The following is a 72,089-nucleotide window of genomic DNA, read 5'->3' as shown; positions in this document are numbered from 1 at the left end:
AAACATGATGTGTACGATACTAAGAACAAGAAACCATATTTAAAAGAGTGCAGAGTAGACCTAATCTTAAGTGGCAACCTACTCCAGTATTCTTGCTTGGAGAATCCCATGGATGGAGGAGCCTGGTAGGCCACAGCCCATGGGATCACAAAGAGTTGGACATGACTGAGCAACTTCACTTTCACTTTCTTTCACTTTTACATATATAAAAAGCAAATAATCACACCAAAACTCTTATAACTACAAAGCACATCCAACAACTTTTTAGGGTATAAAATCAACATATTGAAATGTCATATCTATATATATTTACAATGAACTACCCAAAACAGAAATTAATGAATTATTAAATTAAATAATCCCATTTACAATAGCAACAACAAGAATAAAATACATAGGAATAAATGTATCCAAGGAATGGAGATTCATACACTGAAAACTAGATGACATTGATGAAAGAAATTAAAGGCACAAGGATGTCCCATGTCTATGAATTGAAAGAATAAATATTGTCAAAGTGAACATACCATCAAAATCAGTATAGAAAAGATTAGCAATCCAAGAAAACATATAAAACTAATTCATAAGCCATTCATGGAAAAGAAATACAAATCAGTTAAAACCTAGGAATAGATGCTCAAATGGATTGGCATGCTGGCAATAACTATGAACATCAAAATTTTAGATACATCAAAAGTTGACTCAGTGCTAATTCTAGGAACTTATATGTACAAAATTTCAAAAACTTCAATGCAAAATAATTTGACATTGAAAAACAGTGGGGAAAACATGAAGATAAACATATTCATCCATTGTCATGCAGACTCATAACAAAGTTAAGCAGTATAAGAGAAATAGAATGAGTTAGATCTATGTAAATTGGTATGTAAAGATCACCAGGAGGCTGGGGCAATAAAAATCAAAATTTATATACTGAAACATAAACCAAACACAGGTGAAAATATGCTTAAATTTATGATTATTACTTGAAGAATCTTAAGAAAAGAATACAGTGACTGCATCTGGAAGGACTGAGAGAATCCGAATTGGGATGGGAGATGGTTTATTCTATGTTATTTCACTTTGCATGGATTTTTGTTTAGTATTTATTTCTAACCATCATACCTGCAATGCTTATTTAACAAATTAAAATATTACACTAAAATTTCATATGTAAGACAAATTAGATAGAATAAAATGAATACAGCACTAAATAGTTTAACTAGTATATAGAATGAAGGTAAAGATAAGAATCTGATTAAAAATTAAAAAAAAAAAGAATGAGAAGGTAATAAAATAAGCTAAGCTAAGTCACTTCAGTCGTGTCCAACTCTGTGCGACCCCATAGACGGCAGCCTACCAGGCTCCCCTGTCCCTGGGATTCTCCAGGCAAGAACACTGGAGTGAGAAGTGGATAGTAATTTGAAACTAGCAACTCTATAAAAATTTCATTTGTCATTGCTGTTGTTCAATTGCTAAGTCATGTCTGACTCTCTGTGGCTTCATGAATGGCAGCATGCCAGGCTCCTCTGTCCACCACTATTTCCTGGAGTTAGTTCAGATTCATGTCCACTGACTCTGCGATGTTATCTAAACTTCTCATCCTCTGCCACCCCCTTCTCCTTTTGCCATCAATCTTTACCAGCATCAGGGTCTTTTCCAATGAATCGGCTCTTCACATCAGGTGGCCAAAGTATTGGAGCTTCACCTTCAGCATCAGTTTTTCCAATGAATATTCAGACTTAATTTCCTTTAGGATTGACTGGTTTGATATCCTTTCTGTCCAAGGGGCTCTCAAGAATGTTCTCCAGCACCACAGTTCAAAAGCATTAGTTCTTCTGTGCTTAGCTTTCTTTATGGTCTACCTCTAACATCAATACATGATGCCTGGAAAAACCATAGCTTTGACTATACAGACCATTGGTGGCAAAGTGATGTCTCTGCTTTTTAATACACTAAGTTTTCATACTTTTCCTTCCAAGAAGCAAGCTTCTTTTAATTTCATAACTGCAGTCACAATCTGCAATGAATTTGGAGTACAAGAAAATAAAGTCTGTCACTGCTTCTATTTTTTTCCCCTTCTATTTGCCATGAAATGATGGGACTGGATGCTGTGATTCTAGATTTTTGAATGTTGAGTTTCAAGCCAACTTTTTCACTCTCTTTTTTTCATCCTTATCAAGAAGATTTTTAAATTCCTCTTCACTTTCTGCCATTAGAGTCTTATCATCTGCATATCTGCGGTTGTTGATATTTTTGTCAGCAATATTGATTCCAGTTTGTGAGCCATCCAGCCTGACATTCTGCATTATATATTCTGCATATAAAAGTTAAATAAGCAGGGAAACAATATACAGCCTTGTTGTGCCCCTTTCCCAATTTTGAACCAATAAGTTGTTTCATGTCCAGGCTAACTGTTGCTTCTTGACCCACAGGTAGGTGTCTCAGGAGACAGGTAAGGTCATCTGGTATTTCTGTCTCTTTAAGAATCTTCCACAATTTGTTGTGATCCACACAGTGAAAGGCTTTAGCGTAGTCAGTGAAGTAGATGTTTTCCTGAACTCCCTTGCTTTCTCCATAATCCAACAAATGTTGGCAGTTTAATCTCTGGTTCCTTTGCCTCTTCAAAACTCATCATGTGGATCTGGAAGTTCTTGGTTCATGTACTGCTGTAGCCTAGCTTGAAGGATTTTGAACATCCTGTTCTCAAAATTTGGGGTGCAATGGTAGCGTAACTTGAACATTCTTTGGCTTCCCCTTCTTTGGGATTGGAATGAAAACTGACCTTTTTCCAGACCTGTGGCTACTATTGAGTTTTCCAAATTTGCTGGCATATTGAGTTCAGCACTTTAACAGCATCATCTTTTAAGATTTTAGATAGCTCAGCTAGAATTCAATCACTCCACTAGCTTTGTTCATAGTAATGCTTCCTAAAGAAGAAAAGGAATACATTAGATCTAAAAATTATTAGCCAACAAAAATGTACTTTGCTGAGTTCAGGGTCCTGTTGATGGTTATAATCATGACAATGAGTAGGTTGCCCACCAGGGTCAAAATATAGAAGAGCAAGACATCACTAGAAGGATTTTCTGCTCCTTCAGATTCTGCATGAGGCCCAAGAGGATAAAATGACTTATTTTGTTCCTTGCATCTGGCAAGTCTGTACAGGAGCTGAGTTCACATGTTAGAATCAGTTTTCCTACAGAACAAAAGGGGAAACTTTTAGGTGAATGATAAGTTAAACTTTTTTATTCAGCTTTTAAATTAAAACAGTTTATAGAGTATTGATTTGTGTCCAATGTGGTACAGACATTGTGATGACCAAGTTAAAAAGGCATAGTTTCCTATCTCCAGTGATATGATACACAATGACACATAAAACTATCCCAAACTAATGTAAAAAATCACATTATTAGAACATTGACAAAAGGGTCACAAGATAGGAATATAACTGGAATCAGTGAAGTCTTCCAAGCAAAAGCAATGTTTAGTTGAGTTTTAAAGGAAAAGTGACAGAACAAGAAAAGATGCCAAAGGAATTCGTGAAAAGTTACACCATTTATAAATTCGCCAAGCTCTAATACTTGAGACAAACAGATACACAGGGTGAAGTGACCACGATGAAGTAGAAGGACAATGAATCCATGTAACTCTCAAAGAAAACAATAAATGTACAGGTATTTACAGAATCATTATTGAGTAGAATGACCTGATACTAAATAATATACAACAGGATTCACAACAAGGTGATAGGAGTGATAGATACAGTGTATAGTCATGCCCCATACCTCAGTAGGCAACAGACAAAACAAGAGATGACCCAGTTGAAGAGAGTCTCCCAAAGCAGTCAATGGATCTGAGAACCAAAGAGAGCTACTCAGTTCAGGGGCCCTGAACTGGGAAGGTAATCCCCTGTACATACATGACTTTAAAATCAGTGAGAATTCCTTTCCAGGGAGCTAGGGGGCTGAATAAAACAGAGACTCCAGCCTTAAAGATTACACATGAAATCACTGTCCGAGAAGAAATAGAAACCTGAAAGGAGCCTGAGTCAGACCAAGTTGCTGATATTGGACAGAGCCACTCAGGGTAGAAGGAGAAAACTCAAACTCACATTGGGATGTAGACACTTTTAGCAAACACTTTGGGTAGCTACTACTGCTCCCATTTCAAATACACATTTTTAAATAACCTATTCTTTAAAAAGGTGAGGTGGGCTAATATGGCTATTTATTTATTTATTTTTTATTTTATTTTTAAACTTTACAAAATTGTATTAGTTTTGCCAAACATCAAAATGAATCCGCCACAGGTATACATGTGTTCCCCATCCTGAACCCTCCTCCCTCCTCCCTCCCCATACCATCCCTCTGGGTCGTCCCAGTGCACTAGCCCCAAGCATCCGGTATCATGCATCGAACCTGGACTGGTAACTCATTTCATACATGATATTATACATGTTTCAATGTCATTCTCCCAAATCTTCCCACCCTCTCCCTCTCCCACAGAGTCCATAAGACTGTTCTATACATCAGTGTCTCTTTTGCTGTCTCGTACACAGGGTTATTGTTACCATCTTTCTAAATTCCATATAAATTCAGACCAAACTGAAACTCTTTCCATGCTTCCAACAACTACACAAATCCCTATCCAGTGCTCACCTCTATCCTGTTCTTATAAAATGTTTCTCATCTTCCCTATTACCAACAAAATGATATATATATATTTTTGCTTCTTTCTTTGTTCACTCACTATCCATCTATTTCCCACTGGAATCTTAATTCCACTTATAAACCATCCTGTTGTTGTTGTTTTTTTTTTAATTATTAAAATTTTTATATCCAGCTCTCATAACTCTCTAACCCACTGTAAACACAGAAGAGTATCATTTGGATAAATTAAATAACTGAAAAATTTCTAAAATGAATCTATTATGGAACCACTTTTCCCAGAAATGAGTGAACACTACAGGATGACAATGTGAAAAGCCATATGGAAAATAGCACCTATTTAGCTCTTCAAGGTGCTACTTTCATGTTCTAATGAATTATCAATTTCCTCCATATCAGAGTTGCTCTGTTTTCTTGTAGATGTCTCTTTCACCCAAGTGTCATTTTCTTTGAAATTCAACATTTGAATTTCATTTCTTGAGCCCCCTATACCCCATTTTCCATGATCCTCATGAAGGGTAATATATCTGCCCAGAAGAGATCATCAGATGACTTTTTTTTTTTTTTTTGGACACAACAGAAATCCACATAGTGTAAGTAACCTGGGAAAAGGAGATCAACAGGGAGATGAAGGGAAGAAAGTGCTTCCCCTCCACAAATGAAATAAGAGAAGGATGCCTCAGTGGCAGTCCTCACAATGTGGCCAATGAGCAGACCTGCGTTTTGATATTTTCACATCATGACAACAAGAAGTATTGTGAAGTGAAGAAGTAGAGGCAGTCAAACCTAAAAACCTTCCTATTGTTGCTGAACTTTATTGAGTCACATTTTCCTCTAGTATAAAATGGGAAAAAAATGTTTCTACTGATACTTATTCCTCCAGTAAGAGAGTTAAAGTCTGTAAAGAACCTGTGGAAATGTACCTCATAGTTTGTCTGCAACAGTAATGAGCTCACTCCCTTCACTTAATGCCTAATATTTTCATCAAATGAAGATTCCAGATTAAACCAAAGCTTCCTTACACAACAGATCCAAATATTCTGCCCCACTGATTTTTAGGAGAAATACACATTGCTACACCAGTTCAATGTGTGTTACTTTACACAACTGTCACTTTCTCAAATTCAATGATCACTGGAGCTATTTCATTCATAATTTGAACATTCAGTAATATCTGAGCATGGAGGTATTGTTCACCTGCACAGAGAAGCATTGCAGTTATCCCCCACTTTCTGAAGGTTCATCTTAGCCATTTGGCTTTTATGATGACCTATATTAGGACTTATTTCCACAAATGAAAATAAATAGAAAGGGATTTTTCATTTTAAAAGACAACGACAGTCTATATTCACATTAATGTTAGGGAGTTTTTTAAGATATTTTTCCATTTTTCTTTCATTGACGTACAGTTAATTCACAATGTTGTATTAATTTTGAGTGCACAGCAAAGGGATATACACATATACAGAATATGTGCTCATACATTATACACGTGTGTGGTCTTTCTCATATTCTCTTCATTTATAGGTGGCATTACTGTACTGATGCTGGTCTTTGTAAAGTGAAGTGGCATAATTTGAACTTGAAAAAAAGAAATATACTTGTGCTGCTGAAATATATTGCCACATGTGAAGGAAGGACACAACATGTTTGACAACACTGGCTCCAAGGAAAAATTGAATCATTAAGACTGCAGATAGATTTCTATCTATAGGGTTCAGTATATTATGGACAACTGTATTTCACCTGAAAGGAAGTAAAACTGAGTTTTAAGGACCTGGATTGCAAGTTTTTAGGTTAAACTTTTGAAAGGAAGCTGATTTCCAGTGTAATAGTTCCTGACACATTTTGTAGGGGAAACATATATAAATTGAGTCAAGCAAATTAGTAAAACTCTCTTGGTTTCTATTTGTTTCTCTGAAAAAAACTGGGATAATAATAATGGAACTATCAGTTTAATATTTAGAAAACTGAACTGATGTGAAAATGCCTGATAGATAATAAAGTGCTAATTTGATGTACATGTATGTGGCAGACATACAGATCAAAAGCTTTGGAACCTATGCTTTGAAATTTGGAATCTAAGCTTTTTGAAATGTGCAAAAGATACCTAACCTTGTTTCAAATGGTTCATTAAATTTTCAAATGGAAAATGTTTATATCTATACATATTTATATTATTTATACTAAAAATGTGATCCATGGAAATAGTTAAGAAAATCAAGCAAATTAAGACTAATTTCAAAATGTGTCCTTTATTTTTTAAGGAGAGAATTAGAAATAGATTGTGAATTATTCTGTTCTCCTTTTGTGGGTGTCTCTGGTTTTGCTTTTGGTACATTCACAGTAAAAAAAAAAAAAAAGAAAATGGCTGTTACTCCTTCACTCAACTGTCCTTCCACCGTGTATCTGTCTAAGAATTTCTATCTCTGTGCTTGCTTTGACACTGGCTAACCAAATATAGAAGAAGTTCTGAAGTCAAGATCCTATGGAAAATCCAGTTTCATCCAAGTAACATATATGAAGAATTTGGTAACAAAGCAATGATTCTAGAGAAAAACTTACTCTAATAATCAAAATGTGGTTTACAGATATTCTTTCCATTGCTTACTCTGCAGTTTAAAGATGAACATTGAAGCCATGGTAAAGTACATTAAAGTCATCAAAGTGCCTAAAAAATGCCTACAGTTTGCCATACCCTTGAGTCATGGGACAGGTTCTAGTCTCTGTTCCTCCAGGCTGCAACAAAATGTTGGTTTCTGTCCCTTCTTTTCTACTCAATGATCTGAAAAGTTTCTTAAATTTAACATTTTACAACAAATATAATCCTCCCTTTGTATATAAATCATCACTTTCATGGCATTGTGAACAGCCTAAGTTACTTTCCTCTTCAACAAACTCCTCACAGCATTTTTCACCTCTGTGTTTCTCACTGTGTAAATGATAGAATTTAACAAGGGAGTAAGGATTGCAAAGAGCACAGCCATCCACTTATCCACAGGGTAAGTGACCACAGGACGCATGTAGGTGAATATACAAGGACCAAAAAATATACCACTACTGCAAAGTGGGAGCCATGTGTAGAGAGGGCTCTGTGCCATCCTTCAGAGCTATGAGATTTCAGGGAGCTCAGGATGACTATGTAAAAGACAAATAGTATGGGAAAAAAATAAGCAAGCACATGCTCCCTGTGTTATCTGCCACCACCATTCCAAGTCTATAGGTGTCACTGTAGGCAAGTTTCATCAGTGGAAAGAAATTACATATTAAGAGGTCAATGACATTGGGACCACAGAAGGTCAGTTCAGACATGAACATGAAAAGAATCTGCACGGTGGCATGCAAGATTCCCCTGACCCAGGCCACCACCACCAGGAGCTGGCAGAGCCCCTGTCACATGATGGTCGTGTAGTGCAGAGGCTTGCAGATGGCCACGTAGAGGTCATAGGCCATGACAATGAGGACGAGGACGTCTGATGCTCCCAGGAAGTGTTCGAAAAAAAGCTGAGTCAGGCAGCCACTCCAGGAGATGGATCTCCTCTGGTACAGAAGGTCAATGGTAATTTTAGGGGTGGTGACAGAGGTCAAGGTGGCATATATGAAGGACAAGTGAGTGAGAAAGAAGTACATGTGAGTTTTTGAAAGTGTGGAGCTGAGTGAGATGGTGATGGCAATGAGCAGACTGGACATCACAGTGAACAGGAAAATGAACAAAAAGACAATGAAGAGGATCCTCTGCAGGCGTGTATTCTGTGTGAGCCTTAAGAGAACAAATTCAGTCATATTTTTGGGAGGCACTGAGACATCCATTCAGGAAGTGACACACTCCTAGGGACTGAATTTCCTACAAAGGATTCCATTCACCATTGCAATGGAAAGAATAAAATACTTAGGAACATATCTACCTAAAGAAACTAAAGACCTATATATAGAAAACTATAAAATACTGGTAAAAGAAATCAAAGAGGACACTAATAGATGGAGAAATATACCATGTTCATGGATTGGAAGAATCAACATAGTGAAAACGAGTACACTACCCAAAGCAATTTATAGATTCAATGCAATCCCTATCAAGCTACCAACAGTATTCTTCACAGAGCTAGAACAAATAATTTCACAGTTTGTATGGAAATACAAAAAACCTCAAAGAGCCAAAGCTATCTTGAGAAAGAAGAGTGGAACTGGAGGAATCAACCTGCCTGACTTCAGGCTCTACTACAAAGCCACAGTCATCAAGACAGTATGGTACTGGCACAAAGACAGAAATATAGATCAATGGAACAAAATAGAAAGCCCAGAGATAAATCCACGCACATATGGACACCTTATCTTTGACAAAGGAGGCAAGCATATACAATGGATTAAAGAAAATCTCTTTAACAAGTGGTGCTGGGAAAACTGGTCAACGACTTGTAAAAGAATGAAACTAGAACACTTTCTAACACCATACACAAAAATAAACTCAAAATGGATTAAATATCTAAATGTAAGACCAGAAACTATAAAACTCCTAGAAGAGAACATAGGCAAAACACTCTCCAACATACATCACAGCAGGATCCTCTATGACCCACCGCCCAGAATATTGGAAATAAAAGCAAAAATAAACAAATGGGACCTAATTAAACGTAAAAGCTTCTGCACAACAAAGGAAACTATTAGCAAGGTGAAAAGACAGCCTTCAGAATGGGAGAAAATAATAGCAAATGAAGCAACTGACAAACAACTAATCTCAAAATATACAAGCAACTCCTACAGCTCAATTCCAGAAAAATAAACGACCCAATCAAAAAATGGGCCAAAGAACTAAATAGACATTTCTCCAAAGAAGACATACAGATGGCTAACAAACACATGAAAAGATGCTCAACACCACTCATTATCAGAGAAATGCAAATCAAAACCACTATGAGGTACCATTTCACGCCAGTCAGAACAGCTGCGATCCCAAAGTCTACAAGCAATAAATGCTGGAGAGGGTGTGGAGAAAAGGGAACCCTCTTACACTGTTGGTGGGAATGCAAATTAGTACAGCCACTATGGAGAACAGTGTGGAGATTCCTTAAAAATCTGGAAATAGAACTGCCTTGTGACCCAGTATTCCCACTGCTGGGCATAGACACTGAGGAAACCAGAAGGGAAAGAGACACGTGTACCCCAATGTTCATCGCAGCTCTGTTTATAATAGCCAGGACATGGAAGCAACCTAGATGTCCATCAGCAGACGAATGGATAAGAAAACTGTGGTACTTATACACAATGGAGTATTACTCAGCCATTAAAAAGAATACATTTGAATCAGTTCTAATGAGGTGGATGAAACTTAAGCCTATTATACAGAGTGAAGTAAGCCAGAAAGAAAAACACCAATAAAGTATACTAATGCATATATATGGAATTTAGAAAGATGGTAACAATAACCCTGTATACGAGACAGCAAAAGAGACACTGATGTATAGAACAGTCTTATGGACTCTGTGGGAGAGGGAGAGGGTGGAAAAATTTGGGAGAATGACAGTGAAACATGTATAATATCATGTATGGAATGAGTTGCCAGTCCAGGTTCGATGCATGATACTGGATGCTTGGGGCTGGTGCACTGGGACGACCCAGAGGGATGGTATGGGGAGGGAGGATGTAGGAGGGTTCAGGATGGGGAACACATGTATACCTGTGGCAGATTCATTTCAATATTTGGCAAAACCAATACAATATTGTAAAGTTTAAAAATAAAATAAAATTAAAAAATAAAAGAATGATATATATTAATCATGAAAGAATTTAAGTGGAATTTCTTAGGGAAAACAAAAGTTCAGCCACTGTAACTGTGGAACCTGTCCTTGGCATTTGCCCCAGTACTTGTTTCAAGTCTTTTTTATTTTCTCCATGATGCTTTCCATCTCTTCAGAAACCCATCACCTGTCACTGTAAAACATATAGAGGCCAATAGCTGATGTGCAATTTACTAAGCAAATACTGGGCTGTCTACATAAGATGTGAACTCTTATTCTGGTTCCAACTCCATGTGATTCTGCTAAGTCATCTTAGTGTTCCTTGTTTTCAGTCCTCCTTTTTCATCTGTGAGTTAACAAATTGTAATTTCAGATATATCTGATAAGTTTATACTTGTATCAAAGAGATAATAATTATTTAATCCTCCATGACAGCTTACATGTGAACTTTCAGCTGTAACTATAGAAAGAAACATACTATCAGTAACTGTCTGTATTAAGTAGGGAGTTTAGAGAAATGTATATATCATTGCCAATACACTCTACCTGGTACCAAGCAGACCACGTAAGTTATTCAGCTGTGTTTCCTCACTTACTATATAACACCTGGCATGATATTGACAGTGTCTGAAGCCTATTAGGTGATGAGTAAGTGCTTGAATAGCCATTTCCCATGGGTAAAGTATGCGTGCTTCCTGAGACCATAATCATAGGAGGATTTCCAATGTTGTTTTCTCCTGATGTGATTATCATTACTCTCTACTTTATGAGTAACAAAAATAAACATGAAGCTTCACCTTAGCTTAATAGTTTCTAAAACCCTTTATGGGCTAAGTATGAGAATATTTAATTGCCTGTAGGAAATAGTATGCTACAGGGTAATTTTGCTTTCAAGATAGATCAGTTGGTAAAGAATCCGCCTGCAATGCAGAAGACCCCTGTTTGATTCCTGGGTCGGGAAGATCCCCTGGAGAAGGGATAGGCTACCCACTCCAGTATTTTTGTGCTTCCCTTGTGGCTCAGCTGGTAAAGATAATTATGGCATTTGTTAAATTACACTTTTTATTACTCAAAATTCCATCCCACGTACAATATAATGTAGTCATTTTCAATAAGTTTATATCTTCTGTGATTTCCTGAGACAATATTGTGCTGTGTACATGCATTCTTTTTCTCCTCTCGACTCCAATTCTATTTGACTCTGCTAAGTCATCTCAGTGTCCCATTCTTTTTTTTTTTTAATTGGAGGCTAATTACTTTACAATATTGTATTGGTTTTGCCATACATCAACATGAATCCTCCATGGGTGTAACCGTGTTCCCAAACCTGAACACCCCTCCTTAGCAGCCTTCCTCTACACCTGTGAGTCTGAAAATTGTAATTCTCAGATGTATCTTGTAAACTGAAAGGTGCCTAACAGAGGTAAGTGCTACTCTCTCATCCATGAAATTTTACATTTAAACCCTTAATTATAACTATGGAAAGATGTTAAGTATCTATAATAAGCAGAGAGCTTAGGTAAATGTCTATGAGTCACTGGAAATGAAGGTGAAAGTGTTAGTCTCTTAGTTTGTCTGACTCTGTGTGCCCCCTGGACTGTATCTCACCAGGCTTCTCTGTTTATGGGGTTCTCCAAGCAAGAATACTGGAATGAATAGCCATTCCCTCTCCCGGGAGATCTCCCCAACCCAGGGATTGAACTTGAGTTTCCAAAATTGTAGGCAGATTCTTTACCATCTAAGCCACCAGAGAGGCCCAAACTGGTGTTCATTATTTGATATTTTTTATCCTTCAAAATCCTATTCCACATTCAATTTAAACATAGTCATATTCAATCAACTTATAGTTTCTATTGGAGAAGGAAATGGCATCCCACTCCACTATTCTTGCCTGGAGAATTCCATGGACAGAAGGGCCTGGTGGGCTACAGTCCTTGGGGTTGCCAAGAGTCTGACATGACTGAGCGATTAACACATAGTTTCTATAGACTTGGATAAAAAAATTTTTGGATAGCAGTTGAGGATCTTTCATCAAAGGAAGTATTTATTTTCAAAGTTCTAAAAATAAAAATTTAATGTGGATATCAGAAAGAAATAGTCAGCTAGGTGAGATAGATAGATAATGCACTATACATACATACTCACATTCACAGACTAATGCAAACACATATAAAGTCTATTACTTATGATTGACACATACTACAAGTCCATTCATTCAACAAATATCTATTAGACACTTGTTATGTATATGATTTTTTTCCCACAAAGTCGTGAAGAGTGTCCCTTTTAAATGCCCTTAATAACTGAAATCTCATTACCAAAGAGCAGCAATGCATTCATTTATGATAAGAATAACATTTCTACTCCTTTGTGTTTATGCTACATGCATTTTCATGTTTTCCTTCCACATCTTCTCATAGCAAACATCATCCATCATTCCTGGCTACAGGATACTGACTTACTAATAGAATGAGAAATTTGGGGACATAAAGAGGAGACAAATATAGTAAAATATATTCTGCAAATATATATATATATATATATATATCTTTCAAAAATAAATAAACATAGCTTTTTTTTTTCTGCTAAGATGAAAATTGTATACTTCTGTAGAAACAAAGTATAGCAATTTCATTGCATTTCCTTTTCTAGGAATAAACCTTAATGGAAAATTTTCTTAAAAGAAAAAAAAATCAACATTTACAAACACAATTCACAATTCACACAATTGTGTTCAACACAATTATTAAAAACTATGGAAAAATTTAGAAATCACATGGAATGTTCAGCATTGGAGAAATGGATAAATTATTCTACATCCATTTGATTAATATGTAGATTTTATAGAGTTTTTTTTAAAGTTGTGCAATATCAGATGGACAATCTTAAATTGTAATACATAATGGAGAAAATTTTGAATGCAAATATGAATTCTAATTTAATTCAAACTAATTTACGTATTCATGTATATGTGTATATATATTATATATATATAAGAAAAAGACTCAAAACATTTTCACTTCTAAACTGATAGTATTGTATTTGAGTCTTTCTTAACACTTTGTATACTGCAAAATGGATTTAAATGTCAGATAAGTGTGGGTGAGGAGTGACTGTATGATTTGTAGGATCCATTTAACAAAGTCTGTTGCATGCTTTGTAAGATCCATTTAAAAGAGTCCATGACAATATGATTTCCTGGAAAAAAAGAAATTCTCAGCTATGAACTTAGCTGACTTAGCTCCATGGTCAGGGCCTCAGGCAGCTGTTAGTTCACCAAGAAAGAAAAGTTGTAAGATTTAAAAATGACAACTAGTTCTGCTACAGTAAGTGACTTTGCCTATTTATAAATGGCACCTCTGGATAAACCTTAAAAATACTACCACATTTCCTGTTGCAGCAAAATCTGTAAAGTTACTTAGCTGTGGCTAAAAAGACCTCAGGGGTGTTTCACCGTCATTAGCAGATCCTGGCAATATCCAATTATTTCATGTAAGTTAACTAAACAGCAGAGGAAAATTTTATAGCACTCATCTTTAATTTTGAACTCTTTTGAGTCAACATGAAGACAAAACACTATGACAAGAGAAAAAGAGGTGACCACTTACACATTTATGTATTTGATAAAAAGAGTGTATTATACCCATACCATGGGTATGGGGAGGGAGGAGGGAGGAGGGTTCAGGATGGGGAACACATGTATACCTGTGGCGGATTCATTTTGATATTTGGCAAAACTAATACAATTATGTAAAGTTTAAAAATAAAATAAAATTGGAGAAAAAACCAAAAAAAAAAAAAAAAGAGTGTATTATAAAATCCTAACATTTAGCATTGTGTAAATTAAACATTTAGGTAGGTAACTATCTGATTTTTAAATGTTAATTACAATAATTGTTTTTTTAATTGATCTACCATTTACAAAAGCATGATTTTTAAATACTGTTTTCACATGTGCACTAATTTAAAATTATGTATCCTGTTATAGTACTGGTACTTCACATGCCTGTGTCTCCCACACTGCAGGTTGATTCTTTACCTCCTGAGCCATTGGGGAGGCCCTGTAGTCTCCTATATATCTCATATGGCCATCCTAACAGATGTGAAGTGTCATCTCACTTTGGTTTTGATTTGCATTTCCTCCTGATCAGTGATGTTGAGCACATTCTCATGTTCCTCTTGGCATCTGTATGATTTCTTTGGAAAGATATCCATTCAGGTTCTTGGCCCATTTTACATGGGGTTATTTGTTTTTATGTTATTTAGTTGAAGTTATTTATATATTTAGATATTAATTCAACATGAATTCATGATTTGCAAATTTTTTCTCCCATCCTAGAGGTTACCTTTTCATTTTGCTTCCTTCCATGTATAGACGCAGTCTGGATTTAAAACTTGAGATCCAGGACTTCAGGCTGATACAATGATGAGATGAAGCTTACCTGACTTGATAGTTCTGGCTTCCTCCCTCTGAGAGTCCTAAACTGCTCTTTTACAAGTCTGACAACCTCTCTTCTAAGACATGGTTCACATAGTCCTGTATCCATGAAGGAAGAGACCCAGAAGAACCTGATTTTCTAGCCATCCCTGCCAAAGCATCATTCATGTAATTGCAGTCATCTTTGCCCTCCTTTAAAGACCAGCACTATGCCGATTACTAGACAATGACCTCTGCCCAGCCCATATGGAAGTGAAGAATTGTTTAGTCAAGCTTTGCCTGAATTCATTATGATCATATGCAGGGCAGTGAATAGAAAAATACACCACGTGTGTATAACAGATACAGGCCTGTAGTGATCACATCAAATACATATGCATATACAAACTCATCCCTCAGTTCAGTTCAGTTCAGTTCAGCTGCTCAGTCATGTCCAACTCTTTGCAACCCCATGAATTGCAGCATCCCAGGCCTGCCTGTCCATCACTAACTCCAGAGTTCACTCAACTCATGTCCATCAAGTCGGTGATGCCATCCAGCCATCTCATCCTCTGTCGTCCCCTTCTCCTCCTGCCCCCAATCCCTCCCAGCATCAGGGTTCTTTCCAGTCAGTCAATTCTTCACATGAGGTGGCCAAAGTATTGGAGTTTCAGCTTCAGCATCAGTCCTTCCAACTGGCCATGTGTTGTCAGATACAGAATCTGGGTGTGTTCACATATAGGCACATACCTGCAATTTGTTATAAACCTATATAAGATTGAACATTTAAGTGCAAATAGTTATAAGGATTAACATGAGGTTGTATACAATCTGAGTGTGTGGTGGGATATATGCATGTGTGTTGTTGGATTAGGCCTATGGATGTTTGGATACAGATTTATGCTCATGGCTTTGGAGACTAACCTGTAATTCATGCCAGCAAGAGACATTGACCCTTTCTGAACAGCTCATTGAAAATGTGTTAAACCCAAATGCTTGCTTTTATTTGATGAATAGTAGTGTGTTTGAGCAGAGAAGGCAATGGCAACCCACTCCAGTACTCTTGCCTGGAAAATCCCATGGACAGAGGAGCCTGGTAGGCTGCAGTCCATGGGGTCCCTAGGAGTCAGACACGACTGAGTGACATCACTTTCCCTTTTCACTTTCATGCATTGGAGAAGGAAATGGCAACCCACTCCAGTGTTCTTATCTGGAGAATCCCAGGGATGGGGGAGCCTGGTGGACTGCCATTTATGGGGTCACACAGAGTAGGACACAACTGAAGCAACTTAGCAGCAGCAGCAGCAATGTGTTTGAGAAGACTTTGAGATAACGTCATAAAATCTCCAGGTAAAGGGATAAAAATCAGGATATAAGGTTTCTCATACAGTGTGATTTACTAGTGGGGAAAAAACAAAACAAAACCTATTGTCCCATAGACTTAACCTTTCATAAATTGAGACTGAGTAAGGTATGCATACAATAAGCTTCTTTGACCACATGCTTCCAAATATATTAGAGCCAGATTATATCTTCCATCAATATTGATTCAGAGACAGAGGGAGAATATTAGGAATGAAATATCTGTCAAAAAAGAAAAATATATTCTGGCCTCTTTACTATATCTTTATTTCATTAAAAAGAGCAACAAGAATTATATATATAGTCAACATTCTTCTTAACAATGATATCACCCAAAATATCTGGTGAGCAGCTTCTGTAGTGTATATTTGAAGCTCATGGATTATTATTCTAAATTCACGCATAAACAGCAAAACCTATATTTGTATAGAAATGTATAGAAATACTGTAAGCAAATAAAGGAGACATTAAACTTAAACTGTAACATGCTAAGCTGTATAAACAAAAAAAATACATGTAAAACTCACGGTATAAACAAAAAAATACATGTAAAGTTCTAATAGACACAAAAGTAACATATGTGAAATATAAATACGTGCTGTCTTTATGTGAAGACCAATGAACCGAGTTTTACATCATATTTCTAGTTCTTTTCAATATCCGTGTTGTTGTTCAGTCACTCTGTCATGTCCGACTCTTTGTGACCCCATGGACTGCAGCATGCCAGGCTTCCCTGTCCTTCACCACCCTGGGGCTTGCTCAAACTCACGTCCATTGAGTCAGTGATACCATCCAACCATCGCGTCCTCTATCATCCCTTTCTCCTCCTGCCTTCTGTCTTTTCCAGTATCAGTGTCTTTTCCAATGACTTGGCCCTTTGCATCAGGTGACTATAAAGTATGGAGTTTCAGCTTCAGCATCAGTCCTTCCAATGAATATTCAAGATTGATTTCCTTTAGAATTGACTGGTTTGATCTCCTGGCTGTCCAAGTGACTCTCAAGAGTCTTCTCCAACACCACAGTTCAAAAGGATCAATTCTTCAGTGCTAAGCCTTATTTATGGTCCAACTCTCACATCCATACATGATTATTGGAAAAACCATAGCTTTGACTATATAAACTTTTCTTGGTAAAGTAATGTATTTGCCTTTTAATATGCTGTCTAGGTTGTTCATAGCTTTTCTTCCAAGGAACAAACATCTTTTTTTTTTAATTTTATTTTATTTTTAAACTTTACATAATTGTATTAGTTTTGCCAAATATCAAAATGAATCCGCCACAGGCATACATGTGTTCCCCATCCTGAACCCTCCTCCCTCCTCCCTCCTCACACCATCCCTCTGGGTCGTCCCAGTGCACCAGCCCCAAGCATCCAGTATCACGCATCGAACCTGGACTGGCAACTAGTTCCTTACATGATATTCTACATGTTTCAATGTCACTCTCCAAATCTTCCCACCCTCTCCCTCTCCCACAGAGTCCATAAGACTGTTCTATACATCAGTGTCTCTTTTGCTGTCTCGTACACCAGGTTATTGTTACCATCTTTCTAAATTCCATATATATGCGTTAGTATACTGTATTGGTGTTTTTCCTTCTGGCTTACTTCACTCTGTATAATAGGCTCCAGTTTCATCCACCTCATTAGAACTGATTCAAATGTATTCTTTTTAATGGCTGAGTAATACTCCATTGTGTATATGTACCACAGGTTTCTTATCCATTCATCTGCTGATGGACATCTAGGTTGCTTCCATGTCCTGGCTATTATAAACAGTGCTGCGATGAACATTGGGGTACACGTGTCTCTTTCCCTTCTGGTTTCCTCAGTGTGTATGCCCAGCAGTGGGATTGCTGGGTCATAAGGCAGTTCTATTTCCAGTTTTTTAAGGAATCTCCAGACTCTTCTCCATAGTGGCTGTACTAGTTTGCATTCCCACCAACAGTGTAAGAGGGTTCCCTTTTCTCCACACCCTCTCCAGCATTTATTATTTGTAGACTTTTGGATCGCAGCCATTCTGACCGGTGTGAAATGGTACCTCATAGTGGTTTTCATTTGCATTTCTCTGATAATGAGTGGTGTTGAGCATCTTTCCATGTGTTTGTTAGCCATCTGTATGTCTTCTTTGGAGAAATGTCTATTTAGTTCTTTGGCCCATTTTTTGATTGGGTCATTTATTTTTCTGGAGTTGAGCTGGAGGAGTTGCTTGTATATTTTTGAGATTAGTTGTTTGTCAGTTGCTTCATTTGCTATTATTTTCTCCCATTCTGAAGGCTGTCTTTTCACCCTGCTAATAGTTTCCTTTGATGTGCAGAAGCTTTTAAGGTTATTAGGTCCCATTTGTTTATTTTTGATTTTATTTCCAATATTCTGGGCGGTGGGTCATAGAGGATCCTGCTGTGATGTATGTCAGAGAGTGTTTTGCCTATGTTCTCCTCTAGGAGTTTTATAGTTTCTGGTCTTACATTTAGATCTTTAATCCATTTTGAATTTACTTTTGTGTATGGTGTTAGAAAGTGTTCTAGTTTCATTCTTTTACAAGTCGTTGACCAGTTTTCCCAGCACCACTTGTTAAAGAGATTTTCTTTAATCCATTGTATATTCTTGCCTCCTTTGTCAAAGATAAGGTGTCCATATGTGCGTGGATTTATCTCTGGGCTTTCTATTTTATTCCATTGATCTATATTTCTGTCTTTGTGCCAGTACCATACTGTCTTGATAACTGCGGCTTTGTAGTAGAGCCTGAAGTCAGGTAGGTTGATTCCTCCAGTTCCGTTCTTCTTTCTCAAGATCGCTTTGGCTGTTCGAGGTTTTTTGTTTTCCCATACAAATTGTGAAATTATTTGTTCTAGCTCTGTGAAGAATACTGTTGGTAGCTTGATAGGGATTGCGTTGAATCTATAAATTGCTTTGGGTAGTATACTCATTTTCACTATATTGATTCTTCCAATCCATGAACATGGTATATTTCTCCATCTATTAGTGTCCTCTTTGATTTCTTTCACCAGTGTTTTATAGTTTTCTATATAGAGGTCTTTAGTTTCTTTAGGTGATATATTCCTAAGTATTTTATTCTTTCCGTTGCAATGGTGAATGGAATTGTTTCCTTAATTTCTCTCTCTGTTTTCTCACCATTAGTGTATAGGAATGCAAGGGATTTCTGTGTGTTGATTTTGTATCCTGCAACTTTACTATAGTCATTGATTATTTCTAGTAATTTTCTAGTGGAATCTTTAGGGTTTTCTATGTAGAGGATCATGTCATCTGCAAATAGTGAGAGTTTTACTTCTTCTTTTCCAATTTGGATTCCTTTTATTTCTTTTTCTGCTCTGATTGCTGTGGCCAAAACTTCCAAAACTATGTTGAATAGTAATGGTGAAAGTGGGCACCCTTGTCTTGTTCCTGACTTTAGAGGAAATGCTTTCAATTTTTCACCATTGAGGATAATGTTTGCTGTGGGTTTGTCATATATAGCTTTTATTATGTTGAGGTATGTTCCTTCTATTCCTGCTTTCTGGAGAGTTCTTATCATAAATGGATGTTGAATTTTGTCAAAGGCTTTCTCTGCATCTATTGAGATAATCATATGGTTTTTATTTTTCAATTTGTTAATGTGGTGTATTACATTGATTGATTTGCGGATATTAAAGAATCCTTGCATCCCTGGGATAAAGCCCACTTGATCATGGTGTATGATCTTTTTAATGTGTTGTTGGATTCTGATTGCTAGAATTTTGTTAAGGATTTTTGCATCTGTGTTCATCAGTGATATTGGCCTGTAGTTTTCTTTTTTTGTGGCATCTTTGTCCGGTTTAGGTATTAGGGTGATGGTGGCCTCATAGAATGAGTTTGGAAGTTTACCTTCCTCTGCAATTTTCTGGAAGAGTTTGAGCAGGATAGGTGTCAGCTCTTCTCTAAATTTTTGGTAGAATTCAGCTGTGAAGCCTTCTGGACCGGGGCTTTTGTTTGCTGGAAGATTTTTGATTACAGTTTCAATTTCCATGCTTGTGATGGGTCTGTTAAGATTTTCTATTTCTTCCTGGTCGAGTTTTGGAAAGTTGTACTTTTGTAAGAATTTGTCCATTTCTTCCACGTTGTCCATTTTATTGGCACATAATTGTTGATAGTAGTCTCTTATGATCCTTTGTATTTCTGTGTTGTCTGTTGTGATCTCTCCATTTTCGTTTCTAATTTTGTTGATTTGATGTTTCTCCTTTTGTTTCTTGATGAGTCTGGCTAATGGTTTGTCTATTTTATTTATCCTTTCAAAGAACCAGCTTTTGGCTTTGTTGATTTCTGCTATGGTCTCTTTTGTTTCTTTTGCATTTATTTCTGCTCTAATGTTTAAGATTTCTTTCCTTCTACTAACCCTGGGGTTCTTCATTTCTTCCTTTTCTAGTTGCTTTAGGTGTAGAGTTCGGTTATTTATTTGACTTTTTTCTTGTTTCTTGAGGTGTACCTGTATTGCTATGAACTTTCCCCTTAGGACTGCTTTTACCGTGTCCCACAGGTTTTGGGTTGTTGTGTTTTCATTTTCATTCGTTTCTATGCAAATTTTGATTTCTTTTTTGATTTCTTCTGTGATTTGTTGGTTATTCAGCAGCGTGTTGTTCAGCCTCCATATGTTGGAATTTTTAATAGTTTTTCTCCTGTAATTGAGATCTAATCTTACTGCATTGTGGTCAGAAAAAATGCTTGGGATGATTTCTATTTTTTTGAATTTACCAAGGCTAGCTTTATGGCCCAGGATGTGATCTATTCTGGAGAAGGTTCCATGTGCACTTGAGAAAAAGGTGAAATTCATTGTTTTGGGATGAAATGTCCTATAGATATCAATTAGGTCTAACTGGTCTATTGTATTGTTTAAAGTTTGTGTTTCCTTGTTAATTTTCTGTTTAGTTGATCTATCCATAGGTGTAAGTGGGGTATTAAAGTCTCCCACTATTATTGTGTTATTGTTAATTTCTCCTTTCATACTTGTTAGCATTTGTCTTACGTACTGTGGTGCTCCCGTGTTGGGTGCATGTATATTTATAATTGTTATATCTTCTTCTTGGATTGATCCTTTGATCATTATGTAGTGACCTTCTTTGTCTCTTTTCACAGCCTTTGTTTTAAAGTCTATTTTATCTGATATGAGTATTGCTACTCCTGCTTTCTTTTGGTCCCTATTTGCATGGAAAATCTTTTTCCAGCCCTTCACTTTCAGTCTGTATGTGTCCCCTGTTTTGAGGTGGGTCTCTTGTAGACAAAATATGTAGGGGTCTTGTTTTTGTATCCATTCAGCCAGTCTTTGTCTTTGGTTGGGGCATTCAACCCATTTACGTTTAAGGTAATTACTGATAAGTATGATCCCGTTGCCATTTACTTTATTGTTTTGGGTTTGAGTTTATACACTGTTTTTGTGTTTCCTGTCTAGAGAATATCCTTTAGTATTTGTTGGAGAGCTGGTTTGGTGGTGCAGAATTCTCTCAGCTTTTGCTTGTCTGAAAAGCTTTTGATTTCTCCTTCATACTTGAATGAGATCCTTGCTGGGTACAATAATCTGGGCTGTAGGTTATTTTCTTTCATCATTTTAAGTATGTCTTGCCATTCCCTCCTGGCTTGAAGAGTTTCTATTGAGAGATCAGCTGTTATCCTTATGGGAATTCCCTTGTGTGTTATTTGTTGTTTTTCCCTGGCTGCTTTTAATATTTGTTCTTTGTGTTTGATCTTTGTTAATTTGATTAATATGTGTCTTGGGGTGTTTCTCCTTGGGTTTATCCTGTTTGGGACTCTCTGGGTTTCTTGGACTTGGGTGATTATTTCCTTCCCCATTTTAGGGAAGTTTTCCACTATTATCTCCTCAAGTATTTTCTCATGGTCTTTCTTTTTGTCTTCTTCTTCTGGAACCCCTATTGTTTGAATGTTGTAGCGTTTAGTCTTGTCCTGGAGGTCTCTGAGATTGTCCTCATTTCTTTTAATTCGTTTTTCTTTTATCCTCTCTGATTCATTTATTTCTGCCATTCTATCTTCTAATTCACTAATCCTATCTTCTGCCTCTGTTATTCTACTATTTGTTGCCTCCAGAGTGTTTTTAATTTCATTTATTGCATTATTCATTATATATTGACTCTTTTTTATTTCTTCTAGGTCCTTGTTAAACCTTTCTTGCATCTTCTCAATCCTTATCTCCAGGCTATTTATCTGTGATTCCATTTTAGTTTCAAGATTTTGGATCAATTTCACTATCATTATTTGGAATTCTTTATCAGGTAGATTCCCTATCTCTTCCTCTTTTGTTTGGTTTGGTGGGCATTTATCCTGTTCCTTTATCTGCTGAGTATTCCTCTGTCTCTTCATCTTGTTTAATTGCTGAGTTTGGGGTGTCCTTTCTGTATTCTGGCAGTTTGTGGAGTTCTCTTTATTGTGGCGTTTCCTCGCTGTGTGCGGGTTTGTACAGGTGGCTTGTCGAGGTTTCCTGGTTAGGGAAGCTTGTGTCGGTGTTCTGGTGGGGGGAGCTGTATTTCTTCTCTCTCCTTTCGAAGAGTTGGGTTGCTTTTCTGGGTGCCTGATGTCCTCTGCCGGCATTCAGAATTTGTTTTGTGGAATTTACTCGATGTTTAAATGCTCTTTTGATGAATTTGTGGGGGAGAAAGTGTTCTCCCCGTCCTACTCCTCAGCCATCTTGGCTCCTCCCCCTGCTGTTGGTTTAATACTTAGAAAGACTTTGCGTCAGTAGTATTCATGATTAGTGCTCACCTGAGCACTTCTGCCGACCTGGCTTGAAACTATATCAAACAGAATTTTTAAAAAATCATAAAGAGAACATCCAAAAATATCAAAATAACTAACATGTTCAGAACTTTGTATCTGCCATTGTGAGATATTAATCTTTATTTTCCTTTTGATGCCCTTGTTTCATTCTAAGAGTTATGTTTGGTGCATAAAATGCATTAGGATGCATATTAATTTTCTCCTTTCTTTAAAGGTATTTATGTAAGATTGATACTATACCTGGATTAGTTGTTATGCAAAAATTGATTGATTACATTTACAAACAATGAATTTGGGGGGAGAAGAAAGGTAGGATTATAAGCTACTTAGGTATTATATTATTCCAGTTTTTAATTACTTTTCTGTTTGTGTTTAGAAAGTTGTCTTTTCCGTAACAGAGGTCCATTTTCTTTCAGTTGGCAATTATGCTGTCATAAATTCATTTAAAATATAATTGCATTAACTTTCTATAATCTGTGAAATCTGAAGTGAGGATCTGCTTTTCAATATTGATCCTGATAATTTTTTTATTGCTTTCCCTTGGTCCATTTTCTAGAAACTTATCAATTTATTTCATGTTCAAAGAGTCAATTTCTAGTTTTAAATAGATTTGTTATTTTCAATCATTTTTTCAATGAAGTTTGTATTCTCAATACTGTTTCCATACTACAGTGTTTTCTGGGTTTATTTTTATTTTTCTTTTCTAACATCGTAAGACAGAAACTCAGTTTATTCCTGAAAATATTTATTTATTGTTTTTTTATATTTTCATTCAAAGCTATAAATTTGTCTTTACACACTCCTTTAGCTGCATACAGTTAATTTATATATACAGTATTATATTGTTATATTTAGCCCTTCATATATATGTGTATATATGTGTATATTTCATAGATACCTTTCATATTTATTTTAATACATGTATATCACACTCTTTCTGTTGAAAATATACCTGAAAATGTTCATGATTAATTTCCTGCCTTTGTTTATTAAGTAATTAGAAAATATTATACTTTTGTTATCAATTTCTAATTGAACTACATTTTATATATATATATATATATATATATATATATATATATATATATATAAACTGTATGATATTGCACCTTGTGTCATGGTCTAGTGTATTTTCTACTTTGGTGAATGCCCCATGAGCATTCTGAGATGAATGAAATAGCCCCACAAATGTTTTCTCTTTCCAGACTTTGATAAACAGATTCTATCAACTTACCTGTCTGAAATTATGTGACAATTTTATCTGCATTTAAAATAAACTTTAAATTACTTGTTCTGAAATTAGTATTCATTGTTTTTGGAAATCAGTTCAGAAATAATCTTTAAAGGCAGTTTAAACTTAAAGAGATTTGCCAATTTTGAAGGTCATAATTTAAATAAGAAGGTTTTTGCATGTATCATTTCTGCTTGTACTGGACTTTTCTGTTGTAGTGAAATGACATCAAGTTATTTTTTATTATTTTCCCCCAGAGGACAGAGTTCTGTAAATTCTTTTCTACACAGTGATTATCCTGGCATCTCTGGAGATAAAGTGTATACCCTCAGAATTATGATTACAGTCTCAAAGAATTTAATTAGAAAAGAATTACCATTAGAGATGCACTAATTGAATGATTCAATAGTAGGTTCTTCAGTTAAATGTAGATAAAGTAAATTTAGATAAAGTTTAGAATCCTTTGCCCTTACCACAGGGACAATGTGTCTATAGTAGTAATCACATGATAGACTTCTTCTCAAATCAAAGTGACAGAATCAAAACACAATAATGTAAGTATATGAAATTATTTTCCTTCTTTCAGGAAATCCAAAGAACAATGCTGTATAAAAATAGGGCAGTATAACTGATTGAGAATCAAAATGTCACAAAGGCTATTTCACCATTTCACTTTCATTGGTATAAATGCAAACAGCAAAAATTTTATTGTGAACAAATCTTACATAATTTGGATTTTTTCCTCCATCAAAATGTTGATTTAATATGTGTTTGTTATCAGGACACATCGCCCAATGGTGAGCATTTTGAGCTCCTCTTCACAATCAAGATTCAGAGTTTTTTAGGTAATAAGACTTTGATATTCACTTTGAAAATCCAAACAATTTGAGAGTATTTTTTTCCTTGAATGTCTGAGATGGATTGGATTTCCTGCAAGCATGGAAAGTGTTGGTCACTTGGAACCAGTTCAAAGTCCAGTGATGCTGCATGTATCTTGTTCACAGTGTTTCCAGAGATGGCATCAGTGAACAAAAGTTTATGCTCTGAGAAGGCACTAGAGCCCAGAACGTGAGTTGAATGGCTTTCTCCATTTGCTGGTAAACCTGGAAATATATTTAGACACAAAATTCTGAACTAGGCTCACGATTTTGCTCTAGTACATTGATGTTCTGAGAATTCAGTCATTTAAGAGTTTTATTTTGTGATTTTCATAGTCAGCCATGTTATGAATCCTCTGTGATTCCTAAAATATGTGAAGACCGATTCAATTCTTTTATACTTTTTTTTCCTTTTTTTTTTTTTTAATCATGTGGGTGGTTTCTCAAAAATGTCAAAGGTTCAATGGATTGCTTTGTTCAAAACACTGAGATAGAAACACAGTTTCCCCTGTAATTCTTTCTCTTATTATCTTCCTATCACTTGAAAAGAAAGAAAATATAATAGTAAAAATTAATTAAAGATAAAAGTTTCAAAGCAGTGTGCTTCATTTTGTTCCACCAGTACACAGAGCATGAGGTATTTCACTGGGTGGACCAGTGTGAGAAAATGGAGATATTTTTATATTTTAATGATATGGAATAAATTTGCCTTCTGGAAAACATTCTTAGAAATTAATTTCAACTTTAATAATTTGGGGATATTTTCATGGGCAGATATTTGTAAATCTGAAGATAGATTCAATTAATATGTTCTCTAAACATAGCTTATTAACCTGTTAAAATTTAAAAAGATGAAGCAGCCTCTGTACACCTTGATTCAGTGATGTTTAAGAAAACAAGTTAATGCTATAGTAATCAAGCTGTGACTTCAATTTCTACTTTTTATGTTCACAGATGAGCTTCAGCATCATATCACATGTTTGCTCACCATTTAGAAGTATTCTTCCTTTAACTTTCATTTATAATTTTATTTTTATTAGTTAATTGCTTATGCATATTTGTCAATTTTAGATATTAACTCTATGTGGTGGTTCAGCTGGTAAAGAATTTGCCTGCAATGTGGGAAACCTGGGTTCAATCCCTGGACTGGGGAGATCTCCTGGAGAAGGGAACCCACTCCAGTATTCTGTCCTGGAGAATTCCATGGGCTAGTCCATGGGGTTGCAAAGAGTCAGACAGACTGGGTGACTTTCACTTTCATTTAATATTCTTATTCATGTAAATTTTTCTCCAAGCTACTTTTGTCTATTGGGGTTGTGTTATCATTTCCTAAATTCTGAAAAAAATTTAAATCATCAGATATGTCTATTTTGTATTCAAAAATTCATTAAAAAGATTCTTCCACTTCTAGAATGTAATAAGTCACATACTTTATTAAATGGAAAGTAAATATAAAGGTAAACTTTGCTTTCCTTTTTTATTAAATGTTTAATCATTTTTTATTTTTATATGTTATTAGCTTATGTACAATTTAATTAGCATCTACATGGAGAGCTAATTGTGGCAACTCATTTATTTAATACTGTGTCTTTTGCCCAGAAATGTCTCTAATCACTTGCTTCTCCATGAGTCTATAAGATTGTTAAGTTTAGGACAATGTTTTAATCAGTCTGTATTATAATATCTGAAAGCATCAGAACATAATAAAGCATATTTGTCAAATGAATAAACATATTATTGAAAGACTTCAGTAACTCACTTCTAATAATTATATTCATAGGTAACTTGGTCCTGAACTCTGAACTAAGACATAAAGGAGCACCTATGGAACATAGAAATAATGTAACTGAGTTTGTCCTCTTAGGGCTCACTCAGAGCTCCCAGGGTCAGAAAATATTATTTGTCATGTTCTTGCTCATCTACATTGTGACAATGTTGGGCAACTTGCTTGCTGTCCTGACTGTGGTATTCAGCCCAACCCTGGATGCCCCTATGTACTAGTTTTTTGGAAATTTGTCACTTCTTGATGCTCTTTATTCTACATCCTTCATCCCAAATATGATTAAAAACTTCCTCTGTGAGAAGAAAACCATTTCCTTCCAAGCTTGCATGGCCCAGCTTTTTATGGAGCACTTATTTGGTGGTGCTGAGATTTTACTCCTGGTGGTCATGGCCTATGACTGCTACATGGCCATCTGCAAACCCTTGCATTATTTGACAATCATGAATCAGAGAATGTGTGTTCTGCTACTGCTCTTTGCCTGGGTTGGTGGGATTTTACATGCTATCCTTCATCCAATATTTGTTTACAACCTTCCCTTCTGTGGCCCCAATGTCATTGACCATTTCATCTGTGACTTGTACCCCTTGTTAAAACTTGCCTGCACTGACACCCACATTACTGCCCTCTCAGTAGTTGCCAATGATGGCACAATGTCAGTGGTCATCTTTACACTCTTAACTCATTTCCTATGGGGTCATCCTGCACTTCCTGAAGAATCTTAGTCAGAAAGGAAGGCACAAAGCTTTCTCCACCTGTGGTTCCCACATCACTGTGGTGCTCCTCTTCTTTGTGCCCTGTATTTTTCTGTATGTGAGACCACCTTCTACTTTACCTGTTGATACATCTTTGGCTGTGTTTTATACCACCGTCACCCCTATATTGAACTCTCTAATCTACACTCTGAGAAATGGAGAGATGCAAAATGCCATGAAAAAGCTCTGGATCAGAAAAAGAAATTGAAGCACCAGGGAAAAGCATCACTTATTTTCGCTGAAGAATTGCTTTTCCCAGGAAAGTCATATGTGACTACTTAACTGTAGTAAATCGAACCCAGATCTCCTACAATGCAGGAAATCTGCGTTTGATTCCTGGGTTGGGAAGATTTGCTGGAGAAGGGAATGGCAACCCACTCCAGTATTCTTGCCTGGAGAATCCCATAAACAGAGGAGCCTGGCAGGATACAGTTCATGAGGTAGCAGAAAGTTGAACATAACTGAACAACTAACACACACACACACACACAACAACAACAATAACAAATATATCCTCATGTTTAATAACTTTGTCAAGATGAAAAAAATATTATTATGTGAATAATTCCAGTGATCAAAAATATTTAAGATTTTCCTTCTTCAAAGTATATATTTTGTTTAAAATACATTTGTAAGATTTCTGCAATTAAAGATGTCAAAAAAATATCTTTATTGAGACTTCCCTTGTGGCTCAGTTGGTAAAGAATCTTCCTGCAATGTGGGAGACCTGGGTTCAATCCCTGGGTTGGGAAGATCCCTTGGAGGAGGGAAAGGCTACCCACTCCAGTATTCTGGCCTAGAGAATTCCATAGACTGTATAGTCCATGGGGTCACAAAGAGTCGGACACAAGTGAGCAACTTTCACTTTCACTTTCATTGAGACTGTAGATTTATGATCTATGTAATGATTTAAGCTATAGGTAATAATGTAAATTTATTTAATTAGTGGAAGATTTCCTCATGTTTCTGTCTTAAATAATATAATCTTTTTCAGAATTAATGACTCATTACACATAGTGAAAAAATAGTATAGAAATATGACAGAAAACCTTTGTTCACTCATACCCACACAGAGACAACCTATATTAATATTTGAAGTATATGTCTTATTTTTGTCTGCAAGATAATATATATATACATATATTTGTTCTTTGTATGTCTTAGCATGCTGAGGTTGAAGGTGAATATTTCAGAGCTGTAATATTAAACATAAGGAGACTATCTTTATAAATAAATCTGATTGAACAAGGTGAAGTGAAGTCACGCAGTCGTGCCTGACTCTCTGCAACCCCATGGATAGTAGCCTGCACCAAGCTCCTCCATCCATGGGATTTTCAAGGCAAGAGTACTGGAGTGGGTTGCCATTTCCTTCTCCAGGGATTGATTGAACAAGGTACATATGCATAAAAATACCCAAATCTTACTTATTTTCCCAACTGGGCAATTACATTATTTCCTCAAGTTTACCAGCATTGTTTGGAGTTATATTTTCATAAAGGTGACCAATCTTTCTTCTCAGATAGTTTGGAATATCTGGTAAAGCTTCCACTATTATTCAATATCCCAATCTATTCTTTTGCTTATATGTTTTATAGCCTTCTATAAAGATCCAGCCTCTGCCCTTTACATGTAAATTTTTTAGCATAATCCATGATCCACGAGCATCTAATATGCATGATGGAGCTTGACACCAGATATTTTGGGTGATATCATTGTTAAAAAAGATGTTAACTTCATATGCCATGACTTTGTATGCCATGCTCATCTCTCATTAATATTACACAAATTGCTAGTGATAAAAAAGTCAAAATATACTGTTTTATCTCTCAGAGACATCATTCATAAAATTATCTCCCTCTCTGAATCAGGCTTGAAACAACGTATTATCTTCCTTTAATTTGTTTGGAAGCATATGATCAAAGAAGCCTATTTGTATGTTTCCCATATAGCTCAGCTGGTAAAGAATCCACCTGCAATATAGGAGACCCCAGTTTAATTCCTGGGTTGGAAAGATCCCCTGGAGAAGGGAACAGCCACCCATTCCAGTTTTCTTGCCTGGAGAGTCACAAAAAGTCAGACAAGACTGAGTGACTTTCACTTTTCACTTTCATATTTAGTCTGGATCCATGACAGGGCAAGGCTATGGGGTGATGGGTGCTTTTTGCCAGTAAATCACCGTGTGTGGGAAACCTCATATCCTGATTATTTTTATCCTGTTACATGGAGATTTCTTATATCATTTTTTGTCTTTCCAAACTCAATAGCATTTACAAATTATAGCAAGCATTTTGTTTGTCAGATATTATATAATTTGTTCTTCTACTTTTGGATGCTATTATAGACTGAGAGTTTGTGTCCCTATCTAAAATCATAAATTAAATTATTTCTAATGTGGTGGTATTTGGAGGACTTCGATTGGAAATTGATTAGTTCATAAAGGTGGTGCCCTGATGAGTGGGATTAATCCCCTAATAAAAAGACATCTTGAGCTTTCCAGCTGCCTCAGTTGTCAAGAATCTGCTTGCCAATGCAGGAGCCACTGGAGATTCTACAGAGCCATAAAAAAGAATAAAAGAATGCTATTTATGTCAACATGGAAGGACCTAGAGATTATCATACTTAAGGCAGTCAGAAAGAAAAAGACATATAACATGTCACTCATATGGGGAATCTAAAATATGACACAAATAAATTTATCGATGAAACAGACTTATAGACACAGATAACAGATTTGTGGTTGCTGAGGGGGAGGTGTGTGGGGAGCAAAGGATTGGGAGTTTGGGATGAGCACATGGATACTGCTATGTATAGAACGTATAAACAACAAGGCCCCACTGCAAAGAACAGGGAACTATGTCCAATACCTTGTGATAAATCATCCCAGAAATCTTTTCAGCCATAAGTCTGTTTTCTGTGTCTATGAGTCTGTCATAGATAAATTTATTTGTGTCATATTTCAGATACCTTGTAAGGTTGGCATGTTATCTGTCTTTCTCTTTCTGACTGCCTTTAGTATGAAAATCTCTAGGTCCCTCCCCTGGAGAAGGGGTAGGCTACCCCACTCTAGTATTCTTGGGATTCCCTGGTGGCTCAGACTGTAAAGAATCTTCCTGTGATGCGGGAGACCTGGGTTCAATCGTTGGGTTGGGAAGATCCCTTGGAGAAGGGCATGGCAACCCACTCCAGTATTCTTGCCTGGAGAATCCCATGGACAGAAGATCCTGGTGGACTACAGTCCCTGGGATTTCAAAGAGTCAGACACGACTGAGTGACCAAGGACATACACAAATATATAACTGAATAATTTTGCTGTAGTATTAACAGAAGAAATTAACATTGTAAATCAACTATGCTTCAATAAAATAAATTTTAAAAAATACTTTATTTACCCATCTAGAATTTATTTTTGTCTGGGTAAGTAAAATATGAAACCCTATTTTGCCTAAAAGTTAAAATAATATGTCAATATAATTATTAATTTCAGCTAATTTCACAATTTTCTACTTACTATGTCAGGTTTTGCAATATCTAGAAGTTCGAATTCTGAGGCACTTTCTCCTCCTCCTCCCTTTCCTTCTCTTCTTCCTTTAAACAGAGTCAGTAGGCAAGGTTTGAAAACTTCCCATAAAAATTTATTTAGAATGCCACAATACTATATATTTATTTTGAGGAGAATAACCTGTTTTTGTATTGTGTTTTCCCATCCAGAACAGGACACATATTGTGAAGGATTTACTGATGTCTCAATAAAAATCTGTAATTATCTCCATGGAGTGTACATATGACTGACCTTTTGGTTTTGTTAAAAAAATAAAAGAAGAGGATGCTATTTATATTTGATTTGCATTTTCAGTGAGCTTCTCAGAAAGGGCTCAGTGACTTTTGCTGTCATGAATTACAGTTCAGTCCTCAAGGCCACAAATATTTGTTAAATCCAAACACCCATATCCCTGAACCAACAACATACAAGTATATTGGTACCCCTTGTACCTACATATTAAATGTTATGTAGGTTTCCACCCAATTGAACCTTTTGTCTAAATGTGAACACACACAGGTCTGTAGCTGATATGGGTTAGTATTTGACTATCTATATGGATGCATTTGTCTATGTATATGCATATATAATTGATATATAACACACAGGTTTATCTATTTCTATAAAGAAGTTTGTATATTGTCATACACAGGTCTATGTTTAATCACACACATGGCTATATCTGTCCACACACAGGGCTATATCTTTACATTCATCACTTTGCTTTGTATCTGACCATAATGAATTTAGGGAGAACTTGGTTGTTCTCCCTAAAAATGGAATGATTATTCCATTCCATGTGATATGGACTGAGGTCATTCTCTGGTAAACAACACATTGCTGGACTTTTATTGTGAGTCCAAGATAACTGCACTGATATGAATGGTGCATTGGCAGAGATGGCTAGAAAACCAGACTCTTTTAGCTCTTTTTCCTTCTCCACGTAGACACAGAGCTATGTAGATGAAGTTTATCCGGTGAGGTTGTCAGGCTTGTAAAAGGCCAGCTCAGGGCTCCCAGATGCAAAAGCTATCAGATAAGTTAAGCTTTACCCTATCATGACATCAGTCTGAAGTCTAGGATCTCAAGTTCTAAATCTAGACTGCTTCTACACATCGAAGGAAACAAACAACATGAAAATGTAACCTATAGAATGGAAAAACAAAACAAAACAAAACTATCAAATCATATGCTCATAAGGAGTTAATATGTAAGGGACTTCTATAACCAAATAACATAAGATCAAATAACTCAATTTAAAAATGGCCAAAAAACCTGAATAGATATTTTTCCAAGGAAAATATAAAAATGCCAATAGGAACATGGGAAGGTGCTCAACCTCATTAATCAAGGAGGAAATGCAAATCAAAACCAAAAGATAAATCACCTCAAATCTTTAGGATGACTAACTTTGTGAGAACATAGAGAAAATGAAGTCCTAATAAAACTCACTGCTGGTGATACAAAGCCAGGTTCTGTGGGGCTCCTGAGCACAAAAGCTTTGTGTCTCCCACATCCTCAATTACAGGAAATAGGCTTCATTCAGTCTCCCTGACTTTCTCTGAGTTCCAAGGGACAGGTTTGCAGTTCTTAATTAGGAAAGAAAGGAGATGTGAAACAAAGGAGAAACAAATACCCAACAGAAACTATATTGCAGCCTTGGAGCAAGTTTCTGGCTTCCCATCAAAGGATACAGACACTCTCTTTAAGTTGTTTAGTAGATAACTGAAGCAGGGACATATTTTATTTTCCTGAGCTTCAAAATCAATGCCACCATGACATTAAAAGATATTTGCTCCTTGGAGGGAAAGCTGTGACAAACCTAGCAGTATATTCAAAAGCAGAGATATTACTTTGCTGAAAAAGGTTCTTATAGTCAAAGCTATTTTTTTTTCAATAGGCATGTACAGATGCTAGAGTTGGACCATAAAGAATTCTGAGAGACAAGAATCGATGCTTGTGAATTATGGTGCTGGAGAAGACTCTCGAGAGATCCTTGGACTGCAAGGAGATCAAACCAGTCCATCCTAGAGGAAATCAGCTGTGAATAGTCATTGAAAGGACTGCTCCTGAAGCTGAAGCTCCAACACTTTGGCCATCTGGTGCAAAGAGCAGACTCGTTGAAAAAGATCTTCATGCTGGGAAAGTTTGAAGGCCAAAGAAGAGGGTGGCAGAGGATGAGATGGTTAAATAGCATCACCAACTCAGTGGACATGAATCTGAGCAAACTCCAGGAGATAGTGAAGGGGAGCCTGGTGTGCTGTGGTCCATGGAGTCAAAAAATGTCAGACCCAACTTAGCAACTGAACAACAAAAACAACATTGATGAATGAAAAGTGTCAATGATAACTGCCAATTTGTAGTTGACGAGTAATGTCCTGTTAATTAAGAAAGTAAAGAAAATGACTAAAATTATAAATTCTCCTAAGAGAGGAAATGAAAAATTCTCAGAGGAAGAAGGTAATATCTTTCAAATTCCCAATTTTCCAATCCATTTTTAATGCCTCCATGAATTAGGGCAAGAAACAGTGTTCAGAAAGACTTTCTTGATGGATGTTAAAGAAGGTTCCTGCTAACTATTTGGTAAATTTTTACATGGAAAATAATGTGAGTTCACGATCACGACTTGAGGTCAGTCTAGAACTGTACTTTCAGGTCTGCTCCTCACTAACAGTATGTCCTGAGGCACAAAGCTGAACAACTCCTTGTCTTAATTTTTCTCTTCCAACCACATATAAATCACTTTAAAAATTTTAAAGGAGACAATTTAAAAACAAACAAAAAAAGTTTTTGTACAATATTTGGCATAAATTAAGCAGTCAATATTAGATTTTGGTCATTACTTATCCTAATAATCTCTGATCTATAAAAAAACCTTTTGCAAATTTATCCAAAAATAACATATTAAGAGGAAAATAGGCTTAATTTCCTTAGTCCTTAACCACCTAAGAGCCTGCAATCTTTTGGTAACCACAAAAATAGAAGCAGAGATGAGAAAGTGCTATTGGAACATTTGATTTCTTTTTTTTTTAATTTTTATTATTTTTTTTTTTTACTTTACAATATTGTATTGGTTTTGCCATACATCAACATGCATCCACCATGCGTGTACACATGTTCCCCATCCTGAAGCCCCCTCCCACCTCCCTCCGCATACCATCCCTCTGGGTCATCCCAGTGCACCAGCCCCAAGCTTCCTGTGTCCTGCATCAAACCTGGACTGGCAATTCATTTCTTATATGATATTATACATGTTTTAAAGCCATTCTCCCAAATAATCCCCCCCACAGAGTCCAAAAGACTGTTCTATACATCTGTGTCTCTTTTGCTGTCTTGCATAAAGTTGTGGTACATATACACAATGGAGTATTACTCAGCCATTAAAAAGAATACATTAGAAAAAGTTCTAATGAGGTGGATGAAAATGGAACATTTGATTTCAAAATAAGTTTTAAAGGAGATTTTTCTTTTTAAAAATTGATTAAATAGGAGCAAGCCCCCTCTTCCAAATAGAACAGAAAACCTGTGGTAAAGTAACCCACAGGATAAAACTATCTAAACATTTTTTTATTGCATTTTTTATTTTTATTTTTTTTCTAATTTTATTTTATTTTTAAACTTTACATAATGTATTAGTTTTGCCAAATATCAAAATGAATCCACCACAGGTATACATGTGTTCCCCATCCTGAACCCTCCTCCCTCCTCCCTCCCCATACCATTCCTCTGGGTCGTCCCAGTGCACTAGCCCCAAGCATCCAGTATCGTGCATCGAACCTGGACTGGCAACTCGTTTCTTACATGATATTTTACATGTTTCAATGCCATTCTCCCAAATCTTCCCACCCTCTCCCTCTCCCACAGAGTCCATAAGACTGTTCTATACATCAGTGTCTCTTTTGCTGTCTCGTACACCGGGTTATTGTTACCATCTTTCTAAATTCCATATATATGCGTTAGTATACTATATGTTTTTCCGTCTGGCTTACTTCACTCTGTATAATAGGCTCCAGTTTCAGCCACCTCATTAGAACTGATTCAAATGTATTCTTTTTAATGGCTGAGTAATACTCCATTGTGTATATATACCATAGCTTTCTTATCCATTCATCTGTTGATGGACATCTAGGTTGCTTCCATGTCCTGGCTATTATAAACAGTGCTACAATGAACACTGGGGTACACGTGTCTCTTTCCCTTCTGGTTTCCTCAGTGTGTATGCCCAGCAGTGGGATTGCTGGATCATAAGACAGTTCTATTTCGAGTTTTTAAAGGAATGTCCACACTGTTCTCCATAGTGGCTGTACTAGTTTGCATTCCCACCAACAGTGTAAGAGGGTTCCCTTTTCTCCACACCCTCTCCAGCATTTATTATTTGTAGACTTTTGGATCACAGCCATTCTGACTGGTGTGAAATGGTACCTCATAGTGGTTTTGATTTGCATTTCTCTGATAATGAGTGATGTTGAGCATCTTTTCATGTGTTTGTTAGCCATCTGTATGTCTTCTTTGGAGAAATGTCTATTTAGTTCTTTGGCCCATTTTTTGATTGGGTCGTTTATTTTAATTGCAGGCTAATTACTTTACAATATTGTGTTGGTTTTGCCATACATCAACATGAATTTATCATGGGTGTACACGTGTTCCCCATCCTGAAACCCCCTCCCACATCCCTCCCCATACCATCCCTCTGGGTCATCCCAGTGTGCCAGCCCCAAGCATCCTGTATCATGCACCGAACCTGGACTGCCAATTCATTTCATATATGATACTTCAATGCCATTCGCCCAAATCATCCCATCCTCTCCCTCTCCCACAGAGTCCAAAAGACTGTTCTATACATCTGTGTCTCTTTTGCTGTTTCGCATGCAGGGTTATCGTTACCATCTTTCTAAATTCCATATGGAAGAAGGCAATGGCACCCTACTCCAGTACTGTTGCCTGGAAAATCTCATGGGTGGAGGAGCCTGGTAGGCTGCAGTCCATGGGGTCGATAAGAGTCGGACACGACTGAGTGACTTCACTTTCACTTCCCACTTTCATGCATTGGAGAAGGAAATGGCAACCCACTCGTATTCTTGCCTGGAGAATCCCATGGACGGAGAAGCCTGGTAGGCTGCAGTCCATGGGGTCGCACAGAGTCGGACACGACTGAAGCGAATTAGCAACAGCAAATTCCATATATATGCGCTAGTATACTGTACTGGTGTTTTTCTTTCTGGCTTACTTCACTCGTTATAATAGGCTCCAGTTTCAGCCACCTCATTAGAACTGATTCAAATGTAGTCTTTTTAGTGACTGAGTAATACTCCATTGTGTATATGTACCACAGCTCTCTTATCCATTCATCTGCTGATGGACATCTAGGTTGCTTCCATATCCTGGCTATTATAAACAGTGCTGTGATGAACATTGGGGTACATGTATCTCTTTCAATTCTGGTTTCCTCGGTGTGTATGCCCAGCAGTGGGATTGCTGGGTCGTATGGCAGTTCTATTTCCAGTTTTTAAGGAATCTCCACACTCTTCTCCATAGCGGTTGTACTAGTTTGCATTCCCACCAACAGTGTAAGAGGGTTCCCTTTTCTCCACACCCTCTCCAGCATTTATTGCTTGTAGACTTTTGGATCACAGCCATTCTGACTGGCGTGAAATGGTACCTCATTGTGGGTTTAATTTGCGTTTCTCTGATAATGAGTGATGTGGAGCATCTTTTCATGTGTTTGTTAGCCATCTGTATGTCTTCTTTGGAGAAATTATCTAAACTTATATGAGTCTTTTAGCTTATCTCTCTAAAATGGTCTTTATTTTAATATGTGGAAGAAAATACTTTTAAAAAGTGAAATCACTACTCATACAAATATAAAATGAACACATGACAAAGATTTGATTTAGCTCACTGCATAACAAGGCAAAAAGGAACACATAATAATCAGTCTAAAGGATAATCCTCTCTTGCTTTGTTCCATCAGAGATGTGAAATGGGGCTTCACCAGTGGCTTACTGGTAAAGATTTTTCCCGCAGTGCAGGAGCCCCAGGAGACACGAGTTCAATTCCTGGGTTGGGAAGATGTCATGGAGGAGGGCATAGCAACCAACTCCAGTATTCTAGCCTGGAAAATCCAATGGACAGAGGACCCTGGCTGACTCAAAGAGTCAGACATGATTGAGGTGACTGAGCACACATAAATAAATGAATTTACAAATGAGAGGAAAGCTGTCTTTATCTGTAATGGTCAGGAAAATTGATCAAACTTCCACCAGACAACATTTGTATTTTGCTTAACAAGAATTATTTGAAATTGTATTAATTTTCTCAATGTAAAGACTTACAAACTAGCTAACAGACAGTAAAGTCATAGATCCCTTAGAGTCATAAAACTCCAAAGAGAATGCTATAAATAAAAAACAGATTTCACCATTTAGGATAATGTTTGCTGTGGGTTTGTCATATATAGCTTATTATGTTGAGGTATGTTCCTTCTATTACTGCTTTCTGGAGAGTTATTATCATAAATGGATGTTGAATTTTGTCAAAGGATTTCTCTGCATCTATTGAGATAATCATATGGCTTTTATTTTTCAATTTGTTAATGTGGTGTATTACATTGATTGATTTCTGGATATTGAAGAATCCTTGCATCTCTGGGATAAAGCCCACTTGGTCTTGGTGTATGATATTTTTAATGTGTTGTTGGGTTCTGATTGCTAGAATTTTGTTAAGGATTTTTGCATCTATGTTCATCAGTGATATTGGCCTGTAGTTTTCTTTTTTTGTGGGATCTTTGTCAGGTTTTGGTATTAGGGTGATGGTGGCCTCATAGAATGAGTTTGGAAGTTTACCTTCCTCTGCATTTCCCCTAAAGTCAGGAACAAGACAAGGGTGCACACTCTCACCACTACTATTCAACATAGTTTTGGAAGTTTTGGCCACAGCAATCGGAGCAGAAAAAGAAATAAAAGGAATCCAGATTGGAAAAGAAGTACAACTCTCACTGTTTGCAGATGGCATGATCCTCTACATAGAAAACCCTAAAGACTCCACCAGAAAATTACTAGAGCTAATCAATGAATATAGTAAAGTTGCAGGATATAAAATCAACACACAGAAAGCCCTTGCATTCTATACACTAATAATGAGAAAATAGAAAGAGAAATTAAGGAAACAATTCCATTCACCATTACAATGAAAAGAATGAAATACTTAGGAATATATCTACCTAAAGAAAACACTGGTAAAATAAAACGAAGAGTACACTAATAGATGGAGAAATATACATGTTCATGGATCAGAGGAATCGATATAGAGAAAATGAGAATACTACCCAAAGCAATCTATAGATTCAATGCAATCCCTATCAAGCTACCAACGATATTTTTCACAGAGCTAGAACAAACAATTTCACAATTTGTATTGAAATACAAAAAACATCGAATAGCCAATGCAATCTTGAGAAAGAATCATGGAACTGGAGGAATCAATGTGCCTGACTTCAGGCTCTACTACAAAGCCACAGTCATCAAGACAGTATGGTACTGGCACAAAGACAGAAATATAGATCAATGGAACAAAATAGAAAGCTCAGAGATAAATCCAAACAACTATGGACACCTTATCTTTGACAAAGGGGGGAAGAATATACAATGGATTAAAGACAATCTCTTTAACAAGTGGTGCTGGGAAAACTGGTCAACCACTTGTAAAAGAATGAAACTACAACACTTTCTAATAACATACACAAAAATAAACTCAAAATGGATTAAAGCTCTAAATTTAAGATCAGAGGCTACAAACTCCTAGAAGAAAACATAGGCAAAACACTCTCTGACATACATCACAACAGGATCCTCTATGACCCACTTCCCAGAATATTAGAAATAAAAGCAAGACTAAACAAATGGGACCTAATTAAACTTCAAAACTTCTGCACAACAAAGGAAACTATCAGCAAGGTGAAAAGACAGCTTTCAGAATGCGAGAAAATAATAGCAAATTAAACAACTGACAAAGAACTAAGCTTAAAAATATACAAGCAATTCCTACAGCTTATTTCCAGAAACATAAACGAACCAATAAAAAACTACACCAAAGAACTAAATAGACATTTCTTCAAAGAAGACATACAGATGGCTAACAAACACATGAAAAGATACTCCACATCACTCATTATCAGAGAAATGCAAATTAAACCCACAATGAGGTACCATTTCAGGCCAGTCAGAATGACTGTGATCCAAAAGTCTACAAGCAATAAATGCTGGAGAGGGTGTGGTGAAAAGCGAACCCTCTTAAACTGTTGGTGGCAACGCAAACTAGTACAGCCACTATGGAAAAGTGTGGAGATTCCTTAAAAAACTGGAAATAGAACTGCCTTATGACCCAGCAATCCCACTGCTGGGCATACACACCGAGGAAACCAGAATTGAAAGAGACATGTGTACCCCAATGTTCATCACAGCACTGTTTATAATAGCCAGGATATGGAAGCAACCTAGATGTCCATCAGCAGATGAATGGATAAGAGAGCTGTGGTACATATACACAATGGAGTATTACTCAGCCACTAAAAAGACTACATTTGAATCAGTTCTAATGAGGTGGCTGAAACTGGAGCCTATTATACAGAGTGAAGTAAGCCAGGAAGAAAAACACCAATATAGTATCAGTTCAGTTCAGTTCAGTTGCTCAGTCGTGTCCGACTCTTTGTGACACCATGAATCACAGCACTCCAGGCCTCCCTGTCCATCACCAACTCCCTGAGTTCACTCAGCCTCACATCCATCGAGTCAGTGATGCCATCCAGCCATCTCATCCTCTGTTGTCCCCTTCTCCTCCTACCCCCAATCCCTCCCAGCATCACAGTATTTCCCGGTGAGTCAACTCTTCACATCAAGTGACCAAAGTACTGAAATTTCAGCTTTAGCATCATTTCTTCCAAAGAAATCCCAGGGCTGATCTCCTTCAGAATGGATTGGTTGCATCTTCTTGTAGTCCAAGGGACTCTCAAGAGTCTTCTCCAACACTGCACTTCAAAAGCATCAAGTTTTCAGCACTCAGCCTTCTTCACAGTCCAACTCTCACATCCATGCATGACCACTGGAAAAAACGAGCCTTGACTAGAGGGACATTTGTTGGCAAAGTAATGTCTCTGCTTTTGAATATGCTATCTAGGTTGGTCATAATTTTCCTTCCAAAGAGTAAGCATCTTTTAATTTCATGGCTGCAGTCACCATCTGCAGTGATTTTGGAGCCCCAAAAAAGAAAGTCTGACACTGTTTCCCCATCTATTTCCCATGAAGTGATGGGACCGGATGCCATGATCTTCGTTTTCTGAATGTTGAGCTTTAAGCCAACTTTTTTGCTCTCTTCTTTCACTTTCATCAAGAGGCTTTTTAGTTTCTCTTCACTTTCCACCATAAAGGTAGTGTCATCTGCATATCTGAGGTTGTTGATATTTCTCCTGGCAATCTTGATTCCAGTTTGTGTTTCTTCCAGTCCAGCATTTCTCATGATGTACTCTGCATATAAGTTAAATAAGCAGGGTGACAATATACAGCCTTAATGTACTCCTTTTCCTATTTGGCACCAGTCTGTTGTTCCATGTCCAGTTCTAACTGTTGCTTCCTGACCTGGATATAGGTTTCTCAAGAGGTAGGTCAGGTGGTCTGGTATTCCCATCTCTTTCAGAATTTTCCAGTTTATTGTGATCCACACAGTCAAAGATTTTGGCATGGTCAATAAAGAAGAAACAGATGTTTTTCTGGGACTCTCTTGCTTTTTCCATGATCCACGGATGTTGGCAATTTGACCTGTGGTTCCTCTGCCTTTTCTAAAGCCAGCTTGAACATCAGGAAGTTCACGGTTCATGTATTGCTGAAGCCTGGCTTGGAGAATTTTGAGCATTACTTTACTAGCGTGTGAGATGAGTGCAATTGTGCGGTAGTTTGAGCATTCTTTGGCATTGCCTTTCTTTGGGATTGGAATTAAAACTGACCTTTTCCAGTCCTGTGGCCACTGCTGAGTTTTCCAAATTTGCTGGCATATTGAGTGCCACACTTTCACAGCATCATCTTTCAGCATTTGGAGTAGCTCAACTGGAATTCCATCACCTCCACTAGCTTTGTTCGTAGTGATGCTTCCTAAGGCCCACTTGACTTTCACATTGCAGGGTGTCTGGCTCTAGGTCAGTGATCACACCATCATGATTATCTGGGTCATGAAGATCTTTTTTTGTACAGTTCTGTGTATTCTTGCCAACTCTTCTTAATATCTTCTGCTTCTGTTAGGTCCATACAGTTTCTGTACTTTATCGAGCCCATCTTTGCATGAAATGTTCCCTTGGTATCTCTAATTTTCTTGAAGAGATCTCTAGTCTTTGTCATTCTGTTGTTTTCCTCTATTTCTTTGCATTGATCACTGAGGAAGGCTTTCTTATCTCTTCCTGCTATTCTTTGGAACTCTGCACTCAGATGCTTATATCTTTCCTTTTCTCCTTTGCTTTTCACTTCTCTTTTTTTCACAGCTATTTGTAAGGCCTCCCCAGACAGCCATTTTGCTTTTTTGCATTTCTTTTCTATGGGGATGGTCTTGATCCCTGTCTCCTGTACAATGCCATGAACCTCATTCCGTAGTTCATCAGGTAGTCTATATGGACGCATATATAAGGACTTTAGAAAGATGGTATCAATAACCCTGTATGCGAGACAGCAAAAGAGACACAGATGTATAGAACAGTCTTTTGGACTCCATGGGAGAGGGAGAGGGTGGGATGATTTGGGAGAATGGCATTAAAACATGTATAATATCATATATGAAGCGTATCGCCAGTCCAAGTTTGATGCATAATACTGGAGCTTGGCACTGGTGCACTAGTAGGACTCAGAGGGATGGTACGCAGAGGGAGAATGGAGGGGGGTTCGACATGAGGAACACATGTATACCTGTGACAGATTCATCTTGATGTATGGCAAAACCAATACAATATTGTTAAGTAATTAACCTCCAATTAAAATAAATAAATTTATATTACAAAAATAAAACACAGATTTCCATGAAGACATCCAATAATCTTTAGGTTGAATTTTTCTCTTTCATGGAACTTTTCCCTTACAAATGTTAAATTTATTTAGCAGCTGTGTATCAAAAGAAGTACACTTTATAAATAAAATATATTTATTAAAAGAAAAGCTGTTGTCTGATTTACTGGCATTTTTTTTTTTTTACAAACAAAAAACACAAACTTTTTGCATCAATTGGAAACCTGATTAGAAAATAACATATTGAAAATGGCAGACTAAGAAGATTTTGGATTTCCCTGATAACTCAGTGGTAAAGAATCTGTGTGCCTTTTTCTCCACACCCTCTCCAGCATTTATTATTTGTAGACTTTTGGATCGCAGCCATTCTGACTGGTGTGAAATGGTACCTCATAGTGGTTTTGATTTGCATTTCTCTGATAATGAGTGATGTTGAGCATCTTTTCATGTGTTTGTTAGCCATCTGTATGTCTTCTTTGGAGAAATGTCTATTTAGTTCTTTGGCCCATTTTTTGATTGGGTCGTTTATTTTTCTGGAGTTGAGCTGTAGGAGTTGCTTGTATATTTTTGAGATTAGTTGTTTGTCGGTTGCTTCGGAGGGAGGAGGGAGGAGGGTTCGGGATGGGGAACACATGTATACCTGTGGCGGATTCATTTTGATATTTGGCAAAACTAATACAATTATGTAAAGTTTAAAAATAAAATAAAATTAGAAAAATAAATAAATAAATAAAACCCCCAAGTGCCACAACTAAAACCCAGTGCAGCCAAGTAAAGAAATAAATAAAATTAAAAACAAACAAACAAACAAAAAAAAGAATCTGTGTGCCAATGTAGGAGATGTAGATTCAGTCCTTGGGTTGGAAAGATTCCCTGCTGAAGGAAATGACAACTCACTTCAGTATTCTTGACTGGGAAATCCCTTGGACCGAGGAGCTTGGTGGGTATAGTTCAGGGGGTCACAGAAGAGTCAGACATGACTTAGTGACTAAACAACAATAGCAAAAAAGGTTTATATGTTTACATAGTGAGGTGTTCATAGAGTTGAAGGAAACACTTAAGGGATGATACAGCACCACCGAGGAGCTAGTGAAAGTAGTAAGCATAATTACAGTAATAAGACCTAGGATAGCAGGGGACACAGTCCACCACCCAAAAGCTTCCATCCCTGGTTAACAACGTAGAAGGCATTCTTCTGGGATGAAAGATTCCTTGCATTGGACTGACAACATCAGTTCAGTTCAGTTCAGTTGCTAAGTTGTGTCCGACTCTTTGCGACCCCATGAATCGCAGCACGCCAGGCTTCCCTGTCCATCACCAACTCCTGGAGTTCACCTAAACTCACGTCCATCAAGTCGGTGATGCCATCCAGCCATCTCATCCTCTGTCGTCCCCTTCTCCTCTTGCCCCCAATCCCTCCCAGCATCAGAGTCTTTTTCAATGAGCCAACTTTTCGCATGAGGTGGCCAAAGTATTGGAGTTTCAGCTTCAGCATTAGTCCTTCCAATGAACACCCAGGACTGACCTCCTTTAGAATGGACTGGTTGGATCTCCTTGCAGTCCAAGGGACTCTCAAGAGTCTTCTCCAACACCACACTTCAAAAGCATCAATTCTTCGGTGCTCAGCTTTCTTCACAGTCCAACTCTCCAATCCATACATGGCCACTGGAAAAACTATAGCCTTGACTAGATGGATCTTTGTTGGCAAAGTAATGTCTCTGCTTTTGAATATGCTATCTAGGTTGGTCATAACTTTCCTTCCAAGGAGTAAGCATCTTTTAATTTCATGACTACAATCACCATCTGCAGTGATTTTGGAGCCCAAATAAATAAAGTCTGACACTGTTTCCATTGTTTCCCCATCTATTTCCCATGAAGTGATGGGACCAAATGCCATAATCTTAGTTTTCTGAATGTTGAGCTTTTTTTTTTTTTTTTTTTTAACTTTTTTTAAAATTTTATTTTATTTTTAAACTTTACATAATTGTATTAGTTTTGCCAAATATCAAAATGAATTCATCACAGGTATACATGTGCTCCCCATCCTGAACCCTCCTCCCTCCTCCCTCCCCATACGACCCAATCAAAAAATGGGCCAAAGAACTAAATAGACATTTCTCCAATGAATGTTGAGCTTTAAGCCAACTTTTTCACTCTCCTCTTTCACTTTCATCAAGAAGCTCTTTAGTTCGTCTTCACTTTCTGTCATAAGGGTGGTGTCATCTGCATATTTGAGGTTATTGATATTTCTCCTGGCAATCTTGATTCCAGCTTGTTCTTCTTCCAGCCCAGCATTTCTCATGATGTACTCTACATGTAAGTTAAATAAGCAGGGTGACAATATACAGCCTTGACGTACTCCTTGTCCTATTTGGAACCAGTCTGTTGTTCCCTGTCCAGTTCCAAGTGTTGCTTCCTGACCTGCACTATAGGTTTTTCAAGAGGCAGGTCAGGTGGTCTGGTATTCCCATTTCTTTCAGAATTTTTCAGTTTATTGTGATCCACACAGTCAAAGGCTTTGGCATAGTCAATAGAGCAGAAATAGATATTTTTATGTAACTCTCTTGCTTTTTCCATGATCCAGCAGATGTTGGCAATTTGATCTGTGGTTTCTCTGCCTTTTCTAAAGCCAGCTTGAACATTTGGAAGTTCACGGTTCACGTATTGCTGAAGCCTGGCTTGAAGAATTTTGAATTCATTACTTTACTAGCGTGTGAGATGAGTGCAACCGTGCAATAGTTTGAGCATTCTTTGGCATTGCCTTTCTTTGGGACTGGAATGAAAACTGAGCTTTTCCGGTCCTGTGGTCCCTGCTGAGTTTTCCAAATTTCCTGGCATAATGACAACATGAGTTCTATTTTAATTGCTCTGTTATTTTGAGGACATGTTTCTCTACATATTGAAAGGCATAAAGCTGCCTTAAGTACACTTTGGCAGGTGCCTGGTTTTGTGAAATTAGTCCCTGAATCTATCAAAACTCAAACTGCTCTTCAACTAGTTTCTGATCAACTGTGATATGACCATATATATGATACATGATATGACCCTCCTGATTTCATTCTGATTTACCCTTCAAATTTGAGAATCTCTGTTGCTGTCTCCCCAGGGTTTTAAACCACTCTGTCCTTGGATTTGTATGAAACAGACTTTCCTTGTTGTATCTCCAAGACTACTTCTTTTGAAAAAATTATTTTAATGAACATCCTTCTTTGATTTTAGACATAACTCCTCCCTTTTTCCCTTTTATGGTTCTCTGGGGCTTGTGAAGTTGGACTAAGTAGATGGTGAGGTTCAAAAGCAATCTCTTTATCAAGAACTGCATCTATTTAATTAGAGTCTGAATAACCACTCAATGTGCTATTGTGAATGAATTTCCATCTTTTATGAAGTTGGAAATGACAACTTTGTCAGTACATGCTAATTCTCTAATCTGATTCCAATTTTCATTCCAGAACTGAAAGACAAGTTCAAACAATTTCATGATAACATTCCTGCAAAATCCATACCCCTTATAGTTATGTAGGTAGTTTTAAATTCTCATTCAGACTGTCTTTGGCACCTGTCATCACAATATTTTTACTACACTCTAATATTGGAGTGTCCAGTCAAACTAGGTTTAGTCAAGTCATTTCAGTTTCCTTAAACTCTTTTCCTTCATGACACAGTATGCTCACAGTGCCACCTTCTCTGGATCCAGTGAGAATCATATACAATTTAATGCAAGCATATTTGAACATGATGAATGAATGCTGATCTATGTAGGACTATTTCTGAGTTGAATTGGTTTAAATATATTTACAAAATAATTTCATACATTAATATTTATTTATATTCATAGATATTTGTAGTGGACCTTATAGTTGGTGACAGCATAAACATCTAATGCCACTTCAGTTGTAAAAAATAGTTTAGTATAAGGATTCTGGTCCAGAATTTAGTGCCCTCATTTTTATTTCCCCTTGGCAAATGGCATTCTTACTCTTTCTCTTGTATTTCCTTGTTATACATTGTGAATATTATTGCCTATTTTTGTGTTCCAATGGATATTGAACAATTTAATTTAAATGACTGAAAGAAATACATTTTACCACCTCTAAATATATTGAAGAGTAGAATTATTTTTATCACTATCATATTAATGTATTTTGACAATTTGCACAAGAAAAAAAACTAATTTGAAGATGTATTATAAACTTTATAGTTGTGAAGTGCCAGTACCATAATAGAATTCAGTATTATCAGTGAATGCACATCTAAAAACAATATTTAAAAATTATGATTTGATTAAATGGTAAATCAGTTAAAATAAACTATTATAATAGAAGTTTAAGAATCAGATAGTTACACATCTAAGTGTTTAATTTACACAGTACTAAATAGTCAGAAACCCAATAAGCTCATATGTTATTAAATATTTAAATTCATAAGTGGTCAACTTTTTTTTTCTTGTCATAGTATTTTGTCTTGTGTAGACACAAAGAGGAGTTCAAAATTAAAAATGAGTGCCATAAAAGTTCTCTGCTGCTCAGTTAACTTGTATGAAATAATTGGGCTGTAGGCAATGCCTGCTAATAATGTTGAAATCCCCCTGAGGCCCTATTAGCCACACCCAAGAAGCTACTGAATGCGCCTGTAAACAGGTTGTGTGGTCGTGCTTTTAAGACTTACCCAAATGTACCATTTATAAGTCAATAAAGACACTTACCAAAGCTGAGCTTTGGTTGGCATTTTTAAACATTATACCCTTACTTCTTTCCTGATGAACTAACAGCTGCCTGGACTTTGCATAGACCTATGTCAAACAAGTTCATAGGTAGGGTCTATTTTTATTCTTTTTTTTTTTTTTTTTGCCCCCAGGAAATCACATAATCATAGACTCACAGGTTCTAATCATTCTTAAAAATCATATAAACACCTCTTACTTTGCCAACAAAGGTTCGTCTAGTCAAGGCTATGGTTTTTCCTGTGGTCATGTATGGATGTGAGAGTTGGACTCTTAAGAAGGCTGAGAGCCGAAGAATTGATGCTTTTAAACTGTGGTATTGGAGAAGACTCTTGAGAGTCCCTTGGACTGCAAGGAGATCCAACCAGTCCATTCTGAAGGAGAGCAGCCCTGGGATTTCTTTGGAAGGAATGATGCTGAGGCTGAAACTCCAGTACTTTGGCCACCTCATGCAAAGAGTTGACTCATTGGAAAAGACTCTGATGCTGGGAGGGATTGGGGGCGGGAGGAGAAGGGGACGACAGAGGATGAGATGGCTGGATGGCATCACTGACTCGATGGACGTGAGTCTGAGTGAACTCTGGGAGTTGGTGATGGACAGGAAGGCCTGGTGTGCTGCGGTTCATGGGGTCACAAAGAGTCGGACACGACTGAGTGACTGATCTGATCTGATCTAATCTGATTCTCACCTATCTGACATTTAAATTCCTCTTTAAGTATAAAAGATTTCAAGAAAGAGAGATTCAAATGCCATGCTATCAGTTTAGAAGTAAAAATGTTTTGAATCTTTCTTCTTGTTGATATATATTTAAGTTAGTTAGACTTTCAATAAATTAGCTGATATGATATTAGTTAGAAGAAATACACAATTCAAAATTGCATCTAAACTTCTCTCCACTTTATAATACAACTTAAAAATGTTTCAAAGATATTGTACAATTAAAAAATACAACTCTGCAAAAATCACATGCTACAAAAGAAATGAACTATGTCATTTCTGAATTTAACACAGCTCTTAATATGCATGCTAAAAAATTGTAAACAATGATTTTTTTTTCTTTTTAAAAATATTTTCCATTATGGTTTATTCCTAGAAGGAAAATGAAACAAAGAAAAATGAAAAACTAATTTGTATTTATTCAGAGCTATTTATAAAATACATCAATTACTTGTAAGTCTTATTTTATGTATATTATAATCTCTTCTGAACTTTTGGGCAATTTTATTATATTTATGTCCCCACATTCATCCTTCAGATAGTAATACAGTATCCCTAACCAAGAATGATGGAAGATTGATCTTGTGGAAAGATGGGAGAAGGCATTACAATGAATGCATCAGAAACAGAAAGTAGTGGAAACATTCCTCTCACGGATGGGTGCCTTGTTGCTGTTTCGTAATGGTGTTGCAATTATTAAGGGCATATAACAGGAATACTATTCTTGATTTTGTGGGAGCAAACATACATTCACATGCACAGTAAGGCTCCAGTTATTTGTTGAGTGAGTGAATTTGTAATTAGTACTTATTATGTCATAGATTTTATATGTGTTTGTATTATTTATATATAGTTCTGGTGTATACCTATATACATTGTCTCGTCACCTTACCTAGTGGACTTTTTTCTTTCTGTTCTCCCTGTTTAGAGCTGATGGTTAAAATGTAAAACCTCATGGAAGAGGCAGTAACACTTATCTTTGTGGGGCAAATCTCAGCTTGCAAGATACATCTGATTATGATGATTTGTGACCAAGGACACAGAGGAGGGCTCAGCCCAGTGCACTGACGTGACTCAGCAGATGCAGAAGGAATTGGAACTAAGAGGAGAATACAGATCCCATGTAGGTAGTAGGGTGTTTTCTCAGTAAGTTGCACATCATAAGTTGCCTTATAGATGTTTTGCAGATGACAGGTGTCTGTAGAAATGCAAAATGTGAGGAAAGTAATAAACGTGAAACATGTACTGGGGCAAAATTCTCAAGGACATGTTGCACAGTTCTATTGATTTGCTCCAGTTTTGTTCTAAGAAATTCAGTCTACCATGCTTTCATGACAAAGATGTATTATTCATTCTTCCTTTCAGGTAATTCAAGCCATAGGACTGTGTTTGTCTCTAAATGGATCTCACGTCTCTTTACAATGTGACTGAATTTGTCCTCTTGGGATTCACACAGAATCCACACTTGTAGAAAATACTCTTCATTGTCTTTTTGTTCATTTTTTTCCTATTTACCATGCTGGCCAACCTGCTCATTATCGTTACCATCTCCCTGAGCCCCACACTTTCAGCTCCCATGTACTTCATTCTCACTCACTTGTCCTTCTTAGATGCCTCCTTCCCCTCTGTCATCATCCCCAAAATGGTCACTGACCTGCTGTACCAGAAGAGAACTATCTCCTGGGGTGGCTGCCTGACTCAGCTTTTTGTGGAACACCTCCTAGGAGGATCAGAGATTATCATCCTCATTGTCATGGCCTATGACTGCTACTTGGCCATCTGCAAGCCTCTGCACTACATGACCATCATGAAACAGGGGCTCTGCCAGCTCCTGGTAGTGGTGGCCTGGATCGGGGGGGATCCTACATGCCACCATGCAGATTCCTTTCATGATAAACTTGACCTTTTGTGGACCCAAAGTCATTGACCATTTCATGTGTGATTTCTTCTCACTGTTGAAATTTGCCTGTGGTGACACCTACAGGCTTGGAATCATGGTGACAGCTAACACAGGGGGCAAGTGCTTGCTCATTTTTTTCCCGCTCCTCATCTCCTACACAGTCTTCCTGGGCTCCCTGAAGTCCCATGGCTCTGAAGGATGACACAAAGCCCTCTCTACCTGTGGCTCCCACTTCACAGTAGTGGTATGCTTTTTTGTCCCTTGTATATTCACCCATATGCGTCCTGTGGCCACTTACCCTGCTGACAAGTGGGTGGCTGTGTTCTTTTCAGTCTTCACTCCCATGTTAAATCCTATCACTTACACAATGAGAAACAGAGGTGAAAAATGCCATGAAGAATTTATTGAAGAGGAGAGTAACTTAGGCTGTCCATGGTACAAAGGAAGTGATTATCTATAATATAGAGAGAGGATTAGGGGCTTCCCAGGTGGCTCAGTGGTAACATAATCTCCTGCCATTGCATGAAACTCAAGAGGTGTGGGTTCAACTCCTGGGTCAGAAAGATTCCTTGGAGTAGGAAAGGGGAAACCCCCTCCAGTATTCTTGTCTGGAAAATTGCACGGACAGAGGAGCCTTGTAGGCAAGAGTCTCTGTGGATGCAAAGAGGCAGATTTACTCCCCATAGAGAGGAATATGTGCATGTGTGTGGGTGGGGGAGGTGCTCAGTCATGTGCGACTCTGTGTGACCCCATGGACTGTAGTCCGTCAGGCTTCCCATCCATGGAATTTGCTAGGCAAGAATACTGGAAGGGGTTGCCATTTCCTACTCCAGGGGATTTTCCCGACCCAGGAAGAACCCACATCTCTTGAGTCTCCTGCATTGGCAGGTGGGTTCTTTACCACCTGAGCCATGAGGGAAGTACCCAGAGAGAATTATACCTATTGCAAATTCTGAAAGAAAATTAAGAAATTTTGCAGACTACTGACAGTAAAAAGTAGACCTAGAAACTAACATTTATTGATTATTTAGTGTTTGCTAACTAATCTTTATGCATTTTATAACTTTTAACATACTTTCCAGAGACTGCAATGTTCAGATTTGTAGCTTCCGATTAGGCAATGTAAAATACAATTATAAATCCACAGGCTGATGATTGTAGACTAAGATTTTCTCCAGAGCCTTGCTGCTAATTTACCAAATACTTCATATATGTTGCTTGGATGAAATCAGCTTTTCCATAGGACATTGATATCAGAACATCTTTCATTTTTTGCTTAGCCTGTGTTACAGCAAACAAGGAATATACATTCTTAGGTAAACGCATGTGGAAGGGACAGTTGAGTGAAGGAATAACAGTTCAATTTTTTTGTACTATAAATTTATCGAAAGAAAACTGGAGAAAAGTCCAATTCACAACCTATCTCTATTTTCTTAGCACAAAAAAGAAGCAGAAATTTTGAAATTACTCTTAATTTTTTATATTACAAATAGGTTTATGGCTCATAGTTTTCCTTGAGTGTAAAGTAATTGTTTTTATTTTTTAACCAATATTTGAGGAGCCATTTGAAACAAGGGTAAGTGTGTTTTACAAACCTCAACAAAAAGCTTATGGTTAGGTTCCAAAGCTATTTCTCTGTAGTTCTGTTACATATATTTACACTAAATAAAGCCCTTACTATCTATCAGGCACATTCACTGCAGCTGATTTATCCAGGTACAAAACTGGTGGTTCCATTATAATTATACCCATTTTACATAAAATAAAATTGAAATCAAGAGAGGTTTACTGACTTGCTTCCTATCACGTATTGTTGTTTAGTCACTCAGTTGTGTTCAACTCTTTGCAACCCCATGGACAGCAGCACACCAGAATTCCCTGTCCTTCACCATCACATGGAGATTCCTAAACTCATGTCTGCTGAGTCAGTGATGCCATCCAACCATCTCATTCTCTGTCGTACCCTTCCCCTCCTGCCTTCAATCTTTCCCAGCATCAGGGTCTTTTCTAATGAATTTGCTCTTTGCATCAGGTGGCCAGAGTTTCTGCTTCAGCATCAGTCCTTCCAATGAATATTCAGGATTGATTTCCTTTAGGATTGACTAGTATGGTCTTCTTGCAGTCCAAGGGACTCTCAAGTGTCTTCTGCAGCACCACAGTTCAGAAGCATCAATTCTTCAGCACTATGGTCCAAGTCTCACATCCACACATGACTACTAGAAAAACCACAGCTTTGACTATACAGATCTTCATTGGCAAAGTAATGTCTTTGTTTTTTTTTTTACAAATAAATAATATTTCTTAGAGAATTATCTAGCTTACTTTCTTTTTTTTTTAATTTTATTTTATTTTTAAACTTTACATAATTGTATTAGTTTTGCCAAATATCAAAATGAATCCATCACAGGTATACATGTGCTCCCCATCCTGAACCCTCCTCCCTCCTCCCTCCCCATACCATCCCTCTGGGTCGTCCCAGCGCACTAGCCCCAAGCATCCAGTATTGTGCATTGAACCTGGACTGGCATCTCGTTTCATACATGACATTTCACATGTTTCAATGCCATTCTCCCAAATCTTCCCACCCTCTCCCTCTCCCATAGAGTCCATAAGACTGTTCTATATACATCAGTGTCTCTTTTGCTATCTCGTACACAGGGTTATTGTTACCATCTTTCTAAATTCCATACATATGCGTTAGTATACTGTATTGGTGTTTTTCCTTCTGGCTTACTTCACTCTGTATAATAGGCTCCAGTTTCATCCACCTCATTAGAACTGATTCAAATGTTTTCTTTTTAATGGCTGAGTAATACTCCATTGTGTATATGTACCACAGCTTTCTTATCCATTCATCTGCTGATGGACATCTAGGTTGCTTCCATGTTCTGGCTATATAAACAGTGCTGTGATGAACATTGGGGTAAATCTAAGTTGGACTTATTGCATTACTTCATGGTGTGTTACTTCTCTGGAAAGTCAGATTTGGTGAAAGATAGATCCTATTGCAAATTGAACCTGTGTAGAACAGTTATCTCTAACACAGTGACCACTAAAGTGGATGGAAATGCTGAGTGAGATCATATTCTGATTAAAAGCACCTTTCTTTCCTACCAACTTTTACGAGTATTGATTTTTTTTCAAGTGGTAGCAGTCAGCTGTGCTTCAGTAACACTAATTCTGTTTCCCACTACCCTGCAATAACCCTGCTTTCATGTTTGAAATCTATTTATCAATGATTCTATCTTTTATCTATCTCTTTTATTCAATTAGTGTATCTATCAATGAGCCAATACTCTATTGTCTAAATTTCTGCAGTGTTTCATGTACAATTACCACATAAAAAACCACCTCCAAATTTAGGGGTTTAAGACACCAATATTTATTATTTCAGGTGTTTTCAGTGAGTGTGGATTTAATCAATTCAGTTGAGTACTTGAGACTCAGCATCTCTTACGAGGTTACAGTCAGAAACTGGCTGAGGCTGAAGTCATCTAAAAAGTTTCTTTATTCATATGCCTGGTGTATAGGCTATGAAATCTTGAAGAGTGAGGATTTAAATAACAGGTTCACCTTTAGATTATAAGGGTGAAACATAGTCCAAAAGAACTGGAGTCCTAAGAAGAAATTGAAAACATGCCAGAGTGTGCTGTCTCATGTTTGCTTAGAGGAAAGTCTTTTTAGGCCCAGAGCAAGAAGGTGGTCATTTGCAAGCTAGGAAAAGAGGCCACACCAGAAACCAACTGTGAATTCAATTTGATCTTGGACTTCCAGCCTCCATAGCTGTGAAAAAAATAGACTTTTTGTTGTTGTGTAAGCTACCCACACAGTTCATCTGTTCATTTACTTATGGCAACATAAGCCAACTGATTTGACTATGATGAGGAAGGGGATGATGATGATGATAAAATAGGTTCTGGGTTTGGTGGAAGAGGTCTGAATTGAATGAACAGGAATCAATTCAGAAAAAAAAATCTTGGCTACTAACTACATTTGAATAATTTCTAAATCCAGAGATTTTTGAATAAAATAGATATCAGGTATTATAAAGTAGGAACTCTGTAATATCACCAAGAATAGATTGTGCAAATCTTCAACCTGATCTTTATCTGAGGAATCTGAGACCATTTATCAGAGTAGCCATGCTCTGGATAAGTAGCAATCCTCAAGTCTTTCCTGACATTACTTGAAGTAGGTCGTTCCTGGGCATCAGAATAACACGTCCCCCACTGATCAGAAAGCCACGGATGTTTGTTGACCCGAGACAAATATTGTGCCAGACATTTCTCCATGAAGATGGGCTTATTTTGGATCAGCAAGAAATGCAATTTTGGGCCTGCAACTATAGAGAAACATGTGTGAGTCTCCCCAAGATAAAGGAAGGAGAATGCTATTATAGAGGAGAAGAGGGAATTCGGGTGGGGTGTGGACTCTAATATACAAAGAAGTCATGGCCTTTCATGGGCTGAGCACTTGTCAGGAAAGAAGAGGGGCTAAGTGCTCCCCTTCCTGTTCCTCCAGGGCTTCCTTGGTGGTTCAGATGGTAAAGAATCCACCTGCAATGAAGGAGACCTGGATTTGGTCCCTTGGTCAGGAAGATCTTCTGGAGAAGGGAATGGCTAACCTTCTATCATCCTTGCATGGAGAATTACATGGAGAAAGGAATTGGTGGACTAAAGTCCATGGAGTCTCAAAGAGTGGGACATGACTGAGCAAATAACAATCCTGGCCCTCCAACTACATTTGATTGGTTTTCTATTTATTGTTTTTTTAAGAGGTGATAAGTTACTGAGCCAGTATTCTCACTATGGGTCAGTTCTGTGTATCTAGTGGATTATGTGTATTCTACAGAGGGTATACATTTCCTTATTGGGTGCCTGATGCTTGAGTAAAGTTACTATATAGTGAAGGACTGAGGAGAAGTATTTGGAACAAATCTCCTTTTTCAAAATAGTAATTAAAAGGAAGCTCCATAATATTGTGTTACCAAAGAGATTTGATAGATGCAGGGAGTAATTCTTATCCCATTCTCACGTAATTTACCCTTGTGGTTTAGGAATAAAGTGGAGATATAGGCTAAGTTGGTATAGAAATGGAAGCTTAAAAAAAAAAATCCTGTATCATTAATCTTGCTTTGTGATATTTTTCTTTATGTGAGAAAATCCTAAGAGATTGAGTCAAAGGAGATATTTGCCTGTGGGTCTTTTAACATCTTCATTTCCCTAGGTAGGTCTCATTTGGAAAACAATGAGGCTCACTTAACTAATCACACATATCAATTAGTCAAACAAAACAATGTATATTGTTTACACTACTTTGTAACACATGAATATATCAGTTATCCAATAGAGGCAAAATGTAAAACAGTTTGGAATTTAGAAAATCTGAAAAATTTTAGTTGTAATTTGCCAGTATGAAAATGTGAAATTTTAGAAGTATTCCCTTCCTCATCTGAATCTGTTTTTTTTTTTTTAATTTTTATTTTATTTTTAAACTTTACAATATTGTATTAGTTTTGCCAAATATCAAAATGAATCCGCCTCACGTATACCTGTGTTCCCCATCCTGAACCCTCCTCCCTCCTTCCGCCCCATACCCTCCCTCTGGGTCGTCCCAGTGCACCAGCCCCAAGCATCCAGTATCGTGCATCAAACCTGGACTGACGACTCGTTTCATACATGATATTATACATGTTTCAATGCCATTCTCCCAAATCTCCCCACCCTCTCCCTCTCCCTCTCCCAGTTCTAATGAGATGGGTGAAACTGGAACCTATTATACAGAGTGAAGTAAGCCAGAAAGAAAAACACCAATACAGTATACTAACACATATATATGGAATTTAGAAAGATGGTAACAATAACCCTGTGTACGAGACAGCAAAAGAGACACTGAATCTCAGTTTCTTTTTATATTAAAAAGTAAAGTGAATGAATTTGATACTATCTAATAAAACATTAATTTTTAATGCCTATGATTTCATTATGTGTCTATTTATTTGTAGATCAAATTATTTCCTCTATATACTTGAATTCTTAGGAAGCTCATTTACAATATAATTTGAAATCCACAATAGTTGTTTTGTTTAAGGTGATGCATGTTCAAATTTTTGAGAGATTTCTTATTGTGGAGAGTTCTTAAATTAGACATCTAAAAGCTTGAAACTGAAGCAATAGATATAGGCTTCTACTACTAACTGGTTATACCCTCCAAAACAAGTGAAAGTACTGTTCCAGCCTCAGCATTTTCTATTTATGAATTGGGAGTTAATTTTTCATCTCACAGGGCTATTTTGAGATTAAATATGAAAGGGGATTTCAAATAAAACATTTTCAATGTATATACTTCCTTTTAATAGCAAGTGTTGGGCAAATTAAAAATGAACAGGATAGCAATATGTTATTAAAGTGACTTAACAAAGTAAAGAAAATACCAATGTAATTCTAAATTCTCCTGAGAGAGGGGAAGAGAAATGGGAAATTCTCATGGGAAGGAATTGACATCTTTCAATTTTGGTGATGGCACCCCACTCCAGTACTCTTGCCTGGAAAATCCCATGGACGGAGGAGCATGGGGGGCTACAGTCAATGAGGTCACAAAGAGTTGGACACGACTGAGCGACTTCCCTTTCACTTTTCACTTTCATGCATTGGAGAAGGAAATGGCAACATACTCCAGTGTTCTTGCCTGGAGTATCCCAGGGACGGGGGAGCCTGGTGGGATGCCGTCTATGGGGTCACACAGGGTCGGACACGACTGAAGTGACTTAGCCACAGCAAAGTGTTTTTGAATCCATTTATTAATGTCTCCACAAATTAGGATGAGAAACAGTCTTCTGAAGCCTTTGTTGACAGATAGTGTTAAAGAGTTGAAACCAGTAGATGGCATTTCAGGGGTCTCTAATCCTTTATGTCTCCAAAAAAAAAAAAAAAAAGATTAGTGAGAGGCAAAATGATAGATAAAATGTGATTTATTAGAATAGGACATTTGTGAGGTTTATAAGTGGGTGAATGAGTGGGTGCCATGTCCTGAGACCTCAGTGGGTTTATAATAAAAAAGAAAGGAGGAAGGCAAGAAGACCACCTTCTTCCTTGTTCCTGAGTTGACGTCAAGCATCTATCATCAGCTGCTGCTTCAGGTTTGGCAGGAAATTTTTTTGTCCCTATATGGTCAAACCAGGACTGTCATGGCACTATGCAACAATTATCTCTGGTCTTGTTGCAGGAAGGAAGACCCCTTCCAGGGCCCGGAACTGGGCTCTTGTCTAACAGTCAGAAATGAATTGTCTGAGGAGACACATGTGCTGACAAAGCAAGAGATTTTATTGGGAAAGGGCACCTGGGTGGAGAACAGTAGGGTAAGGGAACCCAGGAGAACTGCTCTCACAGTCTCTGGTTTTATGGTGATGGGATTAGTTTCCCGGTGGTATTTGGCCAATCATTCTAATTCAGAGTCTTTCCTGGTGGCGCACGCATTGCTCAGCCAAGATGGATGCTAGCAAGATGGATTCTGGGAAGTGGACGGACACGCGGTGTCTCCATTAGACCTTTCCTGAACTTTTCTGGTTGGTGGTGGCTTATTAGTTCCGTATTCCTTATCAGGATCTCCTGTCATAAAACAACTCATGCAAATGGTTACTATGGTGCCTGGCCAGGGTGGGCAGTTTCAATCAGTGTGCTTCCCCTAACAGTCTCAGTACAATGTCTTTCACTTTGAAATGTCACCTTTCCATAAATTACTGTTTTTGTGTGTGCTGAGAGAATGTCCTAGGGATCATTAACTTACTGAGCTCACTGGGAAGGACATGGATCTCCTGCCACCATTGTGTTATTATTTTCAGGAATATCTTGTTTCTGTTTCATGATTTTGTTGCTAAGCAAGCCTACTTGGTTTTGTGGTTAAACAAACCTGCTTTCTTGAGTAATAATTGACGTAGAGTGTTCTCCCATTTTTTATAATTACAATACCTTAGTGGAATTAATCATTTAATTGCCTAGTTTGTCCCTTTCTTCTGTTTCTATCAGAAGGAGCTTCATACCTATTTGGTAACTTTTTACATAGAATGTAATGTGGGGTTAATATCAAGATCAATACTTGAGATCAGACAGTGTTAAATTTTACCTTTAAGTATGCTCCTCGCTAACTATATGTCCCGGGGCATAAGGATAAAGTTCTCTATGGAGCACTCAATATTAGGTTGTGGATCATTGCTCATCATAATAGTCTCTGATATTCACAAGGAGTTTTATATCTTACCAAATAATATTTCTTAAGAGGGAAGTAGGCTTAATTGCTTTAGTCCATAACTAACTCATAACTTGTAATATTCTGAACACCATAGAAATAGACAAAGAGATGAGAAGTACTGTTGGAACATTTGATTTCCAAGCAAGATTTAAAGGAGACTTTTACAAATTGATTAAATAGAGACAGATCTCAAATAAAATAAAACATCAACCCAATGTTATAACATATGAAGTAAGAATATATAGATTTTTAATGAAACTTTTAGCTTAATTCTCAAAATTATATCATATTTTAAAATTTTAATATCAAAAGGAAAAGGACTTTAAAAATAAAATCATACTCATAAAATATTAAATGAGCACATAAAAAAAGATTTGTTAGCTCATTTGTTAATGAGTGAACTAGTGGTGTGCTATATTCAAACTAATGGGTGATCTAATATATCCCCCTTACATTGTTCAGTCAAGAAAGAGTAATCAACTTAACAATGAAAGCAAAACTGTCTATTTTGCAATGGTCAGGGAAATCAATCAAATTTCCTCCTGACAGCATTTTATTTCCATGGGCAACAATTATTTGAATGTTATCTGTTTCTTACAACTTAGTTTTAAAATATCAAAATGCAGTAAAAGGTAAAAACCCAATAGAATCATAGGCATATTAAAAAGTAATTAGTTGATCTAAAAAATAATTGAAAATTTTTATTTGAGCCAAACAGGAGGATTAGAACCTTGAAAGTGCATCTCAGAAAGTTCTGCAAACAATTCCACCCATTAGAAGTCAAGGCACAGTTATACGTGTTACTAAGCTTTTTTGAGAAAAAGGATTGTATACCACATGACTAATTATTGATAGTTTATACAATACAGATATAAAGGTCATCATGGTGGGTCACATGACAGCTTAATAGCTCAAGAAAGAACTCTACGTTTTCGGGAGTTATCTTGTTGATACTAGGAGGAGGGTGATGTTTATGGTTGAGCAGGTATTCCTGGGCATGGGTGAATTTACTCTGTGCATAATGCAGATACACAATGCACAGTGCAGGCAGAAAGGAGCCAAAGGATTTTTATGCTTAATTTTTCTTGTTGTACCATGAAATATGAATTTTATTTCACATCCATAACTCCAAAGAGAGTGCCACACACAACACACAGGTTTCTATTGAAGACACCCAATAATCTTTGGGTTACCTTTTAGTCTTTATAAGGCTTTTCCTGACAAAAGTTAAAATGTATTTAACAGCTATATATCAAAAGAATTACAGATGCTTTATAAATAAAATACATTTATTGATTGCAAGGAGATTCAACCAGTCCATCCTAAAGGAGATCAGTCCTGGGTGTTCATTGGAAGGACTCATGTTGAAGCTGAAACTCCAATACTTTGGCTACTTGATGCAAAGAGCTGACTCATTTGAAAAGAGCCTGATGCTGGGAAAGATTGAGGGCAGGAAGAGAAGGGGATGACAGAGGATGAGATGGTTGGATGGCATCACTGACTCAATGGATGTGGGTTTGAGTGGACTCCAGGAGTTGGTGATGGACAGGGAGGCCTGGTGTGCTGCCGTTCATAGGGTTGCAAAGAGTCAGACATGACTGAGTGACTGAACTGAACATTTATTGAAGGGAAAACTATTTCCTCATTCATATTTTTACAAAGGAAAAAATGCAAACTTTCTGCATCCATTAGAAACCTGACAAGAAACAGCATATCTGAAATTGAGATAAACTAATTACAAATGATTCAAAACCCAGAGGTTATGAAGCCATCACCACAATAGGGCCTGGAAGATCAAGGGGAGAGAGATCTCAGAAACCCAGAGGCCAACCCATGAGGGTGCAGCCTCAGTTAAAGGCACCCAACCACCGACAAACCGTAATAGGAACCAGGACAGTAAACCCTGTGACATTTCTTCTTTTTTCCTCCTCTGCCCTCTAATATTCAGCTAGTGCTACCTCTTGGCTTGGAGGTAAGGGTGCTCATTGGAACAGACCAGGGAAGATACCTTCTCAGGGTGGAGAGACTAAGACATATTGGGTAGAAAGAGTATGTATAATTTTCATTCCAATCATTCATTCAATTTTTTTTTTTTTAAGTAAAAGAGTAAACACCACGTTGGGAGTTAGCTGGAAAAAAAGAAAAACACAAGGGAAATAAGAATGTCCCAACTTATTCATTCACTTGTTTTTATTGAACAACAGTATGAGTCAGAGGGGCTTCCTAGGTGGTGCTATTGGTAAAGAACCCACCTACCAATGCAGGAGACATAAGAGAGGCAGGTTTGATCCCTGGGTCAGGAAGATCCCCTGGAGCAGGGCATGGCAATCCTCTCCAGTATTCTTGCCTGGAGAATCCCATGGACAGAGGAGCCTGGGGGGGTGGCTACAGTCCACAGGTCACAAAGAGTTGGACACAATGAAGCGACTGAGACGTACACATGAGTCAGACACTTAACCAAGTGCTACTGATAAAAGTGTGAAAATGAAAGGTACAGACCTTGTCCCTTACACTTATCTGAGTGATTTTTAATCGGAAGAGGATAATGAATTAGATTTAACCTGTGTAAAAACAGCTTGAAGAAACAGAACAAATTTCTGTACAAGCATATTTTTTTCATATTTAAAGAAGAGATTCAATATTTCTTACTGGTTGGGAAGTAATCAGATTTATTGTATGGTGAGCTCTCTGGGCCTGGATGCCCCTCTAGCAAAGACACAGGGGCCTCTTGTTAGAAGATGTGGAAGAAAGCTCCAAGTATCTGCAGTTATCTCCAAGTAACTGCTATCAGTTGAATTAAATGGCTTCAAAAGTTTGCTCTTTTATAAACTAGAAAATGTAGCATGTTTCTTCTTTAGCACAGCATGGAGAAAAAGAGCATCTATTTGCAAAATGTTTTGGACTTAACCTGAAAACCCCAAATATAAATTTTTCATCATCTTACTATTGAAAACATTATCTTTACAGGCTAATTCTCCATCTCAGAATTGATCTTCAGCATTGAAACTGAAGAACATGAGATGAATGAGACCAAATTCATGACAATGGGATTTATACCATTTCCTCAGATACAGAGAATTCTATTTTCACTCTTACTTATTACCTACATTGTCGGTGTCAAGGACAACCTGCTCACTATGGTACTAAATCTGTGGCCAGACTTTGGACTTCACAATGTATTTCTTCCTGGCCTCTTATCCTTGATAGATGCCTGCCATTCTTTTTCCATAATCCCTAAAATACTAGCTGATTTGCTCTCTGATTCAAAAGCTGTCTCCTTCAGGGGCTACATGGTACAACTCTTTTTTGAACATTTATTTCTTGGCAGCTTCAGAGACTGCCCTCCTTGCCGTTGTGCCTGTGACCACTACATGGCCATCACCATGTGCCCATTGTGGACTACCACACATGCAGCCTCCTGGTGGTGATGTGTCAGGCAGGGGGTCTGCTCCACTTAGTTGGACAGATCCTAGTCAATCTCTGACTCCTACTCCATGGCCCCAACCTCATGGATCATTTCATGTGTGACATTTCCCCTGATACAATGTTCCTGCACTGACATTTTCCTCTTGGTTGCTCCAATGGTGGGGTAACTCCTGTCATCATTTGTAATGTAGGTGGTATCCTACATGGTCACCCTGGACTCCTTGAAGACTCAGAGTTCTACAGGAAGGAGACAAGCCCTGTCTTACCTGTAGCTCCCACACCACAATTGGCATCTTGTTCTCTGTGCCTTGTAGGAGCTGAAACAGGAGCCACTTTTCCATGGACAAAGCCTTAACAGTATTCTATACTCTTTTATTCCCAGATTAAACCCTGTATCTACATGGTAAGGAATACAGAGTACAAAAAATACCATTAGAATATTATTAAACCAACGTAAAATTTCAGATTAGAAATGATCTAACATGAAGGTTTTAATTCTTTAGTGATCTTTACATTTTAAATTTTATTACTAGAAGGTTTTTCCCATTCCTCTCACCTGACACTAATAGCATCTCTGCAAGGTAGGTGTTATTGTGATTATTCCCATACTTCTCATCCAACACTAACAGTATCTCTGCAAGGTCAGATTATTGTGACTATTCTTATTTCACAGATGAAGAACAGTAAAGTTCAAAAAAGGTAAACAGTTCACCCAGTGTCAAAGACAGAAATCATTTTTGTATCCCCATTCTCCTAAATTCAAATTTGATTGTTTTTCAAGTATTTCACAGGATTTAAAAACAGTCAGTGTCTCATTATAATCTCTCTTGCTTCTTAGTAATTAATTTGTTTTCCTTTCTAATTACAAAGATGCATAAGCTTTCTGTGTGTATATATAGTTGGTACCCAGGAATTTGTGTGATTTACCGGTATCTATGATGATGTGGAATGTAAAATAGAAAAAAAAATACTTCTCATTACTCTCTTGACACACATCTGATATACCTAATATTAAAAATTATATTGGGCTTATTGTTTTTCTAGGTTCAATTTGTCAGCTATTATAAGTTAGTTGCACTCTATGTAAGGAGTACATCAAGGCTGTATATTGTCACCCTGCTTATTTAACTTATATGCAGAGTACATCATGAGAAATGCTGGGCTGGAAGAAGCACAAGGTGGAATCAAGATTGCCAGGAGAAATATCAATATGCAGATGACACCACCCTTATTGCAGAAACTGAAGACGAACTAAAAAGCCTTTTGATGAAAGTGAAAGAGAAGAGTGAAAAAGTTGGCTTAAAGCTCAACATTCAGAAAACTAAGATCATGGCATCTGGTCCCACCACTTCATGGGAAATAGATGGGGAAACAGTGGAAACAGTGTCAGACTTTCTTTTTTTGGGCTCCAAAATCACTGCAGATGGTGACTGTAGCCATGAAATTAAAAGATGCTTCACACCAGTAAGAATGGCTGTGATCCAAAAGTCTACAAGCAATAAATGCTTGAGAGGATGTGGACAAAAGGGAACCCTCTTACATTGTTGGTGGGAATGCAAACTAGTACAGCCACTATGGAGAACAGTCTGGAGATTCCGTAAAAAACTGGAAATAGAACTGCCATATGACCCAGCAATCCCACTGCTGGGCATACACACCAAGGAAACCAGAATTGAAAGAGACATGTGTACCCCAATGTTCATCGCAGCACTGTTTATAATAACCAGGGCATGGAAGAAACTTAGATGTGCACCAGCAGATGAATGGTTAAGAGAGCTGTGGTACATATACACAATGGAGTATTACTCAGCCATTAAGAAGAATACATTTGAATCAGTTCTAATGAGGTGGTTGAAACTGGAGCCGATTATACAGAGCGAAGTAAGCCAGAAAGAAAAACACCAATACAGTATACTAATGCATATATATAGAATTTAGAAAGATGGTAACAATAACCCTGTATGCAAGACAGCAGAAGAGACACAGATGTATAGACCAGACTTTTGGACTCTGTGGGAGCGGGGGGGGGGGGGGATGATTTGGGAGAATGGCATTGAAACATGTATAATATCATATAAAAAAAGAATCACCAGTCCAGGTTTGATGGAGGATACAGGATGCTTTGGGCTGGTGCACTGGGATGACCCAGAGGGATAGTACGGGGAGGGAGGTGGGGGGGGGGTGCGTTCAGGATTGGGAACACGTGTATACCCGTGGCAGATTCAAGTTGATGTATGGCAAAACCAATACAATATTTAAAGTAATTAGCGTCTAATTAAAATAAATAAATTTTTAAAAAAGTAAAAAACAAAACAAAAACAAAACAAACAACAACAAAAAAACGATGATTACTCCTTGGAAGAAAAGTTATGACCAACCTAGATAGCATATTGAAAAGCAGAAACATTACTTTGTCCGTAATGTCTTAGTCCATAGACTAGGTCCGTCTAGTCAAGGCTATGGTTTTTCCAGTGCTCATGTATGGATGTGAGAGTTGGACTGTGAAGACAGCTGAGCACTGAAGAATTGATGCTTCTGAAGTGTGGTGTTGGAGAAGACTCTTGAGAGTCCCTTGGACTGCAAGGAGATCTAACCAGTCCATTCTAAAGGAGATCAGCCCTGGGATTTCTTTAGAAGGTATAATGCTAAAACTGAAACTCCAATACTTTGGCCACCTCATGCGAAGAGTTGACTTATTGGAAAAGACTCTGATGCTGGGAGGGATTGGGGGCAGGAGGAGAAGGGGACAACAGAGGATGAGATGGCTGGATGGTATCACTGACTCAATGGATGTGAGTCTGAGTGAACTCCGGAAGTTTGTGATTGACAGGGAGGCCTGGCATGCTGCAATTCATGGGGTGGCAAAGAGTTGGACACGACTGAGCGACTGAACTGAACTGAACTGAAACTGATGTAAAACTTTTAAAGTGTTTTCAAATAATTACAACTTTAAAATTTAGTGTTCTTATTTTATAGAAAAAAATGAAAAATTAGAAAGATAATTAGATCATAGAATATGTAAGTCAGCTATCAGCCCAAATATTTGTACTCTACATCCTGTGATGTTTACACTAAGCAGAACTCCTTAGGACTGGTATTTGATTATGGTTTGGCATTTTTAAATATTTTTGTTTATATACCATAGAAGCAATACCCTATAAGGTTAACAATTATTAGTAGCAAGTAAAGGCAGGTGTTTTTCAAAAGCACACAGCAAAACATATTCATATAGCACTTCACCATTAGAAAGTTAGCTTTACACTCGGTTCCCTGAATCTGGAAACCTCTTTTGAAAACTGCTTTAGGAAATTATTTGTATGGGATATATAAAAAGAAAACAGGAATCATTACTACACAGTTGACTAAAGACTGCATTTCTCAGCTAAACAAATACCTAACTTATAAGACTTTGTAATGAATGAATTCTGGAAGTTTTCAGAAATGAAGTTGGCTACCAAAATGCAGAGTGTGTGTATGTCATTGGTGTATTTATAGTTTCCTCTTTTGACAGAAGATGCAGCCTCCTGCAACATGTTCCCTTGGTATCTCTAATTTTCTTGAAGAGATCTCTAGTCTTTCCCATTCTATTGTTTTCCTCTATTCTTTGCATTGATCACTGAGGAAGGCTTTCTTATCTCTCCTTGCTATTCTTTGGAATTCTGTATTCAAATGGGTATATCTTTCCTTTTCCCCTTTGCTTTTCATTTCCCTTCTTTTCACAGCTATTTGTAAGTCCTCCTCAGATGGCCATTTTGCTTTTTTGCATTCCTTTTTTTGGGGGATGGTCTTGATTCCTGTCTCCTGTACAATGTCACACATCTCCATCCATAGTTCATCAGGCACTTTGTCTATCAGATTTGGTCCCTTAAATCTGTTTCTCACTTCCACTGTACATTCCTAAGGGATTTGATTTAGGTCATAACCTGAATGGTCTATTGGTTTTCTCCACTTTCTTCAATTTCAGTCTGAATTTGGCAATAAGGAGTTCATGATCTGAGCCACAGTCAGCTCCCAGTCTTGTTTTTGCTGACTGTATAGAGGTTCTCCACCTTTAGCTGCAAAGAATATAATCAATCTGATTTCGGTGTTGACCATCTGGTGATGTTCATGTGTAGAGTCTTCTCTTGTGTTGTTGGAAGAGGGTGCTTGCTATGACCAGTGCGTTCTCTTGGCAGAACTTTTTAGCCTTTGCCCTGCTTCATTCTGTACTCCAAGGCCAAATTTGCCTGTTATTCCAGGTGTTTCTTAACTTCATACTTTTGCTCATGGGATTTTTCCAGGCAAGAATACTGAAGTGGGTTGCCATTCCCTTCTCCAAGGGACCTTCTCGATTCAGGGACTGAACCTGAGTCTTTCACATTGGCAAAATATTCTTTTACCACTGAGTCACCAGGGAAGCACCCGTATTAAGTTCACATGTTATCAAATATCTAAATTAACAAGTGCACAACTTTTTCCCCCTCTTGTCATTGGGTTTTATCTTCATGTAGACTCAGGAGGACTTCAAAATTAAAGATGAATTCTATAAAAAGTTCTCTGATGTTCAGTTAACTTACATAAAATAATTAGGCTTTTGACAAGGTCTAATAATGATGGAGAAACCCTCTTGAGGCCCTATTAGCCACAGCTAAGAAGCTTTACAGAATCTGCAAGCATATATGGTGGTACTTGCAATGCTTATGCAAATGTCCCCTTTATAAATCAACAGAGACCCTTATTGTGACTCAGCTAGCTGGCACTTTTAAATCTTATCATTTTATTTCATTCATTGTGAACTAACAGCTGCCTGGGTCCCATAGGACTATGGACCTATGTCAGACATGTTCATAGTTGAGAATTTATTTTCAGGAAATGATATAATCATAGACTTTCAGGTTTAAATGGATCTTAAAAATATTATCAATCATCATCCTCATCTGTTATTTAGATCCATATATACATCAAGAGAGACAGACTCAAGTGTAATCCTACTAATTTAGAAGTAAAGCTCTTTTGTACTCTTTTTAATTGGTATAATTTTAAATTAGGATTCTACAAAATTAGAATTAAATTTGTCACAATAATTACAAAGTTAAAATTTGCATATATAATATTCTCCTCATTAGAGAATGTACCTATGATATTGTATAATTAAAAAAAAATCACTACTAGAACCTTCACATTAATCAGGAAACACACTAAATGTTAATCACCCATTTCTCCAATGTTGAACATTCCCTGTCATTTCTAAAATTTCCACTTAATAATTGTGTTGGACATAGTTTTAAATGATGATTTTTCTCTTTTAAAAATATTCTCCATTAGCATTTATTCTTAGAAAGGATACCGTGGAACCAAAGATGAATGAAGCAGTAATACCTATTTCTTCATATTAACTATCTAAAACACACTTATAATTATTTCTAATTATTATTTTATAGCCACTATACCAGTTTCTGGTCTGTTAGGGGAATCCCACATCAGAATCAGAGAATGAAATGAAGCTGCTTCACTTTGTTTCCTAATAAGTCCAAAACTTTCATTTTGGATAACAGGTAATAAAGGTCTTTATCCATTTATTTGGGAAAGGAAGTACTGCTTGCAGAATACATTTTATGGTACTTATATTTTATTTTTTCTTTGGGAACATTATGCCCTCAGATTTCTCATTCTATTAGTAATGTGGTGTCTTGTAAACAGGAATGATGGATTATGGATGCTGCGAGAAGATGGAGAAGGACACGGGGACTGGTGTACCAGAAAGGGAAAGGATTGGGAAGCTCATTCCTACCATGGATGGATGTTCTGCTGCTGTTTGGTAATGAGATTTCAGGAAGTAAAGACACTGATAGGAGAGACTTTTATGACTCTGTGTGAACAGAGATACATTAATATACATCACAAGTGTCCAATAAGTATGTGTTGAATAAGTGAACTTGTAGTAGCTATTTATAACAATAGATTATATATATGTGTGTGTGTGTGTGTTGTTGCTGCTGCTACTAAGTCACTTCAGTCGTGTCCAACTCTGTGCGACCCCAGAGACAGCAGCCCACCAGGCTCCCCCGTTCCTGGGATTCTCCAGGCAAGAACACTGGAGTGGGTTGCCATTTCCTTCTCCAATGCATGAAAGTGAAAAGTGAAAGTGAAGTCGCTCAGTCGTGTCCGACTTTTAGTGACCCCATGGACTGCAGCCTACCAGGCCCCTCCACCCATGGGATTTTCCAGGCAAGAGTACTGGAGTGGGGTGCCATTGCCTTCTCCGTGTTTGTGTTAGGCTATGTAAATTTGGGTATATGTTGTACAGTAAATTATCTATCTCTATCTTACCTTAAAGATTATTTCCTTCTGTTCTCTACATTAAATTTTTAATAACAATTAGACATGTACTTTAATATAGCAGTTCAACATTTTGTTTATAGTGATTATCATAATAAAAAGTGACAGCATCAGAATATTTTGTATATATCCACATGCTTGAACCATTATTTTTAGCTATGTAAATCTTTAATCTTTATTCTCCACATTAAATTTTTAATTTAAACTTTTGAAATAAGGATTTTTTGCTATAAAGATCCTCTTGTTCTGAAACACAAATGCAAGAAAATTTTTTTAATTCATGTGTATAGAAGGTATACATTTACTGAATATGTCTATGTTTAATTATATGTGGAAGAGAATCTTGAAAAAAAATCAATTAAAATCCTTTAATTACTTTGAAAGTAAAATGACCCAATAACACACTATTTCCAAGAGGCAAATAATATTTTCATATTTCCTCCATACCATGTGTTAGAAACTATAAAACGGGAGTGCAGCTTCCTTTCAAACATTTACTTCAGTTTCTCATTAAGCAGAAAGTGATGATAAACAGAGCAGGAGAAAAAGAACACTTGATTTTCTCCTATGTTTATGATCTCAGGATGCAGGCATATTTTACCCATGGCAAATGGAAACTTACCAGGCATTTACTCATCACCTTATAGGTTCAGACACTGCAGACATCATGCTAAGTACTATGTGTTCAGTCACCAGAGACACCAGTGACTTATACATATGCCCTAAACTACTGAATTATTATAGATATTTATTAATAGTGTCTTTCCTTCCACATATAGAGCTGAGGATTTAAGTGTAAATTCAACATGCATCCGCCACAGGTGTACACATGTTCCCCATCCTGAACACCCCTCCCACCTCCCTCCCAATACCATCCCTCTGGGTCATCCCAGTGCACCAGCCCCAAGCTTCCTATATCCTGCATCAAACCTGGACTGGCGATTCGTTTCTTATATGATATTATACATGATTTAATGCCATTCTCCCAAATCATCACACCCTTTCCTTCTCCCACAGAGTCCAAAAGACTGTTCTATACATCTGTGTCTCTTTTGCTGTCTCACATACAGGGTTGTCGTTATCATCTTTCTAAATTCCATATATATGCGTTGGTATACTGTATTGGTGTTTTTCTTTCTGGTTTACTTCACTCTGTATAATAGGGTCCAGTTTCATCCACCTCATTAGAAGTGTAAATTGTAATGGAGAAGGAAAAATTCTTACCCCTTTGAGGCAATTCTAAACTTATAAGGTTTAGTCACTAAGTTGTGTCTGACTCTTGTGACCCCATAGACTGTAGCCCACCAGGTTCTTCTGTCCATGGAATTTTCCAGGCAAGAATACTGGAGTAGGTTGCCATTTCCTTCTCCAAAATTTACAAGATATAGCTGAAATTGCAATTTTTAATCTCATAGACAAAAAGGAGGTCTCAAAAGCATGAGCTGTAAAGATGACTTTGAAGAGTCAAATGGAGTTGGAATCAGAATGAGACCTCAGATCTCATGTAGATAACCCAGTATTTTCTTAGTAAATTACACATCAAATATTACCCTATAGCTATTTTACAGGTGACTGACGCTATGTGTCTGAAAAGATGGAAAGCATCACAGAGAAAGTAAGAAAGATTTCAGACAAGCACAGAAGCAAAGTGCCAAGGACAAACTCAACAGTTACAGTGGCTGCAGTTGTTTGTTTTTTTTTCCCCCTCTAAGAAATTCAGGCTAAATTCTTTCATGATTAATATGTATCATTCTTTATTCTTTGTAGGTAACCCAGTCCCCAGGAAGGTGTTACTTCTTAAATAGATGTCTCGATGCCTCCCAACAATGTGGCTGAATTTGTTCTCTTGGGACTCACACAGAATCCACACTTGTAGAGAATACTCTTCATTGTCTTTTTGTTCATTTTCCAATTTACCATGCTGGCCAATCTGTTAATTATCACTACCATCTCCCTCAGCCCCACACTTTCTGCTCTCATGTACTTCTTTCTCATGCACTTGTCCTTCATAGATACCTCCTTCAGCTCTATCCCCACCCCCAAACTGACAACTGACCTGCTGCACCAGAGGAGAACCATGTCCTGGGGTGGCAGCCTGACTCATTCTTTATGGAGCACTTTCTGGGAACATCAGAGATCATTGTCCTCATTGTCCTGACCTATGACTGCTCCGTGGCCATCTGCAAGCTTCTGCACTACACGACTATCATGTGACAGGGACTCTGTCAGCTCCTGGTGGTGGTGGCCTGAACCGGGGGGATCTTGCATGCCACTGTTCAGATTCTTTTCACCATGGACTTGACCTTCTGTGGCTCAAATCTTATTGATCACTTTATGTGTAATTTCTTCTCACTGTTAAAACTATCCTGCAGCCACACCTACATGCTTGGAATCATGGTGGCAGCTAACACAGCTAAAAATGCTTGCTCATATTTTTGCTGCTCCTCGTCTTTTACATAGTCATCCTGAGCTCCCTGAAATCCCACGGCTCTGAAGGATGACACAAAGCCCTCTCTACCTGTGGCTCCTACTTTACAGTAGTGTGTTGGGGTCCTTTAATGGACCAGGACCTGGAGGTCCAGAGGTGACGATAAGAAAGTAAAAGAGAGAGAGAGAGGCTGATACTCCCTGGTTTACGCAGAAAACCAATAAAGCCCTTGACACAATACTTGCGTCTCTTACGAAGGCACCAGGCACCCTCTAGAGGGGGGTGAAGGCACAGGACGCCTTCTCCAGACAGTCTTAGAAGCCCAGGCAGGAGAGTGAGCAAGATGGGTCTCTGGGGTCTAAAGAATCAACCAAGGAGACAGATAGAGACAGAAAGAAAGAAAGACACAGGGACCCAAGCTCTGATGGAGCAAAGGTGCTTTATTAGCAGTAATGTAGGCTTATATATCTTTAGTAAGATGATTACTCAGCTATTACACAGGATGAAATTTTATCAATAGCCACAATATGGATAGTCTAATACATACAAGGTCACTGACGCTGAAAAGAGTCACTGCATGTCACATCCCATGACCTCAGTCCTGAGAACTGCATGCAGCTTTACTCATTCTTGGAATAGGAACTGATAAGGAACAGAGAATCCTTGTGAAATATAAAACGGCGTCCAGGAATCCTCCTCTTAAATGTTCCCTGACAGTAGGTCAGAGTTTTAAGAACAAAAATATCAATTAAAAATGACATAATTATCTTTAAAGTAAAAGGACCCAGTAAATACCCTTTTCTTGAAGCAATTATTATTTCCACACTTAACCTTTAAAGTGTGTAAGAAATAATTAAACTGGAAAATTGTCTCCTTTATAGAGTTCATGTTTCTCATAGAGAGTAACAGTGAACAGAGCAGGAGAACAAAAACACTTAAATTCCTCCAAGTTTATGGCTTGGGAAATCATTATGGCTTGGGAAAATGGCAATTCCCTAAGCATTTACTCATCCTGTCATAGGTTTCAGGCACTGCAGCAAGTGAGGAAACACATTTGAATAGTATGTTGTTGGGGGCCAGAGTGAGGTACTCCGCCCGTGGCAAAGGTCATGAGGAAGGAGGCTCGACATACGCAAAGACGGGATCGAGCCTCAGGAGTCCCCCTGGAACTCCTCGAGCATCTACCCCCATAACCAGAGCCTGCCTACTTTACTACTTTGTGCTGTCACCTACACCTCTGACTTTACAGGGGGCTGTCGCCCACCACATCTTTCGGGGAAGGAGTTAACCTAGAGCTCCAGTTAATAAAAACCCCTGGGTGTGACAAGAGTGTTTTAACCTACAAACTCCTCTGAAGGTTCTCTAGCCTGCCTGACAGGCTTGTCCGGCCACATGTGATTGCTCACAGCCTCCCAACCGTGAGAGGCACGAGATGCTTTACACCTTCTAAAAACAGTTTCCTTAGAAAAGTTAGAAAACTATTGGTGTAAGTATAATGGGCTGATTAGAAATTGTATTGGTGAAGGGTTTTTCATTTGTTGAGTCAATGTTTGTTGCTAAGACTCCACATCCCCTGCCCTTATACACATTAATGAATATATAGAAGAAATAAGTATTAACCTTTGATATTAATCACGTTAGACCTTAGGCTAAGTAAATTCTTTCCTTAACTAAAACCCACTATACCATCATCATATAGGAATGTAACTTTATTTGGGTGGTGTCTGTTTTAAGAATAATCACCCCTGGAGAAATAAGTGTCCTGGTTGACTGACCACTGTCACAAGGAGAGGGTCATAAATTGTCAGCAGGCCCCCCTGGCCAGAAGATGATGTAACACCCCTAAGACCTCTGTATACATTTGTATGAAGCACCTGACTTTGATAAAAGTCAGGACTGCTGACCCCATGTGACTTTTGCATAACATCTCAGTGTATAAAAGTAGACCATGGAAAATAAAGAATTGGGATCAGTTTCTCGAAATACTGGTCTCCCCATGTGGCTCTCTCTCCCACTCTGGCTGAGTCTCCATCTGGAGTGTGGAACCCACTATGCTTACTAATTATGCCTGGGCTTCTAAGATCCGACCAGGGAGGCCTCAGTGTCTCCTGTCCTTCAGGAGAACGGAAGGATGCCTGCGGCCTACGTAAGTGGTGCAAGCTTCTTGTCT

The 72,089-nt window shown here is 37.5% G+C and overlaps 3 pseudogenes; 2 read left to right on the top strand and 1 right to left on the bottom strand.

The window, feature by feature from the left end:
- Nucleotides 1-7,543: 7,543 nt before the first annotated feature.
- Nucleotides 7,544-8,480, bottom strand: LOC113881961 (annotated as a pseudogene).
- An 18,394-nt stretch (nt 8,481-26,874) lies between these two features.
- LOC113882246 lies at nt 26,875-27,793 on the top strand (annotated as a pseudogene).
- A 21,206-nt stretch (nt 27,794-48,999) lies between these two features.
- LOC113881874 lies at nt 49,000-49,925 on the top strand (annotated as a pseudogene).
- The last annotated feature ends 22,164 nt before the right edge of the window (nt 49,926-72,089 follow it).

Source organism: Bos indicus x Bos taurus, chromosome 23 (genome assembly GCF_003369695.1).
Source record: "Bos indicus x Bos taurus breed Angus x Brahman F1 hybrid chromosome 23, Bos_hybrid_MaternalHap_v2.0, whole genome shotgun sequence".
NCBI lineage: Eukaryota > Metazoa > Chordata > Mammalia > Artiodactyla > Bovidae > Bos > Bos indicus x Bos taurus.
This window is presented reverse-complemented; position numbering and strand designations above follow the sequence as displayed.